General features: G+C 42.7%; 1 protein-coding gene across 2 annotated transcripts; it reads right to left on the bottom strand.

Annotated features, from left to right (window-relative positions):
- Positions 1-19859: 19859 nt before the first annotated feature.
- Positions 19860-60527, bottom strand: LOC140068793 (prostaglandin D2 receptor-like). 2 transcript variants are annotated; one of them, XM_072114181.1, is made up of 2 exons: positions 59665-60527; positions 19860-19979 (listed from the first exon to the last, which is right to left on the bottom strand). In XM_072114181.1, the coding sequence occupies exons 1-2, from the start codon at positions 60457-60459 to the stop codon at positions 19887-19889; spliced, it is 888 nt and encodes a 295-aa protein (XP_071970282.1). In that variant the 5' UTR covers positions 60460-60527; the 3' UTR covers positions 19860-19886. The 2 variants fall into 2 exon arrangements, with proteins under 2 accessions (XP_071970282.1, XP_071970281.1); XM_072114180.1 differs by lacking the exon at positions 19860-19979 and adding an exon at positions 33553-33837.
- Between the last annotated feature and the right edge of the window lie 4164 nt (positions 60528-64691).

Genomic DNA, 64691 nt, shown 5'->3' with positions numbered 1-64691 from the left:
GTCACAGCCCCCCAGTATATAGCCAGCAAGCCCCTGCAGAGACGCAGCCATGTTATCTGCCGTCCGGAGCATACTATGATGTGGCCACTGATGAGGTCATAGTATGCGCCGGCCAGCAGATAACATGGCCGCGTCTATGCCGACTGTTACAGAAGACTGAAGACAGAAGAGGAGCCGTGGGGAAGACAGAAGAGGAGCCGCACCGACATCGGGGAGCTGCGCTGAGCATCGGGGCCACCGGAGGGTGAGTATATAAGTTTATTTTTTTTAATTGACTCTTGTATAAGCCGAGGTGAGATTTTTCAGCACATTTTTTTGTGCTGAAAACAAGGCTTATACACGAGTACATACGGTAGGTTTTTCTGGTGGCTAATTTTAACATTGATTTTCACAGTGATTTTATATTGTAGCCCGTGGTGGTTCCATTAAGGTTACATGCCAGTTTTGTACATTCAGTTTAAAGGGGTTGCATGGTTGCTTCCAAAAACAGCATCTGCTTTGTCCATAGGCTGCATACAATTTGCTGCATTCATTTATAAGAGGTTGTAGAGAAAAGTGCCATAGTTTTGGAGGACAGCAGCCAAGTTTTTCAAATCTTATGTAAAACATTTTCCTTTTCCTTACAGCATAAACACCTGCATATGCCACTGGACTAAAGATGACCTATCAACTATTTCGAGAATTTTTGGTACATTCCTAAATATAATTATTCTGGAGCATCTTTTATTATAAACTAACTCTAAGTTTTATTTTTCCTCTGCTATTCCTTCTAGAAATAAATGCACAAATTAACAACTTTGTGTCACCACTTGTGGTGGTGCACCATCAGTCTATAACTAGATTTATGCAACACCGCCTTCAGAAAAAAAATTCCTTCCTGGAAATATTCCAATTTCTTACACACAATGAACATGCCTCAAACACACCTTAAAGCGGTATTCCCATGAAGAGAAGATTATTAAATATACTCAGGATAACAAAATAACACATTCTCTAATTCACTGTTATTAAAGGGATATTCCCATCTGGGCATTTACATTTAATTAAATTCATTTGCCATATGTAAACATTTCTTCAATTGGATGTTATTAAAAAAAATGTTCCCGTGTGAAGATAATTTCTCGTAAATGTAGTTATTCTGTCCCTTAGAAACCAGATAGCTTCCTCGGATACGACCACGTCACACTCTGGCAGCGGTGGTGAGACATGCGCTATAGAGTCCTGCCAAACCACCAGGATTCAGCGATCATTACCACAGGACGGCTGTGCGACATGTAGTAACTCCCGGACATTTTATATACAATAACCTTTTGTTTCTTTCTGCACTCAATCTATCAGACGTGGCCGTATCCGAGGAAGCTATCTCGTTTCTAAGGGACAACATGGTTACATTTATGAGAAATTATCTTCACACAGAAGCATTTTTTTTAATAACATCCAATTGAAGAAATGTTTATATATGGCAGATTAATGAAACTGAATGTAAGTACCCAGATGAGAATACCCCCTTTAACAAAAATACAGCATTTCACAGATATAATTTCAACCTGCCTCTATCAGTCCTGCTGTATACAATTTTGGTTACCGTAAATCAGAAGTCTAAGGTCCGGCAGGACATGAGGAGAGTATATCTACAAGCTACAGACAGATCTTTATCCAGAGGAGGGAGCCACAACAGGGCTGACTGTATATATTATGGCTGAGATGAGCTGAGAATGTAATTGTATGTAATATGCATCTCATGGATCTCATCATCTTTCCTCTCTGATGTGTCTTATCTCTCTTTCTATGTGTCAGATGCTAGTAATTGTTCATTATCTAAATGAAAGTCTAGGTAAACCTGTCCCCAATACTCTAACCACATTGTCAGCACACAGCATCTTACAGCACTAGAGGGATCATGAAGTGTCTGCTCAGAGTGTCCCCGCTCACACTGTGGAAGTTTACACTGACCATCACTGAGTTATAAGAGCTAAAACAGCAATAAAAGTTAGTAAAATTGTAAAGGAAGTGTACATTTGAAATTTTCTTTCAAGGGCAAACAGCTTTAAGGTAAATTATGCTGTTGTATTGTTTCTATTTTGTGTGTTTACTATAGGAAAAGGAGATCACATAGAATCTGCAATCCCCCAAAGACAAAGTTACTGTAGCCTGTATGTTACTACCAGTCGTCATTCTGTTGACTCTTTATCCTGACACCCACAGTGCATGCCCCACCTGCATCCCTGCTAAGAAGTATAAAAGGCAAACCTGCAGGGAATGAAACCCGGTATTAGTGCATTCTAGGGACTGTAATTTATATGTAATTCTCCCTGTATAATAAGTGCATAACAAAGTATTTTTTATGTTTACGTTTCAGTTTAGTTCATATGCATATCTCTGCATGCTGTCATTGAATGGAACTCACAAATGTAGAGAAGTAGAAGTCCAGCATCCAGGCAAAAGGGTACTTCATACAGGTAAAAAATCCTCTTTATTCAAGACAGGTTAAAATCATACAGAGACGTCCTATAACATTGATCTGACGAGTTTTGGACCGTTCACGGTCCTTAGTCGTAGCCTAATGAAATGTTGTAGCACAGAGTATTTAAGCATATGGTAACCTAACCGGAAACAGACTCAATTGAAATCGCATGACCATAGTAACCTTCAAACAGAAGAAGTAGAGCCACTTCTATATATGGGGAATACTCAAAACAACACAAGTCAATACATATATACATTAAGTCATTTCTGTAGTTTAGACCCGACGGGAAGTGAGCTTGTAACATTAGTATCCAAAATGCTTTGCGGGAACGCAATGCCCATGTATTCCCGCAAAGCATTTTGGATATTAATAATACTGCACACATACAATACATTTGACACACTAATACTTAACACACACAATACAGATGACACACTAATACTAAACACACACAATACATATGACACACTAATACTTAACACATACAATACATTTGACACACTAATACTAAACACACACAATACATATTACACACTAATACTAAACACACACAATACATATGACACACTAATACTAAACACACACAATACATATGACACACTAATACTAAACACACACAATACATATGACACTAATACTAAACACACACAATGCATATGACACACTAATAATGCACACACACAATACATATGACACACTAATACTAAACACACACAATACATATGACACACTAATAATGCACACACACAATACATATGACACACTAAGGCTGAATTCATATTACTGTCGGCATATCCGTTCTTTATTGTTGTGAAAAAAAAGGATGATAAATAAAGTTAGATAAACTTACAGTAACTGATGACTGATATCCTAGTGTTTCCTTGTTAAAAACGGACACTTGTCTTTCAGTTAGTGTCAGTTAGAATCCGTTTTTTTGAAGAATCAGTTTTTTAAATTACACTTTACTTTCACTTTCACTACATCGATCTATAGCTTCTATAATCTGTTTATATCTATTTATCTTTTCTGTCTATCTATCCATCCATCTATCGATCTACCTACCTACTTATCGATCTCTTATTTCTAATTACCTATCTACCTATTGATCTCTTATTTGATCTATTTGCCTACCTATCTTTCTTTCTATACCTCACATTTATTTATAATCTATCCATCATCTCTTTTTCTATCAATATATTAACTATTTCTGTCTATATCTGTTTATTTCTTCATCAAAATGTTAAAACTGATACTTACTGACACTACTTATCTTTCCCATTGACAAAGTTAACAAAAACTTAATGGGGGTCATTTACTAAGGGCCCGAATGCCTTTTTTTCGTCGGGTTTCCCGAATTTTTCTGATTTGCGCCGAATTGCCCCGGGTTTATGGCGCACGCGATCGGATTGTGGTGCATAGGCGCCGGCATGCACGCAATGGAAATCGGGGGCGTGGCCGTCGGCAAACCCGCCGGATTTGGAAAAAACGCGGAATTAAAAAAAAAAAAAGTGTCACTTGACACGCGCTTACCTGCACCCAGCAACGGACTGTGCACTCCAGTGAACTCCGCGCAGCAGCGACACCTGGTGGACATCGGGCGCACTTAGTGAATCGCCGGAAGACCCGAATCCTCGACTGAGAACGCGCCGCTGGATCGCGACAGGACCGGGTAAGTAAATCTGCCCCAATGTCTAACGTTGTGGTCAGTTTGGCACCATCCGTTTTGAATCAGTTTTCTGTGTTTTTTCTCCAACATTATATCAATTATAAGAGTATTTCATACAGATCTGCAGCTGCGTGAAGTAGTATGTAGGTTGGGTTGAAATATAAAGTGTATGAAGGAATACGGACAGGGAAAACCATATAAAGTGTATGTACACAAATGCCAGAAGCCTCACAAACAAAATGGAGGAACTGGAACTCTTGATGTTGGAACGGAAATATGATATAGTGGGTATCAGCGAGACATGGCTGGACAGTAGCTATGACTGGGCTGTTACTATAGATGGTTATAGTCTTTTTAGAAAGGATCGTATAAATAAAAAAGGGGGAGGGGTTTGTTTATATGTGAATTCTTGCCTCAAGCCCGTCCTGCGAGATGACATCAGTAACGCAAATGTGGAGTCCCTATGGGTGGAGATAAGAGGAGGGAAAAAGAATAATAAAATATTACTAGGGGTTTGTTATAAGGCTCCAAATATAATGGAGGCAGCAGAGGAAATGCTGATAAGTGAAATGGATGCGGCTTCAAAGCATGGTGAAGTACTTATCATGGGGGACTTCAATTACCCAGATATTGACTGGGGGGCAGAAACCTGCAGGTCCTTCAAAGGTAGCAGGTTCTTGTCAACAACAAAAGACAATTACCTGTCGCAACTAGTCCTGGAGCCAACAAGAGGGGGGGCACTGCTGGACCTTATCCTAACCAACAGACCTGATAGGGTATCAAAACTACAGGTTGGGGGGAACCTGGGGAATAGTGATCATAATATCATTGATTTTGTATTACGCTTTACTAAGCACGTTAGTGAAGGGGCAACCAACACTCTAAACTTCAGGAGGGCAAATTTTCATCAACTAAGGGAAGACCTTAAAGGCATAGACTGGGATAATGCTCTCAAAGACAAAACCCCCCCCCAAAAATGGGACTTTTTCTCATATATTCTGAAAAAGTCCTGTGAGAAACACATACCTTATGGGAAAAAGCATAAAAGGAACAAGAAAAAGCCTATGTGGCTAAATAGTCTTGTAAGGAAAGCAATAAGCGAGAAAGATAAAGCGTTTAAGGTGCTAAAACGTGAAGGTAGCGATGAGGCATTACAGGATTATAGAGAGAAAAATAAATCCTGTAAAAAGCAGATAAAGGCCGCAAAAATAGAGACTGAGAGAAATATTGCCAGGGAGAGCAAAAATAATCCCAAATTATTTTTCAAGTATATAAATGATAAGAAACTAAAAACAGAGAGTGTGGGTCCCCTTAGAAATAACATGGGGGTCATGGTGGAAGGAGATGAGGAAAGGGCCAATCTACTGAATGTCGCCTTCTCAACTGTCTTTACCCAGGAAAATCCCCTGGTGGAAGACACAATGAGGAATAATGTAAATTCTTTTTATAATGTCAACAGTTTAACCCAGGAAGAGGTACGGCGCCGCCTCGCATCCACTAAGATAGATAAATCACCTGGGCCAGATGGCATACACCCCCGGGTTCTGCATGAATTATGTACGGTGATAGACAGACCGTTATTTTTAATATTTGAAGATTCACTGAGGACTGGTTATGTTCCACAGGAATGGCGCATAGCAAATGTGGTACCAATATACAAAAAAGGATCAAATAGCGATCCTGGAAACTACAGACCCGTAAGTCTAACTGCTGTGGTGGGGAAAATATTTGAGGGGTTTATTAGAGATGCTATCCTAGAGTATCTCACTGTGCACAACCTTATAACCCAGCGTCAGCATGGGTTTATGAGAGATCGGTCCTGTCAGACTAATCTGATTGGTTTCTACGAGGAGGTAAGTTCAAGACTGGATCTGGGGGACGCTGTGGATGTTGTATATCTGGACTTTTCAAAGGCATTTGACACCGTGCCACATAAAAGGTTGGTATATAAAATGAGACTGCTGGGAGTAGGAGAAAATCTGTGTATCTGGGTAAGTAATTGGCTTAGTGATAGAAAACAGAGGGTGGTCATTAATGGCACATTCTCAGATTGGGTTGATGTTACCAGTGGAGTGCCACAGGGGTCAGTATTGGGGCCACTTCTTTTTAATATTTTTATTAATGACCTTGTAGTGGGTTTACACAGTCAAGTTTCAATATTTGCAGATGATACTAAGCTGTGTAAAGTAATAAATACTGAGGTCGATAGTTTAGCATTACAGAGGGATTTGTGGAAGCTTGAGGGATGGGCAGAGAAATGGTTGATGAGGTTTAATGTAGATAAATGTAAAGTTATGCACTTGGGCCATGGAAACAAAAAGTATAATTATGTTCTAAATGGTCAATTACTTAGTAAAACTGAAGCTGAAAAGGACTTGGGCGTATTGGTGGATGGTAAACTTAATTTTAGTGACCAGAGCCAGGCGGCTGCTGCTAAAGCAAATAAAATAATGGGATGTATCAAGAGAGGAATAGATTCTCATGATAAAGACATAGTTCTGCCCTTATACAAATCCCTGGTCAGACCACACATGGAATATTGTGTACAGTTTTGGGCACCAGTGTATAAAAAGGATATAGTAGAGCTGGAACGGGTGCAGAGGAGAGCAACCAGGATTATTAGGGGAATGGGGGGACTAGAATACAATGACAGATTACAAAATTTGGGATTATTCAGTTTAGAAAAAAGACGACTGAGGGGAGACCTCATTACAATGTACAAATACCTGAGCGGACAGTACAAGGATCTCTCCAAAGATCTTTTTATACCTAGGCCTGTGACCAGAACAAGGGGGCATCCTCTACGCCTAGAGGAGAGGCGATTCTACCATCACCATAGACAAAGGTTCTTTACTGTAAGAGCAGTGAGACTATGGAACTCTCTGCCGCAGGAGGTTGTTATGGCGGACTCTATGTACATGTTCAAGAGAGGCCTGGATGACTTTCTGGAGAGCAAAAATATCACGGGTTATGGGGATAAAACATTTATTTAATTCTTGAAGGTTGGACTTGATGGACTTGCGTCTCCTTCCAGCCTTATATACTATGATACTATGATACTATGAAGTAGCTAAAGAAGTTACTGTACAATGGAGTTTAACTTGTGCGAAACGAGAATTTATACCTGTACAACTACAAAACAAACCAGTATCTGTATGTATGTGATCTATTCTCTCTGATGTAAGTAAAAGTCCAGATTACTTAGTTAAAGTAGGCATGAGATATGGGAATTATCCGCAACGCACCACCTGTTGACTGGTAATTAAACACAGATGACAATCCACACCAAAGCAAACACCCTGAAATGTCACAGGAACCTATCTGTCACATACTTTCCACATGGTTTGTTTTTTACTGTCAACGGCGTGTTCTGCTGACAGATCATCAACCTTTTGTTTAGTATTGAATGTTTAGAATTTTTCTCACAGGCAGGGGCAAGAGGGGGGGGGGGGGGCAACCAGGGCGTGTGCCAACATGTCCCCATATAGAAGACGCAGAAGTAGTAGTCACAACCAGGACTGAGGGGGCCAAGAAGTATACCCCATAATAAAACACCAGTCATATAAGTGTCCTGTGTATGGTGGGTAATTACCATATATACTCAAGTGTAAGCCAAGGTACCTAATTTTAACAGGAACGACTGGGAAAACCTATTGACTCGAGTATAAGCCTTGGATGGGAAATGCATTGGTCACAGCCTCCACCCTGTATATAGCTAATCATCCCCTGCCCCCTAGTTATATAGCTAGCCAGCCCATTCCCCCTAGAATATAGCCAGCCAGCCAATGCTCCCTAGTATATAGCAAGCCCCACAGTATATAGACAGCCAGCCCCCTGCTCCCCAGTATATAGCCAGCCAGACCTATAGCGTATAGACAGCCAGCCCATGCCTGTATAGCGAAGCAGCTTATGCCCCCAGTATCTAGCCAGCCCCCAGTATATAGCCAGCCAGCTTATGCCCCCAGTACATAGCCAGCCAGTTAATGCTCTCTAGTATATAGCGTGCAGCTCCTGCCCCCAGTATATAACCAGCCCACCCAGTATATACCCAGCCAGCCGCCTAGGACCTACGGGGATGTCAGAATGGTGAGTATTGAGTTTAATTTTTTTTATAGACTCGAGTATAAGCACATTTTTTATGCTGGAATACTCAGCTTATACTTGAGTATATACAACAATTATTTTTATTTTTTTTGCACTCGAGCGCAGGAGCACAAAATATCCCCAAACATTCACTTGCATAGACTTTATTTTCTCTGCTGATTCAGATTGCTACACAGTGATAACAGATTCTTACAGTAAAAAAGCTACAACCACTTGGCATCTCACAATCCCCATGAGAGCTAGCAATAGAAACTTTTGTTCTGCAGGACATAACCTGTAATTTATTTATATACAAATTAAAGAGTATAATGCCTATGTCTAGTGTCTCTGAAGCACATCAGTACCCACAAGTGTATCCACAAAGAAAAGTGAACATTGAATACACCTGCTACACATCTTCTTTACCTCCATAATAAATGATAAGGATATATTAGTATGGGAATAATACATGCTAGAATGTTTATTCATGTGTTATAGGCCCGTGGAGAAACTCAAGGCTGACACCTGATTTCTTCCACAGGCTCCAGGGATGTAAAGTTTCTGCCACATATTTGCATGGCGGCCCCCTACTTAAAGAGGACCTGTCACCTAAAATTTTGGCACTTGGCAATGCGGACTCAAGAACTACATACTCTGGGAAGGCAGGAGTCAGATGGAGCAGACATCAAGTCTGGTAAGTCAAGGTTGCTGGGTGAGTGGACGCGGAACCTTAATCATGACAGGAACACGCCAAGATTTGAGCAGGATACTCAAGAGGGTTGCTAGGTTATATTCCCGAATAGAAGCACTTTGAGGGCATTTGAGTGATTAAGCTCCATTTCCATCTCAACAATTTAGACACGTGAACATGGAAAAGGTCAAGCACAAATGTGGCAATGGCAGCCCTATGATATGAGAAAAGGTTGGGCAACCCAGATCCCCTATTGGAATTTGTTTAGGATCAATACCAATCACTTGGACCTGGGGGTGTGCCAAATGAAGCACTGAAGCACCAACGGTGATTAATCTCTTTAGGCAGAGATCTTTTTTGTCTTTGGAGGTCTTAAGGTTAATCTTGCACATCAGATATACTGTAGTGACCAGTGGTTTTATCTTTGCACATGAGGTGTTCATGTCTGCAATAGAATCACGACCAATTCTTGGGCATCTTGGAGACTAAATTGGATTTGCGTCTAAAAGTAGGACTTTTGGAAAATCTGCACTTCATGAATCTGTCTACCATATCTAGATTCATATGTTAAATCTGAAGTGGGCTGAAGTGAAAAAATCGGTTGCAAATTGGTAGATGTGAACTGTGATGTACAGTAACTCCAGCCACCAACCCCTCCTGGAGTGGAGGAGGGGGTAAGTCACCGATTGTCATTATGCTGCCCGGGGCTTTGCCAATATAAAACTTCCAGATTTAGCTTATTCAAATGCAGACAATGGTGTAGGTCTCTGAACAGATATTGTGGGATTGAGTGGGATAACTAGTCAGCAAATAGCTGTTGTCCTGTAAAGTGTTTCTGATAAATTCTGCTGTGTAGACAAATGACTCCACATGCAGGGATTAGAGTCTGAAGAAATTGGAAATGTAAAGAGTTGTGTAAGTACAGCACATAGTGGAGCTGATCGATGTGTGGTTAGTAATGCACTATGGGACTTATCCTTTGTAATGTCTCAGATACCTACATGTATATTGAATGACATTGAACTGGCCCTGTCTTGTACCAGGGATTAATAATGTTTTCTTGCAGGTTTTTATATTTGATCAATTTACGGTACATTGCCTTTGTTTATTAAAAGAGAAACCTTAGTCTAGGATCTTGCCATGTGGATGCTGAATTGGAAACCACAACAGAACCTGATGGCATATCTGAAATAGACCATATCATAGACAAGGAACTGTTGTATTCAGGACATGAGGACACGTGATGGTCTGCATTTACCTCTATTCATCCCAACATGAGAAGTACTAAGCAAAAAGAAACTTCTCTGAAGAATTAAAGGATTTGTCCAATTACAGCAAATAAATATTATTGTTTATATAATGAAAAGTTATAACATTTTCCAAAATGTTTTTGTAGCATTTCCTAATGGTTTTCAAAATCTCTGCTTGTTGTAATTCTATAGAAATCTTCTATGTTTACTTCCTATGGACATAAATCTGTACCTAGTCATGTGATGTCACACAGGTGCATGGTTTGTTATAACACACAGCTCTTATTTCTCTCTGTGATACTAATGAAGAGATCACCTGTGTGACATCACATGACCAGGGACAGACTTACACCCACTCTTAAACATAGAAGCTTTCTATAAAATGTCAGCAAGCAGAGGTCTAGAAAACTATGAGGAATGGATACAGAGGGGGACATTTATCATACAGTGGCGCTCGTGCGCCAGCGTATGATTGCCCCTCCTGGGCAGGGCCTGGCGTAGAAATGAACACAGCCGGCGACTTAGAAGTCGCTGGCAGCAGCGAGTGCACCGGCACTGGGACAGTAATGCCCCATGCTGGCCCAATCCTGGCTGGCCGCGTCCTGGGTGGCAGAGAGAGCTAAATAGTCGCAAGTGCTAGCAATAGGCTAGCATTTGCGATTATTTCAGGGCTTCTGCTCCAGTGATGTGGCGCAGAGGTCCTGATAAATATGCCCCAGAAAGTATATTGGAAAATTGTATAACATTTTATCATACAAACAATAATATTTATTTGCTGAAATGGAAACATCCCTTTACGTTTTTGAGGTGTCTTGTCCAAAATATGTGAGCCCAAAAAATTACAGTCAATTAATAGTGTCGTACTGCTTACATAAAATAGTGTGTAACACTATGGGGGAATACATGAAAACTGGTGCTCAATGTGTTGGCCACTTTATCTTATGATTTTTATAATGTGTGTAAGTGTGGGGGGCAGGATATTAGATAATTTACCATTATAAATGTATTAATAGTTCTGTACCGCTTTCTACATAAAGTGAAGCCTTTTGTCTTCTACCTTATCATTCCTGACCATAAAATGGCCATAGATGGCCCACACCTATACACACATTACAAAAAACATGAGGTAAACTGGGCAACTCCTTTAATACTCTCCCCACCAGCGCATTGGAAAGCAGACGGGTGAAGGCTATGGTAAATACAGTGGGGACAAGGTATTCACGACCCCTCCTTACTGCTCCGCATCTTGTCATGCCCACTTTCAGAAAAACTGCTGGGATGGTAAAAATACTGCAAAACTGGTGGACAAGGCATATTATATTCCACCTTATGTAATGCTCAAATAATGGGGCACATTTACTTACATGTCCGAGTCGCGATCCCTGAGGTGCGTTCTCTGACGATGATGATGCACTGTGCCGTGATCCACGTAGATCCTGCACCCAATATCCTGCATGTGTTGCTCCCCTCTCAGGTCCGCCGGAGTTCACCTTCTAATTCCTGCTGCATGTAAGTGCTTAGCTTGTGACACAAATTTGAATGTTTAAAAACTGAATGTTTAAACTCTTAGTCTGAATCCGTCGGATTGTCCGACGGCCCGCCCCCGATTTGTGCTGCGTGAAAGCCGGCACGATTGCAACACAATCCGATAGTGTGCGACACAATCCCCTGCGCGACCCTTGAAAAGTCGGGAAACCTGACGAAAATGCGGCTGAGGGACCCTTAGTAAATAAGCCCCAGTCTATCCATAGTCCATCTCTTTAGAACAATTAAAGAAGGGGCTACACATTTTGGTGTGTGGTGTCATTTTTTTCTCACTTTATTTTGGCAGAATTCACATTCACAAAATCTTGAATTATTTTACTTTTCACAAAGTCAGAGCATTACAAATCCATATTTTTAGTTAGGTCACAATTTGGATGTGGTAAAATGATATTAATAGCATTCTGTAAATTCATTTATTAAACTATAAGGAATATTGAGTAGGCGGTGGATTAATTTATTAGGAAGGAGTACATAACCATAACATTGATGTCAGCGATTTACTTCAGTCTGGAAACTTAGGACTGTTTAATTTAGACATTAGACAAACAGGAAAATTGGATGACACAGTAAGCAATTGCCCCATTCCTTTTCTACAGCTTCAAGAACGTCAGAAAAACATTGCTGCTTCTTCTAGAGACAGCACCACTCTTGCCTATGCCTTTATCTGCTGTTATAAGATGGGCTTATTCAAGATAAACTGCAATACCAAGTAGATCTGTATATGAAGGTGGTGCTGTTTCTAGAAGATGGGCTTTCACATTCTTGTGGAGAGCAAGATGGTCTATATTAAAGGAAATCTATCATGAGGAATCTACCATGAGAAATAGATATGATGGTAGATTTCCCCTAACTACATCAGCCCTAATCCTTATTTTGCTAATCTAAATATTAAAAAAAGTTGTAAAAGTAATATGTAAATTACCTAGTGGCGTGGAGTAGCCTAGTTGGGCACTGGGTGCACAGGCTGCTCCACTCCTCCACTTGTATGGAGCTACTTCCACGCGCATGCGCAGTAGCTCCAACTCCTGTCCCATAGAAGCCAGTGATGTTTGAAAGAAGAGGAGGAGTGCACCATGTGCGCAGTAGCTCCATTTAAGCCAGCAATGTTTGAAGAAGAAAGGATTAGGACAGGCTTGCGCAGGCGCATGTCACCAATATAACACGGGGCGGGAGTTAGAAGAACAGGATATAGTCCTTGCATAGGCTACTGGTGCGTGAAACAGCACCCAGTGACTGGCTAGGCTATTCCCCTCCTTAGTAGCCTCTGCAGGTAATTTAAATATTACTTTTAAATTTTTTTATTTTTTATTATCTTAGGTTTTTTAGATTAGCAAAATAAAAAATTGGGCTAGTTTGTATGTTCTCGACGTGTTTGTGTGAGTGTCCTCCGGGTCCTCCTGTTTCCCCCCACATTCCAAAACATACTGGTAGGTTGATAAGATAATGAGCCCCATTGGGGACAGGCACTGATTTGGCAAACTCTGTGCATCGCTGCGGAATTTGTGTGCACTATATAAATAAAGAATTATTATTATTATTTAGTAAGGAGGAATGATGGTAGGTTTCCTTTAAAGGGGTTTTCCCAAAAAGGCAGGTTAGGCCCTATCCACGGGATCGGGCCTAACTTGCTCATCGGGGGGGGGGGGGGGTGTCTCAGTGCTGAAACCACCGCAAACAAGGGGTCCGACCGACCCCTCGCCACTCCTAATGGAGCAGACGGCCACGCATGACCGTTCTGCTCCATTAATCTCTATGGAGCTGACTGAAATTGCAGAGCGCATTATGCAAATGATCCTGAGGGGCTCCGTGCTCAATTAACAGCTTTGGGGCCCTGAACCCTTCAAAATATTTGCATCATTTTTAAATACTTTGTTTGCAAAAACAAGGACATAAGAAGCTAAAAGAAGAGCAGATCCTCCAGAGGGGGCACACACCAGTATGTCAGTGTGCTTGGGTTACAATCCGGGTGGTAGATTTCCTTTAATTAATATTAATAATAATAATAATAATCTTTATATAGCGCCATCATATTCCGTAGCACTTTACAAATCATAGGGGACATATACAAATATAATATTACATTACAGAGTACATTAAATAAATTATCAGGTTTCTATGGTTTATGAATAGAGATGAGCGAGTATACTCATCCGAGCTTGATGCTCGTTCGAGTATTAGCGTACTCAAAACGGCTCATTGCTCAGACGAGTATTTTGCCTGCTCGAAATTGAGCTTTCACTTAAGGAAACACAGTGAAGAACAGTGAAGAACACAGTGAAAACAGTGAACACAGGATCATTTAAGTGAAGAACACAGTGAAGAACACATTGCAGATGTTTCCGTACATCTGCTAACTTTTAAGAAGACATTAGTGCCGAACGGTATTCTTCACAATAGTATGTGAAGAACAATATGCGTGTATGGAAACATCTGCAATGTGTTTTTCACACATATTGTTCTTCACATACTATTGTGAAGAACACCGTTCTGCACTCGTGTCTTCGGATAATTTATCAGAAGGCATTAGTGCAGAAAGGTGTTCTTCACAATAGTATGTGAAGAACAATATGTGTGAAGAACACATTGCAGATGTTTAATACGGATCATTCTCCTTTTTGAAGTTCCACGAATATTCGATTGATAAAACAGGACTGACCTCCTTATTTCTCAATAAAATGACACATTTTATTGCAGAGCCTTGGTCCCCTTGAAAAATGCTTGAGTCTCCCATTGACTTCAATGGGGTTCGTTATTCGATTCAAGCACTCGAGCATTGGAAAAAGTTCGATTCGAGTAACGAGCACTTGAGCATTTTAGTGCTCGCTCATCTCTATTTATGAAGTAAGGAGGCCAATGTTTTGCATATTGCCTTCTGCTGTTTGTTTTTGCACCTTATTTTTTTATTGTTTTATTATTTATTATCATTATTAATCTGTATACATATTTCTGTCACGCTGCCTCATAAAGCACTTGCTGTGTGCCAATGTAACAGATGACAGATGTTAAGCAGATGTGACAAATAGAAAGAACACAGCAATCTCTTGTAACAATAAATGTCAACTCTTTATTATGGGAAGAGTTGGACTTGAGTTACTTCATTCATGTGATAATAAAGGGCTTGTCTGTGGAAGGGGCTGTGCTAAGAAGCTGCTCTAACAAAGCAAAATAACTTTTACTAACTTGTCTTCTCAACTCTAATTCAGTGCAGAGATATGCTAATTATTACTACAAAGAGACAGAGAGATTACAACTTAAAGGGGTATTCCCTTCTGGGCATTTTCATTTCATTCATTTGCCATAAGTAAACATTTCTTAAATTGAATGTTATTAAAAAAATGTTACTGTATGAAGAAAATTCTCATAAATGCAGTGATGTTGTACCTAAGAAACGAGATGGCTTTCTCGGATACGAGCACCTCACATTTTAGGTAGCGGTGACCAGACATGGGCTATTGAGTCCTGTCTGACCTCCTGGCTTCAGCGTTCATTACCACAGGACAGCTGTGGGACAGGCATTAACTCCTGGACATTTCATATACAAAAACTTTTTGTATCTTTGTGCAATCCCTCCAGCAGAGGAGGTTGTATCCAAGGACACAGTCTGGTTTTTAAGGGACAGAATGACTACATTATTAAGAAATTATCTTCACATATGAACATTTTTTTAATAACATCTAATTGAAGAAATGTTTATATATGGCAGATTAATAAAACAGAATATGAATACCCAAACGAGAATACCCCTTTAAGTCGAGTTCTCGCTGTGCAGTGTCATCTCCCTTTAACCCCTTAACGCTGAAGCCACTTTTCACCTTCCTGACACGGCCCATTTTTTCAAATCTGCCCTGTGTCACTATAAGTGGTTATAACTTCGGAACGCTTTAACATATCCAAGTGATTTTAAAATTGTTTTCTCGTGACACATCGTACTTCAGGTTATTTGAAAAATTTTGGTGGTATGTTTTGCATTTATTTATGAGAAAATCAGATATTTGGTGAAAATTTGGAAACATTTTAGATTTTTGAACTTCAAAATGTTCTACTTTTTCCATACATAGTCATAACCGCAAAAAAACATAATAACTAACATTCACTAAATGTCTAATTTATGTGGACATGGTTTTTTATGCATACTCTTATTTTTGTAGGATGTTATGGGGCTTTGAACATTAGGTGCGATTTTTCACATTTTCATAAAAAACGCAAAATCCTGCTATTGAGGGACCTGCTCAGGTTTCAAATCACTTTGAGAGGCCTAAATAAAAGTAAACCCCATAAATTACCCCATTATAGAAACTACGCCCCTCAACGTACGTGAAACAACTTTTATGAAGTTTTTTAACCCTTTAATTGTTTTACAGGGGTTAAAACAAAATTGGATGCAATTTTGAAAGTAAAATTTTTTTGGCTAAATTAATATGTTTTTCAAAAAATTTACAAATTCTCAGTGGATAAAATACCAAAACGCTCCACAAAATTTGATACCCAATCTCTTCCGTGTATAATAATACCCCATATGTGGTGGTAACCTGCTGTATGGGCACACGCCAGGGCATCGAAGGGAGCTGCGCCATTCAGAGCAGATTATGCATTGTCACTTTTTATTGGCTATACAATCTTTATTTTTTTGGCAATTTGGACATATAAGGGCTTATTTTCTGCGACATGAGATGCACTTTACAAATACTTCATTTTAGTGGGTCATTAGCTTATTGATGAGATTTTATTAACTCTTGAATGTATGGGTGAAAAGAAAATTGTCAATTTTGGTTTACTTTCTTTTCGTATTTTCTGGGGGTCGTACACCGTACACTAAAAATATTATATTATCTTCATTCTATAGGTCACTACGATTACGGTGATACCTCATTCATATAGTTTTTCATTTATTTTTACAATTTTACTGGATAAAAACTAATATAGAGGAAATCTCATTTGTTTTTGCATCGCCATCTTTTCGGAGACGTAACTTTAATATTTTTTGGTTGACAGAGCTAGTTTAGGGCTTATTTTTTACCTGTTGAGTTGTTCTTTTCAGTGGTACCATTTTTGCGCACATAACTTTTTTTGATCACTTTTTAGAACATTTTTGTGTAGAGATTTTATGAAAAATGTACATTTTTGGCGTGTTTTTCGGGTTTTGTTTTTACGGCGTTCACCGAGTGGGTCCAATAATGTTTCTGAGTTATTGTACGGATTGTTATGGACGCGGCGATACCAAATATGTGGGTTTTTTTGGCGATTTTGTGTTTTTTTTCACTTTATTGCATGTGTATAGGGAATATTTGTGTTTAGGGGACTCTAACTTTATTTAATTAATTATTTTTATTAAAAAAATATTTTATGTAATGTTTTTAACATTTTTATTAACTTTTACAGGTTAGCTTGAACAAGTGATCCACTGATCACTTGTTCAAGCTCTTCTTCACATTACACAGTGTAATACAGATGTATTACACTGTGTAATGTAACACACTGAGCATGCTGTGCATGCTCAGTGTGTTACAGCCGGGTCCTGTCAGAAGGCAGGGACCCGGCTACAGGAAGGAGGATCGCGCAGCCCTGGGCACCGGCAGTCCCGGGGCTGCGATCGGAGCAGCGGACCCCCCGGTGAGCGCCGTAAGCGTGTCAGGGGTTAACACCCGCGATCGGAGAAATCTCCGATCGCGGGTGTTAGAGGCAGGTGTCGGCTATAATATATAGCTGACACCTGCAGCTTCTGGTGCCGGCTCCGTTCAGGAGCCGGTGCCAGAAGCATGACGTAATAGTACTGCATTTTGCGGGAACGCACCTCCCGCGATGCAGTACTATTACGTCAAATGTCGGGAAGGGGTTAACATAATAAGGGGGGCACTCTGAGTTGGGAAGAGCTTGAGTGACTGAGCTTTCTGCCTCCATAACTTTTTACAACTAATTTGCATATCAGTGTTTTGGGCCATAAATGTAACATGATCTAGAAGGTTTTAAGTTGAATAATAAGGTACTGTTAGCGGTCTATGAAGTTAGTTTCAGCTGACCGGTTCCCTTTAAATTAAGTAATTCTTTCAACAGCCACTAGAGGTGATGTGAGATGACTCTGAATGATTCTGAATCCAATTCAAGAAAAAATCTAGAAAATGTAATTATCAGCTCAGTTTTTTATGTCCCCCCATAATCTGTAAAGCACTACAGAATATGATGGTGCCATATAATAAAGATTACTATTATTATTAGCCCATAACCACTTTAGACCACCATGGATGTTGGATATTAACTATGTTGTATACCAGGGGTCTCAAACTCGCGGCCCGCGGGCCAACTGCGGCCCGCGGGACAATATTTTGCGGCCCCCACCTGGTCGCGCTGCATGGAGAGGGCTCACGGGCTGAGCCCTCTCCATAGCCGGTAAGTCTTTTCTGCATATTGCAGCAAAGGCTTACCGGTAACACCCGCGATCGGTGCTAGCACCGATCGCGGGTGCTTTCACAGCGATGGCTGCCGACAAAGCTGCCGGCAGCCTCAAAAAGATAGCGGCGCATGGGCGCCGCCATCTTACCTGGGATCGCCGCTGCCCGTGACGTCATCGGGGGGCGGAGATCCGTCTCCATGGTAGCCTCAGGTCTTCCGAAGACCCGAGGCTATTTCGTTTTAACCCCTTCATTACAATGTGCTGATAGCACATTGTAATGAATGAGGAGGAAAATCTCCATATACTGCCATACTGTAGTATGGCAGTATATGATAGGATCGATCAGACAACCTAGGGTTAAAGTACCCTAGGGAGTCTGAAAAATAGTATAAATAAAAATAAAAAAAAGTTTAAAAAAAAAAAATAATAATAAAAAAACCTAAAATTTCAAATCACCCCCCTTTCCCTAGAACTGACATAAATATAAATAAACAGTAAAAATCATAAACATATCAGGTATCGACGCGTCCGAAAATGCCCGATCTATCAAAATATGATGACGGTTTTTCAGTGCGTTTAACCCCGTTACGGAAAATAGCGCCCAAATTCGAAAATGGCACTTTTTTGCCATTTTGAAAAATATAAAAAAATCTATAAAAAGTGATCAAAAGGTTGTACAGTCCTAAAAATGATATCATTGAACATATTATCAAATTTCGCAAAAAATGACAGCACCCACAGCTCCGTACACCAAAGTATGAAAAAGTTATTAGCGCCAGAATTTGGCAAAATAAAAAAAAATATTTTTGTACAGTAGGTTTTAATTTTTGTAAATGTATGAAAACATTATAAAACCTATACAAATTTGGTATCCCCTTAATCGTACCGACCCAAAAAATAAAGTAGACATGTCATTTGGGGCGCTCAGTGAAAGACGTAATATCCAAGCCCACAAGAAAATGGCGCAAATGCATTTTCATTGCATTTGGAATTTTTTTCCCGCTTCCGAGTACATGGCATGGAATATTTAATACCATCACTATGAAGTGCAATTTGTTACGCAGAAAACAATCCATCACACAGCTCTTTACGTGTAAAAATAAAAAAGTTATAGTTTTTTGAAGGTTGGGAGTGAAAAATGGACATGAAAAAACAGGAAAGGGCCCGTAACCGGTTAATCCCCTTCCCTCCGGTACTTGAAGAAGATGAAATCGCCGAGGGGGGGGGGGGGGGGAATGGAGTGTCTCTGACTGGGCTCAGTGCGGTAGGAGCTTGGGACCCCTCGGTACACAGGACGCGTTCATAGAGAAAACACGTCTGAATCTGAATAATGATATTTTGTAAGCGCATTTTGTGTGGAAAACTTGATGCGGTCCAGCCTTACCCAGAATCTACCTCCAACGGCCCCCAGGTAAATTGAGTTTGAGACCCCTGTTGTATACTATATAAACAAAACAAAGAGTATTGATGAAAGAGCTGATGAAGGCTCAGGAGAGCCGAAAAAACGCATTTTACTGCGTGACTTGTGTATACTTGATTTGTTACATTCTCCGAAAATAAAAGGAGGAATTTTGCTTTCACCTCGAGGTGCTGGGATTTTTTCATTTTTATACTGTTAAAGTGTATCCACGTGCACGAGGGAAAGGAGCCGAGTGCCGACCATTTACTGCATATACATTACTATATAAACAAAACAAAGAGTATTAAAGTTGCATTTTATTTACTACGCATTGAATATATTTTTTAATGCAAAATTGTTTCATATGCTCCAAATTTTACCTTATACCAGATGTCTCTCATTCACCATTCAGATGGCTAGTTGTTCTGCTTGTGAATACTGTACCATGCTTGAGTTTTGCCACCAGTCTTGTCCACATGCTCTCCTTGTCCTGTTGAAGCAACACAGAGAGACAGAAACAAGTTTATGGACAAGGTTTAGGGTAGAGGAATGCTTAATATTCATTTAACTATGTAGGGTCTTAGACAAGGGTTTTAAGATCCCAGCAGCAGATTGGAAACATGTGGACCACCCAGTATATCCCTGTAGAGGAACCATTTAGATTTTCCAAAATTGAGGTTTATTCTGTTTTCTTGGTGTTCAGTTTATCAATACAACATGGATCTATTAAAGGACATCTACCACCAGCATTAAGTATTGTAAACCGTGCTGGTGTGTGCCCCCTCTGGCAGGATCTGCTCTTTAAGCTTCTTATGCCCTGGTTTTTAAGAAAAAAAGTCTTTAAAAATTATGCAAATGCTCCAGGACTGCTCCAGGCTCCATTAGGTTCATTTGCATAATTTTAAAAGCCTGATTTTAACCATAGCATAAGAAGCTAAAAGAAGTGCAGATCCTGTCAAAGGGGGCACACCCACCCACCTGCGGGCACCTCTTCTCCATCAGACTCCTGTCCCGTGTTATAAAGATGACATGCGCCTGCGCGAGCCCGGCATGTGCAGTAGCTCCGACTCCTGTCCCAGAGAAGCCAGTGATGTTTGAAAGAAAAGGAGCAGTGCGCCGGGTTTGTGCAGGCCTGTATCATCAGAACAGGAGTTGGAGCTACCATCTGGCGTGATATCATCTACTATCACGTCAGTTTTCATTCAATTTGGATGCCAACACTTATGAATCCCGACACGTTTCCTGCTCTTCTGATTTCTATGACACTTTTTATGGTGCAACTTGTGTCACACACAAGCAGGTCTACACAGTTCTATTTCTCCTTCGTGAATGTGGAGTCATTTCAGACACTTTTGGCTGTGGGACGATTTATTAAGTATGTGCAATATAATTAAAAGTTCAGTTTATTACAGCACACAGTTCTTGTGTCAAAAAAAGAACATTGCAACACAAATAATAAATGACCCCCGGTGTGTTCTTTCCTTTATAAGTTGTGACATACAACCCTATAATTTATGTGTATTCCTCTGATAGTAGGTCATTGTTTCATCCACTTTCATCCCATGCACCTTTCTGTATTAGAAAGATATAATGAATTTAAGTCATATAATCATTTTTGAAGCATTAGGGGGCCCTTTAAACTAGTAATAAACAGAGGCAGGTGTAGAATGGAGCCTATTATATAGATATACAGTGCCTGTAGGTAAGTTATATTACATTAAATCTTTACCTCACATTGTACATTGAGTCTTTTTGTATGGTAACTAATAAGCTCTAGGACATCTAGTTTACTGATAGTAAAGCAATCTCTCACCAGACCTCTAATTCAGACAGATATAAAGCTATCTAAATTAAAATATAGACCATTAAGTTCACCCTTCATGCTAATCATATCATCGCCTGCAACAAAAGCTCTTAGGATTTATTAGCAGTGTAGGAGATGTTCCGCTGTGAGAATACACCGCAGGGAGGCTTTATCAATGCACTCATCGACCATTGCTTGACTTGGCCAGGTACCAGACGCCTCTTATCGCTGTTCTGTCATTTCCTCCATGTTCATGACATTGTCACTGGTGTCAAGAGTTTATTTACTGAAGCCACTGCTCACCGAATGCTCAGCACAAGTTAAGCTTTAGATCTGATACAGATCTGACTTCATAACAGAGACAGCGTCTACTACAAGAATATACAACCCAAGGAAATGAATAACTTAGTTTTTCCTATAACTCTTAAGAAGAGAGTGCTGCGTCCTACGCTGTTTCCAAACATAGTGAATCATTGCACATCAAATTTTGTATTCAGCCTCAAAAAGCAAATGTTATGAGTGTCAAATATGTGAATAATGGGAAGGAACCTTAAAATACTGAGGGCGCCTTCCCACGTGGCGTTTTCGTAGCATTTTTTAAACGCATCCAAATCGCAAGTGGGAGAGGGGTTTGCCTGAAACCCAGGCAAATGTGTATGTGTTTTGGACAAAGCCCCTCCCACTTTAGTTTTGGATGAGTTTAAAAACGCAATGAAAACACCACGTGGGACGACGCCTTGAGGCAGCAAAAGTTCAAATTGCTGGCCTCTTCTGTCAGAGCTAGCAGTGGCCCAGTTCACACCTTAGCTAAATCAGCAGTTTTTTGCATGAGTTATTGTGAGCCAAAACCTGCCCTGACTACACACAGAATAGGTATGATGGAAAGATGGGCAACTTTTCCGGATGTTCAGCAACTTCTGGCTTTGGCTTACAATAACTGAGATGTGAAATGGCCTTAAAAGGGTATTCCCATTTCGGCAAATTAATGTACTTGTTTGAATTATGAAAAGTTATATAATTTACAATATACTTTCTGTTTGCTGTCATTCTATAGGAAGCTTCATTGTTTATTTCCAGTGGCAGAAATCTGACCATGATCACACAGGTGCACGGCTCGTTAGTATCAAAGAGAGTAGTCAGAGCTGTGTGATATAACGAGCCCTGCACCTGTGTGACCATGGTCAGATTTCTGTCCACTGGAAATAAACAATGAAGCTTTTTGTAGAAGGACAGCAAGCAGAGATCTAGAAAGCCATGAAGTATTGATGTAGGAAGTATATTGGAAAGTTGCACAACTTTTTATTATGCAAACAATAACATTTGCTGATATTGGACAACCCCTTTAAGATTTTGACCTTTAGAATCTAATTACACAGTGCCGGCATCTAGGCTCCAATCTAAGGCCCCTTCCACACTTGCGAGAGTGTGATCCGCTGAACTCGCATCACACTCGCACCGAGTTCTGCCTGGATAGCACTTCCCGAACGCTGCAAACCGGAACTGAACTGCTGAGTTCAGTTCCAGTTTGCAGCGTTCAGGCCAGGAGATTCAGGCAGCACTCGCTGTGAGTGGGATTTTTGAAAACGCTTCCGTTTATGACAGGTTTTACCAATTATCTTGATTAAAACGAATCAAAAACACATGCATTTTTGGATGGACTGCTTAAAAACAGACGGGTTCAAAAAGCCATGTGTAGCATCACCCTAATCATAAGTCCTTCACCAGCTAATTTTTGTCCTCTTGGACCAAGCACCCCATCTAGAACACAACACCGTTTAATATAATGATAATAAAACCTAATAAATAACCACTATTAACCCTTTTTTTACGGTGTTCACTATGTTGTTCCTATTTTATTACAGTGTGTTACTACCACAAAAATCAAACATGATAAACCAGGGACACTTACCAGGAACTGTGGTAATCTTCTTATATTTATACTCATGGCCTCCTTCCTTCTAAAATCAACTTTATGCTAATGAGCCAGAAGAGCTCTTGGGGTGTTACTAATTGTTCTGGCTTTGCAGGCTTTTACACTGTGCAGAATGAACACATTTCCCCTTACTCTCTCATCACTTACCCTCTTGCACAGGGGGAGAGGGGAAGTTCTCCTGCACAGTGTTAAAGCCTGTGAAGCTGCAGCATGGAGAGTCTTTGGTTACACCCATAGGAGCCCTTTGGTCTTATTTAGCATAATTTTAAAAGATGATTTTAGAAGGAAGGAGGCCATGGATAACAGATATAAGAAGATTATCACAGCCATGGTGCCTGGATCTATGAGTAAGTATTCCTGGTTTATGATCCTTGATTTTGATTTCCTTTAATCGTTGTTTATGAGTATCATAAGCTCTCACTGTCCAGCTACTGCAGCATCACCTGGATGTACCTGGATGTCCAAATTCAGTTATTTGTCATTTTGGGGTTAACAATCATTGATTTACTGAATTTGAAAATGTTGCTCTTTTCTCCCAAGCGCCATACCTGTCCAGGGGTTTCATGCCCTATTCTAGTGAGAAGACTTTTGTGGGACTTGCTGAAAACCAAACAAATTAACAAAATCCTTTGTTAATGAAGTTACCGGTGACATCTACAGTCTAAAAGGATTTACTGCATGTCACATTTTTGCATGTGCTCATAATTATCAGCTAAAGATGTCTCTAATCAACTTGAGGGGTGCAGAGGGTGTAGTCACACTTGGGCCCAAGAGGCTTAGGGGGTCCATAAGACGACACTTTCCCATATGAGGATGCTAGTATAAACCATACATTACAGTCAGGCACGGACTTTTCACTGGGGCCCATCAGTTTAAAGTTACACCACTGCCTCTAATACAATATTGGATAAGCAGTAAAAGCCATTAGAAATGTAAGAAACAAATGGAACACCCCTGCAAACGTGTGGGCAAGGGAGTAGTTGCAAATAAGCAGCTGTAGATTCTGCCTCAACAGGCAATAATTTACTGGGTGTGAGATAATAACTAATGAGGCTGTATTGTAAACTGGGGTGTGATTGGAGAGGTGCTACCACCTGACCAGAGGGAGTATAAAACCCCTGGGCAGGGAGGAGCACAAGGTTCTTTGAGAACATGCTCTTACCACAAGCTCTAGACCGCATGGTATAGACACTTAACCCAATTCCAGGACCCGGAGTCAGAAGACTCAAATCCAGGGCTGCAGCTTCCACAGTTTGGACACAGCTCCATCCAAATTCTCCCAGCCTTCATCTACTACCAGGCTGGTGCACTATTCCTGAGGACCACTCTCCACGACCACTCCAGTACCAGAATTGCTGCCTCCTCCTGATCCCTGGATACGGCTGTCTACCACCACAAGCTTCCCCATCCATTACCCAAGGACCTATCTTACAGACACTCAGGGTTTGCCCCAGGGATAACTAGTATATCATTCTCTCCCTCCGTATTTCTTGCACACACCACCTGCTGGAGTCCTGCCAGGCTGTAGGTCAGCCCTACGGTCCCCCATACCAAGCACCGTGACCACAGCATGCCTAGGCCGCAACCGCCAGCCAGGGCCGGACTATAGGCCCCCACCATCTTGCCCCCCCAGGGGGCCCCCACCAGATCGCATCCCCCGGTACTTGACTCCTCAGCCGCCACCTCCCTTAGTCGTCCGCCCTGGGCACACGTCACCACCTCCACGCATATCCCCTTGCATGGCCTGCCCGCCCACCTGTCCGCCCCCTGGCACAAGTTACCGCCTCCACTCCCTTCAGCTGCATTGCCGAGCCGTCCGCCCCCTGCCCGCCCATCCCGCTCCATCGCCACCAATCCCCGCCCGCTCGGAATCCCGCTTGCGCTCCCACCCCCTCCCCCCCCCCCGGAACAGGCAGCCATCCTCCGCATCCCCCACTCCTCCCTGCCGGAACATTCAGCCATCCTCCGCATCCCCCACTCCTCCCTGCCGGAACATTCAACAGACCTCCGCTCCCCGCGCCCCGGCCCCCAAACATTCAGCCCTCCTCCGCTCCCGGCGCCCCCCCCCCCCCCCCGCTGGAACATTCAGCCGTCCTCTGCTCCCCGTGAACCCCCCCCCCCCGGAACATTCATCCGTCCTCCGCTCAACGAAACACCCCCCCCCCCCGCCAGAACATTCAGCCGTCCTCCGCTCCCCGCGCCCCCCCCCGCCGGAACATTCCACTGTGTATATAAAGTGTATATTTGTATATACTGTGTATATGCTGTGTATATACTGTGTATATATGCATCTACTGTCTATATGTGTATATACTGTGTATAGATGAATATACTGTATTTATACGCGCATGTATTTGTATAAGCATATATATGTACACATTTAAATATATGTATATATGACGTATGTTTATATGCTGTGTATATGGTATGTATGTATATGTTCTGTATACTGAATGTGTGTGTGTGTATTTCCCGTATGTGTGTGAAAATGCTGTATATACTGAATGTGTCTGTATTTGCTGTATGTGTGTATATTCTGTATGTATATGCAGCATGTGTATATGGTGCTTTTATACTGCATGTATATGTATATATGGTCAGTGTATACTGTATGTGTGTATATATATATATATATATATATAATGTGTATGCCGTATGTGTGATGTATATATACTGTAAGTGTGTATATACTTTATAAGTTTGTGTATACTCTGTGTATTAGTGTATAAATGTATATGGGTACATAAATGTGTGTGTATACTTGGGTGTATATATGGGTGCAAGCATACAAGTGTAGAACTTTATGTGTGTATATAAAGGTGTGTATATATCAGTGTATAAATGTGTGTAATTGTATAAACTGAGGGACCGCATGTCTGGTGTGGGCTGAGGTGTATGTTAAATGGGACTGCATATCTGGTAGGGGTGAAGGTAGATACAAAGATGTGTTACTGGGGGTGAGGCGGCTGTGTGTAGCTGTGTTACTGGAGGCGAGGCAGCTGTATGTAGATGTGTTACTGGGGATGAGGCAGCTGTATGTAGCTGTGTTACTGGGGATGAGGCGGCTGTATGTAGCTGTGTTACTGGTGGTGAGGCGGCTGTATGTAGCTGTGTTACTGGGGGTGAGGCGGCTGTATGTAGCTATGTTACTGGGGGTGTGGCGGCTGTGTGTAGCTGTGTTACTGGGGGTGAGGCGGCTGTGTGTAGCTGTGTTACTGGAGGCGAGGCGGCTGTATGTAGCTGTGTTACTGGGGGTGAGGCGGCTGTGTATAGCTGTGTTACTGAGGGAGAGGTGGCTGTAATTAGCTGTGTTACTGGGGGTGAGGCGGCTGTGTATAGCTGTGTTACTGAGGGAGAGGTGGCTGTATGTAGCTGTGTTACTGGGGGCGAGGCGGCTGTATGTAGCTGTGTTACTGGGGGCGAGGCGGCTGTATGTAGCTGTGTTACTGGAGGCGAGGCGGCTGTATGTAGCTGTGTTACTGGGGGCGAGGCGGCTGTATGTAGCTGTGTTACTGAGGGAGAGGCGGCTGTATGTAGCTGTGTTACTGGGGGCGAGGCGGCTGTATGTAGCTGTGTTACTGGGGGCGAGGCGGCTGTATGTAGCTGTGTTACTGGAGGCGAGGCGGCTGTATGTAGCTGTGTTACTGGGGGTGAGGCGGCTGTATGTAGCTGTGTTACTGAGGGAGAGGCGGCTGTATGTAGCTGTGTTACTGGGGGCGAGGCGGCTGTATGTAGGTGTGTTACTGGGGGCGAGGCGGCTGTATGTAGGTGTGTTACTGGGGATGAGGCGGCTGTATGTAGCTGTGTTACTGGGGATGAGGCGGCTGTATGTAGCTGTGTTACTGGGGGTGAGGCGGCTGTATGTAGCTGTGTTACTGGGGGCGAGGCAGCTGTATGTAGCTGTGTTACTGTGGACGAGGCGGCTGTATGTAGCGGTGTTACTGGGGATGAGGCAGCTGTATGTAGCTGTGGTACTGCGGGGATAGTGGATAGTGAGCAGGAGGATGTGTATGCACGCTGCACTCAGTGGGGGCCTCCACCAGATTTTGCGCCCAGGAGCCCCCACCAACCTTAATCCGGCCCTGCCGCCAGCCACTCTGGTATTCTGGGCTCCAGCTACCTTCAGGCTCCAAGAAAAGCTTAGGCCCCGGTTTGGGGATGTTGCACAAATAATCACTGCAGACCTTGCTTGGATAATGTTGTGCATGCAGTAGAAATTAGTGGGAATACAGCTACTGACTCCCTCAGTTGATTCTGAATAAAAGCTGTGGCATATCTATACACAGTCAACATAATTTATTAAAAATCCATTAAAAATATAAAGTTACAAATGTGAGGCATACCGTTTCAAACTAAATGCCTTGACCCAATCCTGCGTCCTACCCCTAGTCCAACACTGCCCAAACACCAAAACACAGCAGACTTCTGCAAGAGGCCTTAAGCTGCGTTCACATGTGGCGTTTATGTTTGAAACATAATATAACAGCTGAGGAGAGAAGCAACAAGTTTACACTTAATTATGTTAACACAATGTTAATGCATACATTAACATAATGTTAACATACAGTTTTGTAAATGCAAATGTTAACAGCAATGTAATTAGGCAAGTCTCCTCTTCTCAGATGCATGGTCCCAAACTTTAGGTTCAGTGTCCTTTGTTAGGGAGCTCTGCCCAGACATATTACTTGATGGGTTGCAGAGCACCCATTCGGACAGCTGTATGCCCCTAGCAGCTAGTTATCCACCGGCCACTCATTTTAAGCAGTCCGTTAAAAAACGCATGCATTTTAAAAACACGTGCGTTTTTGAAAACACATCTGTTCTTTTGAAAACGCATCCGTTTTTTCCATTAAAAATGGCCCAAAAACGGGTTCAAAACGCCATGTGTGCCACCGGCTTTAAGTTGCCTCATTGGGGCACATTTACTTACCCGGTCCATTCGCGTTCCAGCGGCGGCTTCTCTGACGAGCGTTGGGGTCTTCCGGTGATTCATGAAGGTCCTGTGCCTGATGTCCACCAGGTGGCGCTGCTGCGCCGCAGTCCGCCGCGGTGCCCCGGAGTTCATCGTCTTCATTGTGGTGCATGTGAGTATGGCCCGTGCGACCAATTTTTTAAAAAAAATGCGGCGGTTTTTCCGAATCCGTCGGGTTACTGTTCGGCCACGCCCCTGTTTTCCGTCACGTGCGTGCAAGCGCTGATGCGCCACAAACCGATCTCGTGCGCCAAAATCCGGGGGCAATTCAGGGAAAATCGGCGCAAATCGGAAATATTCGGGTAACACGTCGGGAAAACGTGAATCGGGCCCTTAGTAAATGACCCCCATCGTCTCCTCAGCCCATCAAGCTACAAGTCAGGATTGGGTGGAGCTGCTCAAAGGAGGATGCTGAAGTTAAGGGTGGTGTCACACGGGGCATTTTGAACCAATTTTTAGTTATGCGTTTTCAGTCCATTAAAAAACGCATGCGGTTTTTTAACACAAATCCGTTTTTGTCCGCTTTCGTCCGTTTTTCCAAATTATCTTCATCAAGAGGATTAGGAAAAACGGACAAAAACTGTAAAAAACTGATGCATTTTCAAAAACCGCATGCGTTTTTTAATGGACTGAAAATGCATAACTAAAAATCGATTCAAAGGGTGGTGTGACACCACCCTTAAGTCCGAGTTTGCTCATCTCTAGTTGTATTGCATTTCAATAGCGCAATGTAAACACTACTTTTGGACGTGCTGCACCGTACCATTATGTACACGGCAAAACGATAGGCTACATTCACACGAACGGCCCTAAGGGTGAAGACACACGTGGCGTTTTTGGGCCGTTTTTAGTTAGTGCGTTTTCAGATCGTAAAAAACGACCAATTATCTAAAAACGCTCTATTAAAAACGGCCCAAAAACGGCCTAAAAACGCCACGTGTGTCTTCACCCTTAGAGAGTAGGCAACAGTGAATGACACAAAACAAGGCTGGGTGTGCATTCACATTCAGTTTTTCAGATGCAGTTTTTGTAGCCGAAAGCAGGTGTGAATTATAATGGGTGAGAACATATCATGGGGAGAAGCTGCTCCTCCACTTTTTTCACTCCACTCCTGTTTTGGACATCAAACACTGAATCTGAAAACCTGAACGTTTGATAGCAAAAACAATGATCATATGCAGACATTATTTACTAAAGGTCACGGTTTGCACATTTGTCGGTTTGTCCACTGTTTTTGGGATTTGCGCAGCTTTGAAAGGTATTTAACAGGGGTTTGCACTGGGATTGTGTCGCACGCTATCGGAATTTGGCACAGCTGCGCTGGCTTTCATGCAACAGAAATTGCGAGGGGGGGGGGTGTTGTTGGGCAATCCGACTGATTCGGACTGAGCGCGGACTGAGTGCTTTGTCTTGTGTCGCAAGACTATGCACCTACATACACCGGGAAGAAGATGGTGAACTCCGGCAGACACATGCAGGATATCAGGCGCACAATCTTAGTGAATCGCGGCAGAGTTCATTATCGTCGGACAATGCACTTTCAGTGAGCTCCTCGGACCAGGTAAGTAAATGTGCCCCATCGTGACGTATAATATTGTAGACCTAGATATAATCATTAAATTCTCAGGAAAACCACATGGGATTCATTATTCACAGCATAGCAGGATATCTGGAACACACATGGCTTTATAAATCCATCCATCCATCCGGATTTTGCGTTCATATGATTTACATGCTTTTCCCTTGTTTGAAGTCTTTGCAGATGGTCTTGATAAACCCCTTAAGGACGCAGCCATTTTACAGCTTAAGGCTCAGTCCCATTTTTTGGATTCTGACTTGCGTCTCTTTATATGGTTATAACTTTTGAACACTGTTACTCATCAAAGCGATTCTGAGATTTTCCTCACATGATGTACTTCATTTTAGTGGTTAATTTTGGCTGATAAGTTTTGCATTAATTTACAGAAAAAAAACTATTATGAATTTGCCATTTTCGAAATTTGAAATCATTGCGTTTTCAGGCATATAGATTATTAACCCCTTGAGATCTTCATAGTACCATATTTTTTGGATTATAAGGCGTACCTGCTTATAAGGATGAATGACCGGCAGGTGGCAGACCTGTGCACAGTTCAAGGCAGCTGTTGTCTGTAAGTACAGTTCATATATAAGACGGACTTGATTATAAGGATGAATGACCAGCAGGTGGTCAGGTGGCAGTTCAAGGAGTGTTGTCTGTAAGTACGGTTCATATATAAGGCGCACTGGACTATAATGCGCACCTTTGATTTCTGAGAAAATCAAAGGATTTTTTGTGCGCCTTATAGTCCGAAAAATACGGTAATTGAATCAAAATGGAGGTGAAATATAGAATGGTCAAATTTTGTCGGTTATATGTTCATTTAGCCCTAAAATTTACACATTTCCAAAAGATAAAAAGAAAAAACCCATTTTAAAATTAATTATACAAGTTCTTTTTTGAGGGCAGGAGTAGAAAAGAATCAATTCTGTACTGGATTTTTAACTTTTTTTGGGGGTGTTTACCGTATAGCCTAATAATTATGTTATCTTTATTCTATGGGTCGATACGATTACAGGGATACCATACATGAATATTTTTTCTTATGTTTTACTAAATTTGCCAAATAAAACTCTAATGTGGGAAATAATCTATCATTTTTGTATCGCCTTCTTCCAAGTGGCATAACATTTTTACTTTTTTTAATATGGAGCTATCATTCTGGACTACATATGTTTTTTTGATAACTTTTTATTGCATTTTTTGTGGGATTAAAAATCATAATTTTTGGCACAGTTTTTCCACAGTTTTTTCATTATGTGGGTTCATCGTGTGGGTTCATTAATTGTTTACTTTTGTTCTATGGCTTGTTACAGACATGGTGATACTATATATGTGAGGTTAGTGTTATGATTTAGACTTTTTTGTGCGTTATATGTCTCTTTATATTTTATGGGGCTTTTGGGCATTTTTATACATTTATTCATATATTTTTTATTGAATAAGATTTTTTTTTAACTTTTTTAAAAAATTTCTTCCACCATGGGACATGAACAAGTAATCATCTGATTGCTTGTTCATGATAATACTCTGCAATACTTATGTATTGCAGGGTATGAGATATGTCAGCCTATGCACATGCATAGGCTGACACTGTGCCTTTAAGATCATAGACGCCATCTTTCAGGCACTGCCGGCAGGAATAATCGACGCCCCCCCCCCCAAGATGGGAATACTTAAGGGGGGTCACTGTATACTTAAGGTAGCTGGCTATATACTACTGGGGGCTGGCTGTATACTACTGGGGGCTGGCTGGCTGTATACTACTGGAGCTGTCCAGCTGGCTGTATACTACTGGGGGCTGGCTGTATACTACTGGGGGCTGGCTGGCTGTATACTACTGGGGCTGGCCAGCTGGCTGTATACTACTGGGGGCTTGATTGCTGTATACTACTGGGGGGTGGCTTGCTGGCTGTATACTACTGGGGGCTGGATGGCTGTATACTACTGGGGGCTGGCGGGCTGTATACTACTGTGAGCTGGCTGGCTGTATACTACTGGGGGCTGGCTGGATGGCTGTATACTACTGGGGGCTGGCTGGCTGTATACTACTAGAGGCTGGCTGGCTGTATACTACTGGGGGCTGGCGGGCTGTATACTACTGTGAGCTGGCTGGCTGTATACTACTGGGGGCTGGCTGGATGGCTGTATACTACTGGGGGCTGGCTGGCTGTATACTACTAGAGGCTGGCTGGCTGTATACTACTGGGGGCTGGCTGTATACTACTGGGGGCTGGCTGGCTGTATACTACTGGGGCTGGCCAGCTGGCTGTATACTACTGGGGGCTTGATTGCTGTATACTACTGGGGGGTGGCTTGCTGGCTGTATACTACTGGGGGCTGGATGGCTGTATACTACTGGGGGCTGGCGGGCTGTATACTACTGTGAGCTGGCTGGCTGTATACTACTGGGGGCTGGCTGGATGGCTGTATACTACTGGGGGCTGGCTGGCTGTATACTACTAGAGGCTGGCTGGCTGTATACTACTGGGGGCTGGCTGGCTGTATACTACTGGGGGGCTGGCTGGCTTTATACTACTGGAGTCTGGCTGGCTGTATACTACTGGGGGCTGGCTGGCTGTATACTACTGGGGGCTGGTTGGCTTTATACTACTGGAGTCTGGCTGGCTGTATACTACTGGAGGCTGGCTGGCTTTATACTACTGGGGGCTGGCTGGCTGTATAATACTAGGGGCTGGCTGGCTGTATACTACTTGGGGCTGGCTGGCTGGCTGTATACTACTGGGGGCTGGCTGGATGTATACTACTGGGGGGCTGGCTGGCTTTATACTACTGGAGTCTGGCTGGCTGTATACTACTGGGGGCTGGCTGGCTGTATACTACTGGGGGCTGGTTGGCTTTATACTACTGGAGTCTGGCTGGCTGTATACTACTGGAGGCTGGCTGGCTTTATACTACTGGGGGCTGGCTGGCTGTATACTACTAGGGGCTGGCTGGCTGTATACTACTTGGGGCTGGCTGGCTGTATATTACTGGGGGCTGGCTGGCTGTATACTACTGGGGGCTGTCTGGCTGTATATTACTGGGGGCTGGCTGGCTTTATACTACTGGAGGCTGGCTGGCTGTATACTACTTGGGTCTGGCTGGCTGTATACTACTTGGGGCTGTCTGGCTGTATATTACTGGGGGCTGGCTGGCTTTATACTACTGGAGGCTGACTGGCTGTATACTACTGGGGGATGGCTGGCTGTATATTACTGGGGGCTGGCTGGTTGTATACTACTAGGGGCTGGCTGGCTGTATACTACCGGGGGCTGGCTGTATACTACTGGGGGATGGCTGTATACTACTTGGGGCTGGATGGCTGTATACTACTGGGGGCTGGCTGTATACTACTGGGGGCTGGCTGGCTGTATACTACTGGAGGCTGGCTGTATATTACTGGGGGCTGGCTGGCTGTATACTACTTGGGGCTGGCTGGCTGTATACTACTGGGGGCTGACTGGCTGGCTGTATACTACTTGGGGCTGGCTGGCTGTATACTACTGGGGGCTGACTGGCTGGCTGTATACTACTGGTTAGTCTTTGTTTTACAGTCACAATACGGGTAAACAGCTGTAATAAATCCTTAACCATCGGACGTACAAAGTGCAACACAATGGAAGTGAAGACCACACTGCAAGCGCTATATGGTGTGGATGTTCCCCCATCTATTACAGTTCTGTGATGGAAATAAGATATAGAATATAGAACGATGGATCAAAATAGTTTTATTATACAATATGTTGCTTTATATCACATCAAGATACATCTAAGCAGAAAGTTCTCCAGGAAAGTGCCAGGAAACTGCACCCAGTAATCAGCTCATTCATTAAATATATGCATAGTTTAGAGTATTGCCCTTTCCATCTGTAGGTTGTGTTTTTTTCTTCTGCTGAAACCTGCAGTGCAGACAGTTCGTGAGCATGTGAAATGCTGATGTCCGAAAAATGATGAAAACCCATGGATCCACTATAGAATTGGATGACACCAGTCTGAGGACTATAACGTCATAGTATTCATTTGCATCATTTGTAAATGCTCCCATATAGACACGTGCCTGTGAACAGAAACATTGATCATATGAAAGAGTCATAGACATGTTAAAGGGAACCTGTCACCAGTATACCCCGATTTTAGCCCTCCACACTTCCCCATAGAGCATTGCATGTACACTACTAAACATCTTTTGTTGCAAAAATCGGCTTTACAGAGAAAAAGATAACTTATATTTTACCTTTGAAAAACCTGTGCAGTTTGACTACTCCAGTTGCCAAATGGGCGGGGTTGAAGAGGAGTATATTCCCCCCCACCCTCTGGAAACGTCTCCTCACTGCCGCATTTTCAAATCAATATTACTGCCCCTCATCCGCCCTTCGTCTTCATTTCAACGCCCCCTTGCTCGGCCCTACTGTTGACGTCACCCACTCACGTCCCGCCTGCTGCCCGCAACTCTCGCTGACCGCGTCTGGCATTCTCGCGTCTGCGCGGTCAGCATCACTTGTACTCTGCGCACTGGACAACTTTATGGCATATAATAGACTGGGCAGTGTGGCTGGCATATAATATACTGGGCATGTGGATGGCATATAATAGACTGGGCATGTGGATGAAATATAATATACTGGGCATGTGGATGGCATATAATAGACTGGGCATGTGGATGAAATATAATATACTGGGCATGTGGATGGCATATAATAGACTGGGCATGTGGATGAAATATAATATACTGGGCATGTGGATGGCATATAATAGACTGGGCATGTGGATGGCATATAATAGACTGGGAATGTGGATGGCATATAATATACTGGGCATGTGGATGGCATATAGTATACTGGGCATGTGGATGAAATATAATATACTAGGCAGTGTGGATGGCATATAATATACTGGGCATGTGGATGGCATATAATATACTGGGCATGTGGATGGCATATAATATACTGGGATTGTGGATGGCATATAATAGACTGGGCATGTGGATGAAATATAAAATACTGGGCATGTGGATGGCATATAATAGACTGGGCATGTGGATGAAATATAATATACTGGGCATGTGGATGGCATATAATAGACTGGGCATGTGGATGGCATATAATAGACTGGGAATGTGGATGGCATATAATATACTGGGCATGTGGATGGCATATAATAGACTGGGAATGTGGATGGCATATAATATACTGGGCATGTGGATGGCATATAATAGACTGGGCAGTGTGGATGGCATATAATATACTGGGCATGTGGATGGCATATAGTATACTGGGCATGTGGATGAAATATAATATACTGGGCAGTGTGGATGGCATATAATATACTGGGCATGTGGATGGCATATAATAGACTGGGCAGTGTGGATGGCATATAATATACTGGGAATGTGGATGGCATATAATACACTGGGCATGTGGATGGCATATAATAGACTGGGCAGTGTGGATGGCATATAATATACTGGGCATGTGGAAGGCATATAATAGACTGGGCATGTGGATGGCATATAATAGACTGGGCAGTGTGGATGGCATATAATATACTGGGCATGTGGATGGCATATAATATACTGGGCATGTGGATGAAATATAATATACTGGGCAGTGTGGATGGCATATAATATACTGGGCATGTGGATGGCATATAATATACTGGGCAGTGTGGATGGCATATAATATACTGGGCATGTGGATGGCATATAATAGACTGGACAGTGTGGATGGCATATATAATATATATATAGTATATAATGTGCCAGTCTGGATCTCACTATACTAATAAAGTCAGCCCCCCCACAGGTTTGTATCTGCAGCCTCACCCTGTCAGGTGCAATCACTGACTGAGTGGGAACTGGGAGAATAGACAGAGAGGCGCCGTGGGTTACGCAAACAACGTAACTAGTGCGAGTTGTCAGTGTAGTGTGGTGCATGTGCAGATGAATGCGGGGACCTTGCGGCCGGCACCGCTTCATCTGCGCATGTCCGTGCGCAGAGTACAAGCGATGCTGACCGCGCAGACGCGAGAATGCCAGACGCGGTCAGTGAGAGTAGCGGGCAGCAGGCGCGACGTGAGTAGGTGACGTCAACAGTAGGGCCGAGCAAGGGGGCGTTGAAATGAAGACGAAGGGCCGATGAGGGGCGGTAATATTGATTCGAAAATGCGGCAGTGAGGAGACGTTTCCAGAGGGTGGGGGGGAATATACTCCTCTTCAACCCCGCCCATTTGGCAACTGGAGTAGTCAAACTGCACAGGTTTTTCAAAGGTAAAATATAAGTTATCTTTTTCTCTGTAAAGCCGATTTTTGCAACAAAAGATGTTTAGTAGTGTACATGCAATGCTCTATGGGGAAGTGTGGAGGGCTAAAATCGGGGTATACTGGTGACAGGTTCCCTTTAATAACAATAATAATGCTGTGATAAAGGTGAGCAGAGTCATTAAAGGGGTTTCCCACAAAGCACAGGATAGGGCCTAACTCATTGCTCGGTGGGGGTTTCAGTGATGGGACACCCACAGATCACTAGAATGTGGGGTGCAATTGGATCTGATGTACCCCGGCGCACCCCTCATGATTAATGGGGGAGCCATAACCGAGACTCCCACCGATCAACAAGTTAGGCCCTATCCTGTGAACTAAGGTTCAATAAATTACCAGCACCCAGAGAGCTTCACCAGGGGTTAAATTAGCATAAAGATAAATGCACTTTCTACTCAGAATAGAAAAAAACACAGCGCTTAAAACAATAGCAAATACAGAATATTAATGGTTGTAGTTAGATACACAAGAGACACTAGTGTAGAAGGTAGGGTGCTCCAATATCCTTTAGAGTAAGCGAGCTGCAGCATCAACTGGGGTCCAGATCCGACTGAAGTTAAGTGGCATTAAAAGCAGAATTATTGTAAACCCACTGTTCAATTTCAAAACAGGTATATTTAAATCAGAGGCAAGTCGATAAAGGGATAACACGTTTCAGGGGTGTACTGCTCCCTTCATCAGGTCCAAAAGAAAGCTTATGCTATAAGAACATAAAATATACAATAACTGGTACATGGAACAGTAAAAAAAATAAATACACTCAAGACATATAGAAAATACATATCACAGTAGATATTTATTTAAAGGAAACCTACCATGAGGTTTCTACTATCAGAAGTAGATCTGATGGTAGATTCCTCCTGACTTCCTCTGCCCTAATCTGTAATTTAATAATCCTGGAACCTAACCTGATAAAAACCTTATTTTAGCAATATGTAAAGTAACTGCAGAGGCTGCTTGGGCGTGGAGTAGTCTTAGATCCCAGTGCCTTAGCTCCCAGTGCCTGTTAATTTACATATTACTAAAATAAAGTTTATAACAAGTAAGATTCCAGGATTATCAAACTACAGATTAGGGCAGAGGTGGACAGGAGGAATCTACCATCAGATGAAAAGGCAGTGTGTGGCGAGGAAGTATGGAGGATGACTGGGGGTGTACGAGGAAGACTCAAGAACTTTCCTATCTGGATGTAAAAGTTTTTTTTTTTTTTTTTTTTTTTTTACATCCACAGTAAGGATGTTTTATACTCTTTCTAGGGACTCTTTCGGACCATAGTGTTTAATTTAAATATCCAACAGTTTTCCCTGCGGATGAGCTGAGTTGGTTAGGATGGTCCTTAAGGATCTGAGGATAAGGGATTAGAGATGAGCGAACATGCTCGTCCGAGCTTGATGCTCGGTCGAGCATTAGGGTACTCGAGACGGCTCGTTGCTCGGACGAGTAGTTCCCCTGCTCGAGATCGAGCATTTAATTAAAAAAACACAGTGAAGAACAATGAAGAATAGAATAAAAACAGTGAACACAGTGAACACAGGATCATTTAAGTGAAAAACACAGTGAAGAACACAGTGCAGAATAGATTACAGATGTTCGGCACATCTGCTTACTTGTCGGAAGATACGCGCGGAACGGTGCGAACAAAATAGTATGTGAAGAACAATATATATGTGTGAAGAACACATTGAAGAACACGGTGAGCAGGACGGAGACACCAGGGAGCAGCACAGAGACACCGGGGAGCAGCTAGGAGACACCGGGGCAGCGGCAGCACGGAGACATGGGGCAGCGGCAGCACGGAGAGCAGCGGCAGCGGCAGCACGGAGACATGGGGCACGGAGACATGGGGCACGGAGACATGGGGCACAGAGACATCGGGGCACGGAGACATCGGGGCACGGAGACATCGGGGCACGGAGAGCAGCGGCAGCACGGAGAGCAGCGGCAGCGGCAGCACGGAGACATGGGGCACGGAGACATGGGGCACGGAGACATGGGGCACAGAGACATCGGGGCACGGAGACATGGGGCACGGAGACATGGGGCACGGAGACATCGGGGCACGGAGACATCGGGGCACGGAGAGCAGCGGCAGCACGGAGAGCAGCGGCAGCGGCAGCACGGAGACATGGGGCACGGAGACATGGGGCACGGAGACATGGGGCACAGAGACATCGGGGCACGGAGACATCGGGGCACGGAGACATCGGGGCACGGAGAGCAGCGGCAGCACGGAGAGCAGCGGCAGCGGCAGCACGGAGACATGGGGCACGGAGACATGGGGCACGGAGACATGGGGCACGGAGACATCGGGGCACGGAGACATCGGGGCACGGAGAGCAGCGGGGCACGGAGAGCAGCGGGGCACGGAGAGCAGCGGGGCACGGAGAGCAGCGGATCCCGGGACAGCGTATCTCCCGACAAGTAAGCAGATGTGCAGAACATCTGCAATCTATTCTTCACTGTGTTTTTCACTTAAATGATCATGTGTTCACTGTTTTTATTCTATTCTTCACTGTTCTTCACATCTGTTAACTTGTCGGGAGATAATATACGCGCGGAACAGTGAAGAATAGATTGCAGATGTTTGCATACATCTGCTAACTTATCAGAAGACATTCTTTTTCAATTAATTAACACATTTTATTCCCGAACCATGGTCCCTTTGAAAAATGCTCGAGTCTCCCATTGACTTCAATGGGGCTCGTTACTCGAAACGAGCACTCGAACATCTGGAAATGTTCGGCTCGAGTAACGAGCACCCGAGCATTTTAGTGCTCGCTCATCTCTATAAGGGATACATTACTGAAATACAGTGATAATGTATTTTTCAAATTGTATTTTACACATTGGCATCATTAGGGGCATGCCTGCTGGGTTAAAAATGACCAACAGCCTAGATATTAGAGGGAAATTAAGAAACCTTAAATATATGCAGGAATGAAGAAAAGAAAAACAGTATTTAGTGGTTTGCAATCTACTACACCTGTTATAAATTTCCGAAGTCTACACTGACCTCTAGTGGTTATACAGTAATGTAACAAAAAAGCCAACCAGGCAGCAGCTTCCCATCTATAGGTTATCATGTACTTAATTTTACCCAACTCTTCCTGGCCTTAGAAATCGGAGCCATCTATTAGACTAAGGTTAAATAAGCATAATTTAGAAAAAAACATTTTATTATAATTGAAACTCCCCATAAGACCCTAACCAAATAGATAATATTATAACCATATTAACCATATTTTAATACTAATCATTTTATTTAAAAAAAATCCTGTAGTCTGCTGCAATCCACTGCTTGAATCTGAACACAGAAAATGTAACACTGTAAGAAGGGGGGCCACATGGATGCAAGGATCCCCCAGGAGCACTCCTAGCTGGTATTGGTCCTGGGCTGATGTTAAAGGGAACCTGTCACCAGGGACCTCATTTTTACTAAAGACAGGTTGCAGAAGCCCATCGCACATTCATTGCAAATCTGCCTCTCTGCCTTTTCTAAGCATTTGCATTACAATATAATTGTGTGTGATAACTTACCTTGCTCCCTGACAAAATCCTGGGGTAGTCAGGGGATGGACTTTGGTTTGGATGCATTTCAAAAAACAATATGTGCCTTGTCTGTGTTACTCACTCCAGAGCTCGGCCCCCACCTTTGTGCTCCTGTACAGCTCCTCCTCCTGCTCTTTCTGCTTCTTTCACAGCCTGGTCAGCCTGACATCAGTGGGGGAGGGACAAGCTGTAGTGGAGCACAAAGATGGAGGCAGCCTGCAGCTCAGACAAGTCACATGTTGGTTTTTTGAAATGCATCCAAACCAAATTCAACCAAATTCAGGATGCAAGAGTAAGTTATCACACACAATTATATTGATGCAAATGCTTAGAAAAGGCAGAGAGGCATTTTTGCACTGCAGGTTTCATGGGCTTTTACAATCTGTCTTTAGTGAAAATGAGGTCCCTGCTGACAGGTTTACTTTAAAGTGGAGGCCTGTGATGGCAGAGCAGCTAGCCCAGGAACACTTGTGGAGAGATTAAATTTGTTAATTTAAAGTGAATTTATTCTAGAAACCAATATCCAACAGCAGTAGAAACAACATTGACAAATCTGTCAGGTAGCTGTCCTGGATTAATCTCTCTGATTTGGGGTTGTACCTCACAAGTTATCTCTTGACTCTTGGGCTGGATTAGGCTTCTGCAGCTCTGCAGTGAAGGTCTGCAGGCTGTCTCGCTCAGTCTACAATACTTAACACTCTCCACTCCTCTAACTCTCCAACAAATTCTCACCAACTCTACACACAAGACCTAGGTAGTAACCCCTCTTTTAACTTTAGGTTCTCCCTTCTAGAAGGTTCTCAGTGGCCAGCCATTTAGGATGCCTGCCTGCTATACTATGTGACAGGATACACAATAAATAGGAAACATGAATATTTTGTTATAAGATAAAGTACAAGTTAAGGCCAGAAGGTGGCAGTGGTTCTCCAACTTGCTCACTAAGCAAACTCCAATCTAGTATATCTTTCTACATGTGCCCCTGGGAGTAGCGGGTCTGCTGGTCAGAATTACAGTTATTTTGGCCCATGCATTATAAAAGTGGAAATAAATGTACACTAATGACATTTATACACTTTTCCATTGTAACAGTAGCTATGATATCTGCAGGTTGTCTGAACATGATAAGGCAGATTTGTCAGAAGTGTAGTAAGGTAAGATAGTAAAGAGTTAGACTTATGCTGTGCCAGATTTATCAGTGTCTGCTGCTGGATGATATTGATAAAGAAAACTTGTCATTCAAATTAACCGATCCAAAATAAATACTTAATCAAAAACTATGATTACAAAGCATTGCCCTTATCTCTAAATTGTTTTTCACTATGGCTGTAATGTTAAAAAATCCATATGTATACTTGCATTTATATGCAACTCCCCTGAGGTGAGTCCAGTCACAGTAAAATAATCCTGCATATTCCTTATTCCCTGCACTGCTTTGCTTCCATGATCCTGATGGACAGGTCTCACTGCTACCACCATGTTGCTACTATCCTTACTATACCCTGCTCACCTCTGTGAGGCTGAAGAGAATTCCTTAGGATGTGGTTATGGGAGCAGGTGAGAGACAGTGGTTGTGTGTGACTGGCTATGCTACATCATTAACCACTCCCTCAAGAAGGTGGGGGTTGAGAGAGATGCTGGCTATGTGGAGAGAAATCAGCCTTGCTCCTCACCTCTCTCTCAGGAATTCTCTTCAGGGCTAGCCGTGTCAACTTCAGTGAAGTGACTGCAGTGGTGCGGTAGCTCTCTGACTCCATGACGGCAACATCAAGAATAATGGTTGCTCTATCCCATGGATAGAGACATCAGGGGAACATGTATAAAGACACCTAGAATGTATTGTGTGTGGTTTTGCTAGTGAGCGCTTCCATTTAAGACTGTGTAGTCGTACTTTACGACCCATATTAGCAGACGACGTTTACGCCAGAAGGCTGATACAAAATTCTGTCACATTAGTATAATTTTAATGCACAGACTTTTTTGAGGTTATGCCCCTTTCGTCATACTAGTCATAAAAGTGTCTGAAAGCATTTGATGAATGTGGCACAGACTGTTTTATGTCATAACCAGATTGATAAATCTGCCTCAATGAGGCCTAGGACATGTTTATTCAGCCAGGTGGACCATGTATGGGCACCTCTAATAAGCATAATTTAGTTCATAATCTAATTCACGATGATACTAATTGGAAAAAACTGCTTTTCTTTCCTACAGTCAGCTTCTCTACAAATTGTAAATTACATTTTTGCTTCCCTTGAGATGAAATTAAGCTTTATGTCTCCAAATGTTTCTCAGAACATAAAATTATTTTCTATATTTGCTAATGACTGCATAGCCATAAAGTTCAATAGTAATAAACCTCACGTCATCAGTTCCTTCATTTGATTAAAGATTAATCTCAGGGTTGTATTGTGGAGAAAAAAACAATCAAACTGCCCGGACTCTTCCCCTGCCCCATCCAATCCACTGTAACAATTCTATAAGGCTCGTTGCCCCACAGGAAAGTAATAAAGTGCCCTATTCTTTATCATGCAAAGGCATTCCTGTGACTGTTCCAGTGATCCCCAGTTTGACTTTTCATTGGTCGTCAGTGTCCTGCTAATCTCCTATGACTTTCCCCTGACTTTCAATACTGTTCTCCATGACCTACAGCCTGACTCATGACCTACAGCCTGACTCATGACCTACAGCAGTGATGGCAAACTTTTTAGACACCGAGTGCCCAAACTACAAAACAAAACCCACTTTTTTCTCGTGCCAATGCGACAGTTTAAGCAGTAACTTATTAATCCCTGCTCTTACACAGGTTTAAATTGTATCGGCACCTGAGGTCACCAATACAGTAGAAAAAAGGAGAAGAAGTTTGGATTATCATTGTAGCTTCCTTCTAGGGTCCTGGGCTGCCTGGGACTGCAACAGGCCTTGAGTCCTGTCTGGCAAACTCAACCCTGGGGTGATGGCAAAGGTGCCCTTAGAGAGGGCTCTGAGTGCCACCTCTGGCACCCGTGCCATAGGTTCGCCACCACTGACCTACAGCCTGACTCATGACCTACAGCCTGACTCATGACCTACAGCCTGACTCCACTGGCCCTGACCTTGGCTTGTTCGTTATGTGTATAATATATATACTATCTCACAAAAATCCATAAAGCTTTAGAGAAACCTCTGGGGTGCCCAATGTTATAGTATAGGATTTCAATCTCTGACAAGCTAAATTTCTGTATATTTAGACTTCTATCTTCAGAGATATGTAGTAAAAATTAGATCATATCTCCCAAATTCACAACAAGACATGTTAAAAAAACATATTGGTGCAGGTAGGATCCACAGTATTGTGCAGTTGCAATGTTTCCTCCCTCTAAACCTGTATATTTCACAGGACGAAGGTATACAGTATATATCATTAAGAAATGCCTAGAAAAGGACCAACAAATAAGCATAGAACATAAATTGTCCCTAGATTCACTAAATATATATGCAGACTTATGAAGAAATATATACAACCATTTCAAATAGCATATATAAGTGTATAAACGCATTGCCTTATTTTAAAGTCAGGTTGCCCAGATGACCTTAAAGGGGTATTCTCATCTGGGCATTCACATTCAGTTCAATTAATCTGCCATATATAAACATTTCTTCAATTAGATGTTATTAAAAAAAAAAAATGTTCCCGCAGTCATCTGGCCCGGCTCTTGTTTCCCTGCCCCTACGTTAAGGCTTGTCGGGAACGCAGCATAGGCGCAGGACAACTACCATACTTAGCTTTCCTCACTCCCCAGAAGCAGCAGCTGTGTCCTCTTTCTCCAATGTGTGCCACTCTGAAGCCGGCACACGTGACGTAATGACATCATCACTTGTTCGGGCTTTAGAGCTGGCGTGTTCACACTGGAGCAAAGAAGGAAAGGTAAGGAAAAGGTAAGCAAAAAAAGGTAAGTGAATGTTTGTTTTTTGAGGGAAGCACAGTGGCTAATGGGGGCATTGGGGGAGAACTGTTGCTGCTGGGGGGCACTTGGGGAGAACTATGGCTATGAATTTCACTAGGAGCACAGTGGCTGCTGAGGGGCATTGGCGGACCACAGTAGCTACTTTGTTCATTGGGGGAGTACTGTGGCCATGGATGGCACTAGGAGCACATGGGCTGCTGAGGGGCATTGGGGGACCACAATAGCTAGTTGGGGCATTGGGGGATCAATGTGGCTACTGGGGGCAAAATGTGGCTACTGGGGGAACCCTGTGGCTACTGAGAGTATAAAATGGGGTTAGAAAACAGAAAAAGGCTGGCAGGGCACTATTATGGAGAGAGTCTTCTGGTAAGTTTAAATTGTTTATTCCAAAAACTGTAAACGCGTTTCGGGCGGAACACCCTTCTTCAAGTACAAATGGAAATAGCTCTAAACGATATTAAAACAAATGCATAATGCATAGTAAATATATGGGTAAAAAATAAATGAATAAATAAATGTATAAAATGGGGAGGCATTACAGCCAATAGGGGATATAAAAAGCCAGTACTTCAAAAATATTTAATAAATATTTATACTTATATATACAAATCTACTTCAATGTATATTCCAATTTGGCGCATGGCTCATAGAAGCAGACGATTGAATTTATAACATATACATAATATACAAATATAAATATGAATATATATATACACACATAGATATACAAACATATATGAATATGCACGTACATACATATAAAAGTACATATCGATGGTTAAAAATATATCATAAGCTAAAGTGCCCGTATAATGCTTGACATGGTTTGTCTTGGTGCAAAAGGATGAGTGTTAAAATCATATATTCTATGGCAATTGGTAAAGGCTCTGATAAAAAAAACTTTTTTTAGATGTCAATAAACATAAGTATAAAGAAATGACTTACAATCGTTGTGCGCTGGATCCATTCAGTGCTGGAGCGCCTAGCTACATGACACGTGGGTTGAGTGAACACAAAAAAGGACCATTGGTATAGACTTAGGGAGATACCAGTGTGAAGAATATTTATGTATAGGTATCTATATAAATTAAAATGGACATAAAAAAACATAACCTGACACGGAAAACGAAGGCAATAGTAGATAGAATATACCACCGTAGGAGCATAAAGGTGGAGTGGACTGAGGGTATACAATACACACAAGCTGTTACTGAGAGTATGGAGGGAGCACAGTGGGTACTGGGGGCACTGGGGGAGCACTGTTGCTACTGGTAACATTGTGGCTTCTGGGGGGGGTACTAGGAGCACTGTGGCTACTAAGGGCATTGTGGCTTCTGAGTGGCACTAGGAGCACTGTGACTACTGGGGGCAATGTGGCTGCTGGGGGGCTCTGTGGCTGCTGGAAGGACACAGTGGGGGCACTGTGGCTGTTGGTGTGGGGGCACGCTGATTATTTGTTGCTGGGGGGTACATACAAGCCAGGCCGGTTTCTCAGGTTATTGTTATTTAACACTATGTTCAGCTCTAGTACATACATTTATACAGTAATAAAATGACAGTCAGCTGCTTTACGGTAAACACAAGGCTGATGTGAACCGACGTCAAAGTGAGTTTGACACCCCTTGTCTAGAACAAGCTAATACTATTATTAACAGATTCAAAGAGTGAAACTATTGTGACACAATTCTGAATAAAGAATATAACAGAAAGGAGAATATAACAGAAAGGAGAATATAACAGAAAGGAGAATAATCAAATTCCAATAGTTAAAACAAGTAGAAATGCAATGGATCTGATTTTTATTGCCAAATATAGTAAAGAGACACCACAAGTGAAGAAATTTATTGAAAGGGATTGGCATCTTGAGACCAATTACACCATGTTACTGAAGGAATTAAAGTTTAGGAAAACTCGAACATCAAGGATATAATTACATCGAGTTATATCAAGGAGAACAAAGAAAATAGAGGGAATGTGAAAGGGTTTTTCCCATGCAGGAAATGTAGGGGTTGTAAGAATAGACTTTGGACAGAAAAAGAATTTGTGGGAAAGAGGGTCTGATTCATATATAATAAACTCTAACACTACCTTGATTATCTATAGTATCATTTGTCCATGCAGGTTAAAGGGGTTTTCCGAGAGTTTAAAAAATATATATAGTTGGCCTGGAGGGGGGTCTGTAAAAAAAAAACTTATACTTACCTTTTCCGGCGCTCCCGTTGTCGAGCGCCGCTGCCCATTATTGCTGTGCTCCTGTTTGTTTACAGAGGCAGGCATGTTTCATTCTGACAAATTCCACCCGCCTGGCATGCCCACCCATCCCGTGTCCTAGCGCCTGATACACATTCAGACTAATGCTGTGACAGACACGGGACAGATGGCATGCCAGGCGGCCAGTGGTTGAGTGTGCCTGTTTTTGTAAACAACCATGGGACAGCGGGAGCACCGAAAAAGGTAAGCATAAGTTTAGTTTTTTTCACAGCCCTCCTCAGACCACCTATATATATATATTTTAACACAAACACTTGGACAACCCATTTAACTTACCTTATATACTCGAGTATAAGCCTAGTTTTTCAGCACAAAAAATGTGCTGAAAACCCCAAACTAGGCTTATACTCGAGTCAAAAAAATAAATATATCTAAACTCAACTTTCCCGTGACCCCTGTATATCTTCTGTGCAATCTGTCCGGCAGGGGCTGGCAGGCTATATACACTGGGGCAGGGGCTGGCAGGCTATATACACTGGGGCAGGGGCTGGCAGGCTATATACACTGGGGCAGGGGCTGGCAGGCTATATACACTGGGGCAATGGCCGGCAGGCTATATACACTGGGGAGGCTGTGACCAATGCATTTCCCACCCTCGGCTTATACTCGAGTCAATAGGTTTTCCCAGTATTTTGTGGTAAAATTAGGGGCCTCGGCTTATACTCGGGTCGGCTTATACTCGAGTATATACGGTATATTGGTAGAACAGGAAGGAACCCGAAAATTTGCGTATTGGAGCCATATTCACCTCGGGACAAACCATCCAACGGATCTAATGTCACATAGACCGATATTTCCCAGTGTTGTAATAAAAAATTGTATTTAGTTTCTATAATATTCATATAAATGCCCTAGTGACATGACAAGTACCCCCCTGGGCAGGGCTGCATCTACAATGAGGCGAGATTAAAATCTCGCCTCAGGCGGCAGAATGTGGGGCCCTTTAAGGAGCGGCGAACTTTGCCACTCTAATGTGGACGACTGTTGACGCCCGAATCACCCACCAGATTAATAAATTGCGCCTGTCTTTTTAAGACACAGGTACGAAAGCGCCTATTTGGCTGCTGGCGTTGCTCCCGGAAGGGCTCACAGAAGGCCCGCAAGAAGACAGGCGCCGTGCTCTGTGGGAGCAACCTGCCTGGAGGTAGGTGTCAGTTTTATTATTTTTAATGTACATTTATTAATTAAATGTAGCTAATAAGGGTAAGGGGCTAAAACTCATATAATGGGGTAGGGGTGGGGGGTTTCTGTACATATGTATATGCGTGCAGAATCATTTTATACTGAGGGGGCTTTATATATATTATATAATTTTATACTGGGGGGCTGTATATATTTATATGGGGCCAGATTCCAGCTGGGAGCGCTGTATATGGGATACAGTATATTACTAAGCTGGGGGAGCTGTATATGGGATACAGTATATTACTAAGTTGAGGGTGCTATATATGGGATACAGTATATTACTAAGCTGGGGCAGTATATGTGATACAGTATATTACTGAGCTGGGGGGCTGTATATGGGATACAGTATATTACTAAGCTAAGGGGGGCTGTATATGGGATACAGTATATTACTAATCTGGGGGGCTGTATATGGGATATGGTATATTACTAAGCTGGGAGGGCTATATATGGGATACAATATATTACTAAGCTGGGAGGGCTGTATATGGGATACAGTATATTACTAAGCTGGGGGGTTGTATATGGGATACACTATATTACTAAGCTGCGTGGCTGTATATGGAATACAGTATATTACTAAGCTGGGGGGGCTGTATATGGGATACAGTATATTACTAAGCTTGGAGGGCTCTATATGCGATACAGTATATTACTAAGCTGGGGGGGCTGTATATGGGATACAGTATATTGCTAAGCTGGGGGGCTGTATATGGGACACAGTACATTACTAAGCTGGTGGGGAGGGCTATATATGGGATACAGTATGTTACTATGTGGGGAGGGCTGTATATGGGATACAGTATATTGCTAAGCTGGGGGCCTGTATATGGGATACAATATATTACTAAGCTGGGGGGGGGGTGTATATGGGATACAGTTTATTACTAAGCAGGGAGGCTGTATATGGGATACAGTATATTACGAAGCTGGGAGGCTGTATATGGGATACAGTATATTGCTTAGCTAAGGGGCTGTATATGGGATACATTATATTACTAAGCTGGGGGGCTGTATATGGGATATAGTATATTACTAAGCTGGGAAGGCTGTATATGGGATACAGCATATTGCTAAGCTGGGGGTGGCTGTATATGGGATACACTATATTACTAAGCTGGGGGGTTGTATATGGGATACACTATATTACTAAGCTGGGGGGCTGTATATGGGACACAGTATATTACTAAGATGGGAGGGCTGTATATGGGATACAGTACATTACTAAGCTGGGAGGGCTGTATATGGGATACAGTATATTACTAAGCTGGGGGATATGTATATGGGATGCAGTACATTACTAAGCTGGGGGAGCTATATATGGGATACAGTATATTACTAAGCCAGGGGGCAGTATATATGATACAGTATATTATTGAGCTGGGGGGCTGTATATGGGATACAGTATATTACTAAGCTGGGGGGGCTGTATATGGGATACAGTATATTACTAATCTGGGGGGGCTGTATATGGGATATGGTATATTACTAAGCTGGGGCTACATATGGGATACAGTATATTACTAAGCTGGGGGGGCTATATATGGGATACAGTATATTACTAAGCTTGGAGGGCTGTATATGCAATACGGTATCTTACTAAGCTGGGGGGGGCTGTATATGGGATACAGTATATTGCGAAGCTGGGGGGGGCTGTTTATAGGATACAGAATATTGCTAAGCTGGGGGGCTGTATATGGGATACAGTATATTACTAAGCTGGGGGGCCTGTATATGGGATACAGTATATTACTAAGCTGGGGGGGCTGTATATGGGATACAGTATATTACTAAGCTGGGGGCTGTATATGGGATACCGTATATTACTAAGCTGGGGAGCTGTATATGGGATACAGTATATTACTAAGCTGGGGGGCCTGTATATGGGATACAGTATATTACTAAGCTGGGGGGGGGGGCTGTATATGGGATACACTATATTACTAAGCTGGGGAGCTGTATATGGGATACAGTAAATTACTAAGCTGGAGGGCTATATATGGGATACAGTATATTGCTAAGCTGGGGGGCCTGTATATGGGATACACTGTATAACTAAGCTGGGGGGGCTGTATTTGGGATATAGTTTATTACTAAGCTGGGAGGCTGTATGTGGGATACAGTATATTACTAAGCTGGGGGTGCTGTATATAGGATGTAGTATATTACTAAGCTGGAGGGCTGTATAGGGGATACAGTATATTGCTAAGCTGGGGGGCCTGTATATGGGATAAACTATATAACTAAGCTGGGGGGGGCTGTATTTGGGATATAGTTTATTACTAAGCTGGGAGGCTGTATATAGGATGTAGTATATTACTAAGCTGGGGGGGCTTTATATAGGATGTAGTATATTACTAAGCTGGGGGGGCTGTATATGGGATACAGTATATTGCTAAGCTGGGGGGGCTGTATACAGTATATTACTAAGCTGGAGGGCTATGTATTGGATACAGTATATTGCTAAGCTGGGGGGCCTGTATATGGGATACACTATATAACTAAGCTGGGGGGGGGGCTTTATATGGGATACAGTTTATTACTAAGCTGGAGGCTGTATGTGGGATACAGTATATTACTAAGCTGGAGGGACTGTATATAGGATTTAGTATATTACAAAGCTAGGGGGCTATATATGGGATACAGTATATTACTAAGCTGGGGGCTGTATATGGGACACAGTACATTACTAAGCTGGGAGGGCTGTATATGGGATACAGTATATTGCTTAGCTAAGGGGCTGTATATGGGATACAGTATATTACTAAGCTGGGGGGGCTGTATATGGGATACAGTATATTACTAAGCTGGAGGGACTGTATATAGGATGTAGTATATTACTAAGCTGGGGGGCTATATATGGGATACAGTATATTACTAAGCTGTGGGCTGTATATGGGATACAGTACATTACTAAGCTGGGAGGGCTGTATATGGGATACAGTATATTACTAAGCTGGGGGGGCTGTATATGGGATACAGTATATAACTAAGCTGGGAAGGCTGAATATGGGATACAGTATATTGCTAAGCTGGGGGGTTGTATATGGGATACACTATATTACTAAGCTGGGGGGCTGTATATGGGACACAGTATATTTCTAAGCTGGAAGGGCTGTATATGGGATACAATATATTACTAAGCTGGGGGAGCTGTATATGGGCTACAGTATATTACTAAGCTGGGGGCTGTATATGGAACACAGTATACTACTAAGCTGGGGGGTCTGTATATGCGATAAATTATATTACTAAGCTGGGGGCTGTATATGGGATACAGTATATTACTAAGCTGGGAGGGCTGTATATGGGATACAGTATATTGCTAAGCTGGGGGGCCTGTATATGGGATATACTATATTGCTGAGCTGGGGGGGGCTCTATATGGGATACAGTTTATTACTAAGCTTGGAGGCTGTATGTGGGATACAGTTTGTTACTAAGCTGGGGGGACTGTATATAGGATATAGTATATTACTAAGCTGGGGGGGCTATATATGGGATACAGTATATTACTAAGCTGGGGGGGCTATATATGGGATACAGTACATTACTAAGATGGGAGGGCTGTATATGGGATACAGTATATTGCTTACCTAAGGGGCTGTATATGGGATACAGTATATTACTAAGCTGGGAGGGCTGTATATGGGATACAGTATATTTCTAAGCTGGGAGGGCTGAATATGGGATACAGTATATTGCTAAGCTGGGGGGGGGCTGTATATGGGATACAGTAAATTACTAAGCTGGGGGGTTGTATATGGGATACACTATATTACTAAGCTGGGAGGGCTGTATATGGGATACATGTATTACTAAGCTGGGGTAGCTTTATATGGTATACAGTATATTACTAAGCTGGGGAGCTGTATATGGGGTACAGTATCTTATTAAGCTGGGGGGGCTGTATATGGGATACATTATATTACTAAGCTGGGGGGCTGTATATGGGATACAGTATATTACTAAGCTGTGAGATTTGTATATGGGAGCTGTGTATAATTTTATTGGGGGCTGAATAACGAGGCCTTTAAATATATGAGAGCAGGGCTTTATAAAAATAAATACATTATATTCCTTAAGGCAGTGGTGGCAAACCTATGGCATGAGTGCCAGAGGTGGCACTCAGAGCCCTCTCTATGGGCACCGGCGCCATCACACCACCGCAGAGTTCGCCAGACAGGACTCAAGGCCTATTGCAGTCTCAGGCAGCCCAGGACCCTAAAAGGAAGCTACAATGATTACCCAAAGCTTTTTCTCCTTCTTTCTACTGTATTGGTGACCCCAGGTGCCTAAACAATTTAAACATGTGACAAAGCAGGGAGTAATAAGTTACTGTTTGAATTGTCGCATCGGCACTTGGTGAAAAATATGTGGGTTTTGGATGTAGTTCGGGCACTCTGCGTCTAAAAGGTTTGTCATCACTGCCTTAGGGGGTGCTATATATTTACATTGGTCAGGGGAGCACTGAATATAAAATCATATGTAACATAACAGGGTGGGATATATTAGTTATAGTATACAATAGATTACTTTGCATCATGTAAACCAAATGTTGGGGGGTCTGTATTAATAAATTAGGGGTGTTGTATATTGATTGGTGATGTACAAGCTATAATTCCAGTAGAATATTTATATATAATGAAGGGTTGTTTTGTATGTGTGGAGCGTGTGGTCAGTTGTGTTGTGAGGGGTATATATAATTTAGGGGAAGATCTGGCTATGAATTCAGCAGTGATACGTCATGGATGGAAGAAGCCAGAATAAAGTCCTCCTGATGGAAGAGATTGTCATCTATTAGGTACTGGGTGCCACTAATGACTCTCAGAACCTGTAGGCAGTCACACAGGGGTACATTTACTAAGGGTCCGAATCGCGTTTTTCCGCCGGGTTTCCCGAATTTTTCCGATTTGCGCTGAATTGCCCCTGGATTTTGGCGCACTCGATCAGATTGTGGCGCTTCTGTGCCTGCCTTCACGCGACAGAAATCGGGGGGAGGGGGGGGGCGTGGCCGTCGGAAAACCTGACGGATTGGGAAAACCTGCAGAATTTAAAAAATAATTTGTGTCGTTTGACACGCGCTTACCTGCACCCAAGATAGGACGGTGAACTCCGGCAAATTCCGTCGGACTTCAGTGTGGCAGCGACATTGGGTCGCCGGAAGTGAATTGCCGGAAGACCCGAATCCTCGATGGAGAATGTGCCGCTGGTTCGTGACAGGACCGGGTAAGTAAATGTGCCCCACAGTGTCAGTGATCCTGTGGGGATGTTAATTGTTAGTAAAGTTTTCAGCATTTACTGAACAGGGTGCGGGAAATGGAACAGGAGTGGGGGTGGGGGGGGGGCAGCATTGTAATATTTGCCTAAGGTAGCAAATATGCTAGAATCGGCCCTGCCCCTGGGGTATATATGCCACAGGTTTAGGTCTATACAACATTGGAATATTTTCTGAATAATTTCAAAGTAAAGTGTAAAGGTATTTGTTCCTTCTTTGATAGAATCCATGTCTATTCTATCTGACAGTAAATGTAAACAAGCTCTTCATGAATACAACAACTCCCAGGAATTCTCTGTCGTTTTTTAGGATTTATGGATTTCATAATGGATTTAGGATTTCATCTTTAACCTGTTCAACCTGTTGTGAATTCAAAGAACACCATCATTTTACAGATGTACATACGGTAATTCATATTAAACTAGTGTTAAAAAGTAAGAAATAAAATGTACCGGTAAATAAACCTCCATCTTGATCTCATCCAGAGTGAGGACTTATCCGCACAACAGTGAAAAATGGGCATATAACTTTTTGTTATGTGCTTTTAGTAGAACTGAAAAAGTTCTACTTTATGGAACATTTTCTCTCATCCCTAAACCTAAAATGTACCATTTTAAATGTGCATCTAAACCAACCAATAGGAGAACTAGACCAACTATGACAGATTTAGTATCAGATGGCATCAGACCCTTATTCTGGCGCAGTATGGGGCCTTATTCACACAACAACGAAAAACTGCCATGTGTATTTTTTTTTGTTGTAATGGATGGTACTCAGCTTCTCTGAATATAATGCTTTTAATAGAACAATTCATTTTGTAATGCACCATGGGTACAGTCCCAAACATGGTCCTAATTGCTATTCAATTATCACTAGTATGGGAGATTTTATCTAAAGCAGATATTGTACACCAGCGGCTCCAGATTGAATGAACCTGCTGCAGGCTATAATTAAAGTACCGGGCTGGGAAAGCCATAATAAATGACCCTCTTAGACTATAGTTTATGGGGATCCATGAAAAATGCCACATGTATATAATTCAGATTTTCACATCTAAAAAGTGATTAAAGGGAACCTGTCACCAGGGACCTCATTTTCACTAAAGACAGGTTGCAGAAGCTTATTACACCTGCAGTGCAAATATGTCTTTCTGCCTTTTTGAAGCATTTGCATTACAATATAATTCTGTGTTGTAACTTACTCTTGCACCCTGACAAAATCCTGGGGTAGTCACAGGGGCTGGGCTTTGGTTTGGATGCATTTCAAAAAACAACATGTGCATTGTCTGTGTTACTCACTCATCAAAGCTTAGCCCCCACCTTTGTGCTCCTGTACAGCTCCACCTCCTGCTCCTTCTCAGAGGTCACAGCCTGGTCAGCCTGACATCAGTGGGGGAGGGACAAGCTGTACAGGTGGAGGCAGCCTGCAACTCAGACAAGTTGTTTTTTGAAATGCATCCAAACCAAAGCCCAGCCCCTGTAACGGCCCCAGCATTTTGTCAGGGTTTGCACTGCAGGTGTCATAGGCTTTTACAGTCTGTCTTTAGTGAAAATTAGGTCCCTGGTGACAGGTTCCCTTTAAACTGTAAGAAAGTTAAGTCTTACTTTGCACTGCAAATCATTTAGTTCATTTCCCCCATTGACTTTACACTGGACACTGTAATCTAATCTGCAAGCATAATTTACTGTATCTGTGAATCACTATAAGCCTTGAGTCATGTAGTATTTTTTATAAAGTGACTTCTGTATATAGATTGTGGGTTGATGCTATACAAAAACATTTTTTAAATGGTGCTCAATCATAAATCTACCTACAGAGCCGCCACTTGGAAATTTGGGGCCCCTGACTGGAAGATTTCTGTGCCGTCGTAGACGTCATAGTGTAAGGGCCCGAGTGGCACATACACTATGACACTGCCGTCATAAGGATGCGCCCGGGCTGGAAGAGGAGAAGACGGAACCGCGGGGCGGAGAGAAGAAACTGAAGGTAAGTATAGACTTTTCTTTTTTTCACACTGATGGCGGATCTTCATATAGGGCACGCCTATATGAAGATCTGCCATAAGGGGGGTCTGTGGATATTGTGCGCCCCTCGGACCCCCATTTGATTAGAAAACAGGGGGGCCCTTGAACACATGATGGCGGCCCTGCCTACATACAAATCTAGTGGCAGTGATAGCTAGATCTCCAGAGCTTGCATGAGTCTTTCTCTATGTCATCATGCTTACTGGGCATCTATCCCAGCAATGAGGAAGTAGGAAACAGAAAATGTTCTCCTTCCTGTAAAAAAATGTTTTCTGTATTGAGAGTGCGTACTTCAGATGTGGCACTAGTTAACATGACCTAAGGTGTTAACTTATTAACTTTACTTACAAAAAGGAGCTGTCCCAAGTTATTGGACCAGATTTATCAATAGTCAGGGAAACTGCAGTGCAGTCTGCCTCCCAAATGTGCAGGAGCTCCAATTTTCTGGTGCCCCCTGCACTGCACAGAAAGTGTGCACCATCTTTTTTGGTGCACCTTCAACATACAGTGTGTGACACAATCTCTCGAATTTGCGACACAAATTTATCTAGCACTAACACACCCCTTTAGGTACACATTTTTCTGTCTTGTCGGACACAGTGCAGCTGCATCTCAGCTGCAGGCTGTATACTGGGGGACAGGGGACTGCAGGCTGTATACTGGGTGGCAGGGGGCTGCAGGCTGTATACTGGGGGGCAGGGGGCTGCAGGCTGTATACTGGGGGCAGGGGGCTGCAGGCTGTATACTGGGTGGCAGGGGGCTGCAGGCTGTATACTGGGTGGCAGGGGGCTGCAGGCTGTATACTGGGGGGCAGGGGGCTGCAGGCTGTATACTGGGGGGCAGGGGTCTGCAGGCAGTATTCTGTGGACAGGGGGCTGCAGGCTGTATACTGGGGGGCAGGGGACTGCAGGCTGTATACTGGGGGCAGGGGGCTGCAGGCTGTATACTGGGGGCAGGGGGCTGCAGGCTGTATACTGGGCAGCAGGGGGCTGCAGGTTGTATACTGGAGGGCAGGATGCTGCAGGCTGTATACTGTGGACAGGGGGCTTCAGGCTGTATACTGTGGACAGGGGGCTTCAGGCTGTATACTGGGGGTCAGGGGGCTGCAGGCTGTATACTGGGGTCAGGGGGCTGCAGGCTGTATACTGGGCAGCAGGGGGCTGCAGGCTGTATACTGGAGGGCAGGATGCTGCAGGCTGTATACTGTGGACAGGGGGCTTCAGGCTGTATACTGTGGACAGGGAGCTGCAGGCTGTATACTGGGGGACTGCAGGCTGTATACTGGGGGGCAGGGGGCTGCAGGCTGTATACTGGGGGCAGGGGGCTGCAGGCTGTATACTGGGGGCAGGGGGATACAGGCTGTATACTGGAGGGCAGGATGCTGCAGGCTGTATACTGTGGACAGGGGGCTTCAGGCTGTATACTGTGGACAGGGGGCTTCAGGCTGTATACTGGGGGTCAGGGGGCTGCAGGCTGTATACTGGGGAACAGGGGGCTGCAGGCTGTATACTGAGGGGCAGGGGCTGCAGGCCGTATTCTGTGGACAGGGGGCTGCAGGCTGTATACTGTGGACAGGGAGCTGCAGGCTGTATACTGGGGACAGGGAACTGCAGGCTGTATACTGAGGGGCAGGGGCTGCAGGCGGTATTCTGTGGACAGGGGGCTGCAGGCTGTATACTGTGGACAGGGAGATACAGGCTGTATATGGGGGTAGGGGCTGCAGGCTGTATACTGTGGACAGGGGGCTGCAGGCTGTATACTGGGGGCAGGGGGCTGTAGGCTATATACTGGGGACAGGGGCTGCAGGCTATATACAGGGGGGCCTCGGCTTCAGATTATATATTCGGGGGCAGGGGCTGCAGGATATATACCGGGGACAAGGGGCTTCTGGCTATATACTGGGGGGCATGCACTGGCTGGCTATATACTGGGGGCAGTGTACTTGAGTCAATAGTTTTTTCCAGTTTTTTTGTGCTAAAATTAGGTACCTTGGCTTATACTCGGGTCGGCTTATACTCAAGTATATACGGTAACCTTGATAACCAGTGCTAAATCTGCCTGGGCCATTGGGTGCCGTATACCAACCCGGAAACAGTTAATAAAATGTTAATAAAATTAGACACTTCAGAATTGTGTAATACATATTATAATACCTCTCATCTGGCAAAACTTAAGCCCTCATTTGGCCACATTTACGGGAAATAAATCATGTACAAAAGAGATTAAAAAAGATCATGTCATCGCTCCCTGCCAGACACTCACTTCTTCTGAAATTAACATTCTATTATGTGCTTATCTGCATCTACTGTTTTATTCTTTCAATTAAGAAAAATATATAGATCATGTGAATGTTGGTTCAATTCTATAATTTAGTTTGGAGATTTGTTTCAAGTCATTATATGGACTCACACTTCTGTGGTTTCCATGGACCTATGTGTAAGCCTGAGCAGCAAATTACGGAGCAGGTCCTATTTCTGTCCATGTCTACTGAGTCGCGCAGTCTTTACCACTGTCATCGGCAGAGCTGATATTCTGAGGACACACAAGCTGCTAACCCTTTAGGTCTGTTGCTTGCCTCCATCACAGGAAGCAATACAAGGTAAGCAGCCAAAAGAAAAATCCACTATATGGTGGCTGTGGTGGGGTACTTCAGCCCGACTGCTTTTCGGCTGAACAGGAGCTTAGGTAAGGTACCTGCTCCAGTTGTTGTACAGGAACAGAGCATTCTGCTGGGAGGCTGATTTCACTTATCTAGTACTGATGACCTACAATATTTTACACAGAGACCTTCAATAAAATAGCCCTCTTCATATAAAATCCCTTCATCTAAATCCGTTTGAAACACTTACTCATACAGCTTTTTCTATCTTTTTAATTGACTTTAATGTGGGCAGAAAAGGGGAATTGGAAACTTGATGAACGATCCATAGGTGAAGTGTGAATTTATCTTGTGGTCCAGATAGATATATGACCACAACCAGTAAGCGAGCACCCAAATCCACCACTGGGAAAGTCCCTCAGTGCAGCTTTTTTCTGTCTGTCAGTTCCCCATACTGGATCAACTGAAAATGAACAGGATTGAGTCATGTCATATTTATAATAACAGGATTGCACCATATATCTTTCTTCTGTGCTTGAGTAATATGTTTAACCTCAGAGATACAAATTGCATTATTGTAGGCGCTGGTTTAGTTTCTTAGGAAACATCATACAATGGAGGAGGGGTAGGAATTTTGCAATCTTATGAAAAGTGCTTGGGGCAACTAGAGTAATGAAAGTAGATGATAGTTGTGACGCCTCATTATCAGTAATTGATATAGGTAATCTTCTGTAATACTTAACGCTGGGGATATGTGATGGTCATAGACACTCCTCTAGCCATAAGACCAAAGATTGTCATGTTGCCCATTTAAAGTAATGTAAGTGGCTTTAAGTAATGGCTTGGTATTGTAATGCTGAGGGTTCTCTGACTTCACTCATTGCTGACAGCTAGAGCCATCATCTTCTCTTAAGATGATGAGAACCTCATACAATTATATATTTATAATTCTGCTACAGCTGACCCCTACCATCACAGTAGAATGATTAGGCATGTACATTTTAGAGTTGCCAAAATAACCTACAACAACCTTCTATAGACAATAATACACACTACTGAACCTAACAACAAAAAAATTAAAACCAAATTTTAAGCACATCAAGGAAAAATGGAGGCAAAAAATGAGTAGAGGAAAATATTAGCCTAGCTGGAATATAACCCAGCTCAGTCACCCTGTACTCAGGAAGATATTAATAGTAATCAAAAGAAAGAAAAAAATAAAATGATTTTAAAAAGAAATTAATAGAAAAGATATTTTATGAGTGATGTTTATATAGATGGGTAATACCAGTTATAACATACCCAGTTACATATAAAGCATCCTCCCTGTGTCTGTTATATATAACCTATGTTCGCATGAATAGCATACATATATACTCTGTATATACAAAATTTGTACAGTCCTATATAATATAAAGTACATGGTATACATGATTTATTACCTTCAGGAGTTAATCACATGGTTATCACACAAATAGTATGATAAAAGAATAATAACTGATCCCAAATGCTGTCACCTCCTTTAGTATCCCAAAACCACAAAGAGTAGCTTATATGTCATGATTAATACTTTCTGGTGGTGCCCTAATAACCAGCCAACATTGCAGCATGTCTGAATACTGCACTTTTATTTCATGTCTTTCCTTCAGTCAGAAAGGTGGGGAGCTGGACGAGCAGTCAACCTGACGGCCATTTTGACATCAAACCCCACCTGTCCTCTCTTCTCCATCCAGCCGGAGACACAAACGCACAGCTGGAGAAGCACTACCGAGGCACAAAAACCCAGCAGGCTGGCACTGAAGAGGGAAATAAAGGAGAGCATGGACCTTGTCCTAGGGGACCCTACTGGACTCCGGAGATTTGCAGACACTCCTGGACGTTACGTGAGTTATATAGATCAGTTCTGTGTGTTGTGTCCATTGGCTTGGTGAACTGGACTAAACCTGGCACCAGTAATGAGATATATTTGTCATGTAACCCATGGTATTTACAAAGCAACTTGGTTATTTGGAGAACAGTATAGGTATTTTTCACACCCTTAAAGCTTGTTACCTCATTCAAAGGGGGGATTTAGGTCCATGGGGCTCAAATGACTTATAAGGGAGTCACATTACTATCACCATGTTAGTACTATTAGTGTCTCCCATGGATGCATTACGTAGGCCATACTATTATTTTTTCTTTGAGGACAGACTAATAAATTGAAGATGTATACATGCGGTCCCCTACTTTAGAACACTCAACTTACAGACGACCTCTAGTTACAAACAGACCTCTGGATGTTGGTAACTTACTGTACTTTAGCCCTTGGCTACAATAAACAGCTGTAACAGTTATCAAAGGAGTCTGTAATTAAGATTAATTGGTAATCCGGGTTCTTATGACAATCCAGCATTTTAAAATCCAATAGGCAAACAGACAAAAAAAATTTAGCTTGGAGCTACAATTATAAAGTATACAGTTCTGACTTGCATACAAATTCAACATAAGAACAAACCTGCAGAACCTATCTTGTACGTAACACAGGGACTGCCTGTTAAATTGAGAAAAAAATTGCTCTAATCTAAGTTGTTGTTGGACAATCATTTTCCCATTTTTGCCAATTTTATTTATTAAATTACCCCACTGCTATTGCTTCTGGAATGAATTATGGTCAAAATTATCTTTTTGTGCACATGTGCATCTTGTTCTAAAGTTTTCATTACTAGACATACTTACTGTTAAAGGCAGTGAACAGACTACAAAAACGACTGTCATAACTGCTAAAAGGACAAGGTGATCTAGTTCCTCCATACCAGCCTGCTTTCCATTTATTGGATCATGTCCAGCTTTGGTGCCTATGACTTTCCTCCTGGATTGTCTCCTATGCAGCTTATAAAGGCACCTCATGATGTCCACATTCAGGAGAACAGTGGTTATTACTAGCACCCCCATGAAAGTACCATACATCACTGAATAAGCAAGATGGCGCGGCTCTGAGCTCTTCATATCAATAAAGCACCAAGTACCAGGACAATACTGTACAAATTTGCCAATGCCAAAAAAAGGCATGGAACAAAATCCAAGGCTAAAGATGCAAGATGTTACAGGAACCAGAAATCCAACTTTCTTGGTAATATGTTTACGATAAATAAATGGTCGAGCAATAGCAAGCCAACAGTCTAGAGCCATTCCTAGAAGAATGAGAGTCTGAGCCAATCCAAAGCAGATCATTCCAAAACCAAAATAATGACATAGTGAATGGCTACCATTAATCTGGACCAGTGTCCGGTTTTTCAAGTAAGCATCCAGTACCACAGGACATACCATGATCTTCCCAGTCAAATTAACAATTGTGAGACCAGTAGCCAAATAGTAGAAAACTGACTTCTTGTTCTCTTTTCTGTTCAGCTTATTCTTCCATAGTATGGCAAGAGCGATGATGTTACCCAGGACCCCAACTGCAAACAGCAGAGTGCTTGGTAAGCCATAGTACTTGTCTTGAAGGGTGTTCCTTGAAGAGAAAAAAGCCATGTGAAGACTGAATAGCAGTCTATCTCCAGTTCTTGTCACTGAATACAGAACTTTACTTCTTCCTTCCAGTAGATTGACTCATCTGAAATGAATACCGTAATCACTAGATAATTGGTTTAAATGTTTTTTTTTTAATTCACATAACTTGTTGGGAAACACAAGGAGACAGACAAATTGACTGCCTTTAATCATGAATAAGTAAGAAGAGACATTTCTGAATTGTTACAATGCAATAAAGTTAACTGGAATTATATTTCTTTTTGTCCAAAAATTGCATAACTTTTGTCCATACGCAACGTGTGATATGATAGCTCATGCTTATTTAGAAAAATACTGGTGCTCTGAGTCAGCACTACCTCTTCAGTCCTTGTTCACACAGTGTTTTGTGACATATTTGAAGGAGTTAACTGACTACTGACATTTATCCCCAATCTGTAGGAAAACGGGTCAGATTCCTGACAGCCTCCAAAGTGAATGGAGCAGTGGTTGAGTGTGCACTCCAGCACTCCAGTCGTAGTGGGGTATTGAGGGACACTTAAGATCGCCTGTTCTTGTGATCACTGCGTATTCCAACGATCAGACTCCCAGTGTTCAGAACCTTATCCCTTATTCTGTACAAAAGTGGGAAAACCAGTTTAAAGTGTAACTTTACAGCTAAGTAAATACTGTGTATTACTGGTCTTCTACAAATGCTCCAATTCTCAATGCAATTGTTTATTTTATATACATTATACATTTGGGGGCTGTCAGAAATGTGACTCGTCCTACTCTATGGTAAATCGAAACTAATGGATTGAAAAAGCAGCTGGAAACAAAATGCTAAGTTTGCTGTGGGGCCAACCCTTAAATAGGAACCCTAGGTCTGTTCAAGTTTTCACCTATTATCCATTCCCAAGTTTAAAGCTGTCATGGCATATTTTCAGGAGACCATGAGAACCACATGATAGAGATAGTTGCTCTTAGAACAGTAGGCAGTTGCTTGCTGCAATTTCTATAGTCTCTGTGCTCTACTCATTTGGCTTTATCTACCTGCATAGATGGGGATAACAAACCTTTTGGTACATCCCCTTTAATTATGGAGTAAAGCTGTGCACAATGAGGTGTTAACTGGGAACACAATATCAGATTGTGTGCATAAGAAGATTATAAAACTGTTTGCTCAAGTTACTCCAATGACCTCAGGCACATATGTGGTTAGTTATTGGGAATAAGAATCAGGAATGTATTTGCCAGTTATTGGCACTCCTGTAAGGGTTGCACAAACAGCAAATCGTAATAAGATTATGTAGCGTATAGTGTATATGTAAGGTGTTCTTTGTACTGTTTATAGGTTGGGGATCACATGATTCTCAGGTTAGTCCAACTGTTGAGACCCCATTCTTTCACAGGTCTCTTGCAACCTCAAAAAATGGAGAATATGGTTCCATTGGCAGAGTTTCTCAGTTTATTTCCTATGGAACTGCTTGAAATACTGTGCAAAAGAAATCTTACAGAGGTTACAGGAACACTCCAATCAAAGCTAATTCATTGTGGCAGATTTACTTACCCGGCCCGTTCGCGATCCAGCGGCGCGTTCTCTGCGCTGGATTCGGGTCCGGCCGGGATTTATTAAGGTAGTTCCTCCGCCGTCCACCAGGTGGCGCTGCTGCGCTGAAAAGCATCTGAACGCGCTGGAGTTCACCGGGGCGGACCAAGTGAAGGTAAGCGCGTCCCAAGCGATACATTTCTTTTTTTAAATGCGGGGGGTTTTCCGAATCCGTTGGGTTTTCGCTCGGCCACGCGCCCCGATTTCCGTCTTGTGCATGCCGGCGCCGATGCGGCACAATCCGATCGCGTGCGCCAAAATCCCGGGGCAATTCAGGGAAAATTGGCGGAAATATTCGGGTAACACGCCGGGAAAACGCGAATCGGGCCCTTAGTAAATGACCCCCATTGGATTATACCTTGTACAGGGCCTGATGGCAGGAGCGTGACTCTAGGCTCTAGCGAGTCCTATGAATACAATGAAAATGCTCCTCCCTAACGGCCCAGCAGCATGCATTATCCAATGAATTAGCTTTGACTGGAGTGTTCCTTTAATAGAATGACTTTCCATGCACAACCAGCTGCTCCATAATTACAAGCCCCCACCCTTGCTAAACAAATAAATAAATACACAACAACGACTTTATGGAATAATATAGGCCACAGCATTTATTATGAGTTGCGTAATAAAAAAACACCAACAACAACAACATGATACAACATTACAACAGGGGGGCAGGAAGCCAATGTTTCTTCTTTCAAAGCTTGACACGAATAACAACATAACTCCATCTAACCTGGGGGAGGCGCTGATATCATGGGTCCCCCAGTTCATAACTGGCCCTTGTTACTTTTTTATGTGTACAGGGGAAAACTTGATGTGACATGCCTAGTGCAAGATTAGAGGGGCAGGGAACTTCATTGGGAACCTCTCTTTTGTGTTTCATGCTTCGCTTCTTTGGGTTTCAGGACGGGAAATGGTGGGAGTGAGGCAGTCCTGTTCTTGCCTTCACCCCTGCGATGTAGATTGTGCTAGCTCCTTAACCCGGTGACTGGGGGTGTTTGGGTCAGAAATAACTCTTGCCCACAAAAGTAGCTTTGCCTCTTAGGTCCCTTCCATGGCCACCAGGTTCTTAACCCTTCCTTAATGGTTTGTTTCCTGTTCAGTCGTTATTATTTGATGTCCTAGAAAGTCCATGCTCTAAACTAGAAATTATACCATTGAACACCAAGGAGTCGTAGTTATGTAGTAATTGCCAACAAAGGTTCTGAAAGAGTACTATTTAATTCTCTCATTAAAAAGTGCGGCATAGATGTACAAAAATGTCCTAAGGACACAGATGAGACACAGTGATGAGAGTGGGGAGAAATACCTGGAGAGCAGGACATATGTCCTGCTGGCCAGGGGTGATATGGGGCATGACCCCCGGATCTTTTAACCTTGAGACGCCCCTAACTACAGCACGTCTCTGTACCAGCAGCAGATGCTCATCTTCCTTTCTCTGTTTCCTGATGGCTGATCAAGCACACACTGCCAATAACTCCTCTTTGCAAATTGATGACAGATAACAACCCCAATGTCCCTAGTTGTAGTTCATCATGTGAGCAGAGTTTAAGGAGGAGCTGGATGATTGATCTTCCTCATCCAATGCTCCCAGCTTCTCTACATCACTGGGACTCTATGGGAATTATGCAAATACTTTTTCCCGGATGGAATAAGGAGCTTTCTTACTTTTCTGGTCACAGGGAATCTGGCTATGATTGTGAAATCACAAGAAATAGCAAAGTCAAGGCTAAGAAAGGTGACTTGAACAATATTCTATATTTTGTGTTATACGGTTCACTTCGTAAACATGTTCATACGCTCATTGGCATCCTATAGTATATCCCATAGTCTGTGATAATAATCAATAAAATAATGATCTACTTAAAAATTCAAAAGACAACGGCACTTTATATACTTGCATGTAAAGATGTCAAGAATAGTTAGTCTTTCAGATGCAGAAGTGGTGTTTAGGAGTGACATTTGCTCTTCACTGGTGTGTGCCATGCTTTTTGAGGAGACCGATGTGAGTTAGTGGCTGTACCCCAATGAGTAACTCACTAGAATGAACCAAATAGAAGAGGACCTTTAGTTCCCTTTCTTCAAGTTAGAGCGAAAAACGACATCCACAATGCTACCACATATATTGCCATGTATGCAGTAGGCACCATATACTCCAAGAAATGCGCAGTCACCTTTGTGAAAAATAACTACTGATAGTTGAAAGAAAGAGAATATGGGATTGTGGATACCAGATGTGGTGATATTTCATTACTGGGTGACAGTCTCTATGTTGTTATTCAGGCACCAATAAACATTTCCGTAGTATGATGAAGATTTATTGCTTTATCAGGATGTCTTCTTGAGTCAAGGCACACCCAACTGTAATCCTGCCAGACTGTTTCTTGTGAATTTTGACGGGACATCTGCCATGATGTTAATATAGTGAAATGTCTTGTAACCACCACTTTCCATTGTAATGTGGACAGTTACAGTTTTGTTATCACAATGGGTGGAACTAAGTATACCAAAGCACCATGAGTATGGAATTACAAGAATAGGAGGAAGCCTACGTGTTAGGTGATACGTTTTGGGCTCTTATTCTTTTGTTGGACGGCATCTGGTAATACTCCTTCATGCACCAGTGACTACATGTCTTTCTGTG

The sequence above is a fragment of the Engystomops pustulosus genome, chromosome 7 (assembly GCF_040894005.1).
Source record: "Engystomops pustulosus chromosome 7, aEngPut4.maternal, whole genome shotgun sequence".
In the NCBI taxonomy this organism is placed as follows: domain Eukaryota; kingdom Metazoa; phylum Chordata; class Amphibia; order Anura; family Leptodactylidae; genus Engystomops; species Engystomops pustulosus.
Note: the sequence above shows the minus strand (reverse complement) of the source record. Positions and strands in the feature narration are given on the sequence as shown.

Excerpts from the sequence above, each read along its gene's own strand:
- LOC140068793 (XM_072114180.1), bottom strand. The coding sequence starts at position 60,459 with ATGGCTTTTTTCTCTTCAAGGAACACCCTTCAAGACAAGTACTATGGC. Across the intron at positions 33,838-59,664 it reads TCTGTTCACTGCCTTTAACA|GCACGTGTCTATATGGGAGC; the intron begins GTAAGTATGTCT and ends TTCTGTTCACAG.